A 60,948-nucleotide genomic window follows, 5' to 3' on the forward strand; every position below is an offset into this window, starting at 1 on the left:
GAAGGGTCCCCAGCTGCTATGTGTAAGTACCTGTGACGTGCCTATCGCTGTATTTGACACATCTCTTTTAAGCCTCAGAAAGTGTGTGTGTTACTATTCCCATTTTACGGATATCCGTATGAGACTCAAATAGGGAAACGGCTGATTCCAGTAAGGTGCGTGTGATCCTAGGCAGGTGAGATAACATCTCCTCCCCTCACCCAAGCCCCCAGCTCTGCCCCCAACACAGTGAGGCAGGCGGAGGAGGTACAGCCCTGCTTTCCTCAGACCCTCCCAGCAGGCAGCCCCCATCACTGCCCTCCAGCTTTGGAGGAACCTAACCCCTTACATCAGAAGAGAGACCACCTGCCGTTACAAAGATAGGGTCATTTATTCACGTTATATTACTGGATTTTAAAGGCAAAAATACAGTTCTGTTTTGAACACCAACGTCAGACATTCACCCACTTACAATGGTAAATACATACATTTGTGTACATGGGAAATCAAAATACACAGCACACAGGTCTCTAGGACAGGAAGGCTCCCCTCCCTCCAGCCCACCCCCCCACCACTGGTCAGCAGAGGCCCTGAGGGGGCAGCACCAGCATTTCCTTTACCCTCTTGCGCCACCTCTGCCCTCTGACCTTTCCCAAAGGCCACCTTAGAGGGTCACCAGCAACAGAATGGACAGAAACAGAGAAGGGCACGTGACAATATCATGGTGACAACTTCTAGGTGAAGGAAATGTTCCTGAACCCTCAGTACTCAACTCCCCAGGGAGGAAGTAAGCGCTGCAGCATCTGATGAACCAGACCAGGGCTAGGCTTAACCCTGGGCCCAGGTGGACCCCATGAGCGCACCAGGAGATGAGCAAACGGGGAATGGGTGATGAAGCAGTGTCTCCGGTGGTCCTGAGAATGAACCACAGATTTGACTATTACAATGGAACATGAAAGAAAATGTAATAGGAAAACAAAAAAGAAAAAAAAAGTCAGAATTTAATTTTTAAAAGTAAAGTAACAAAAAGGTTACCACCCAGGATACTTGTCTCCTTTCTTTTAAGGCACTTTGGAAAAGTCAGGATCTGGGAACAGAAAGTGAGGTCTTCATTCTTTGCATTTCCCAAAGCTTCCTGTCAGGGCTATTCCTGGCTTTAACAACATCGTTATTAAGGAGTGGGGAATTGACAGACAGAATACTCTTTGCATAGCCCAGCTACAGTGGAAAATAATTTGTAACCAACACAAAGGTTTCTGGAAAAAGAACCAGGTAATAGCATGAGATGCTCAAAGCAATAAAGGCACAGGTATGATTGGGGCCAGGCACCAGTTCACCCACACTGAGGGCTGGTTTCTAGGCTGCCCCCAGCTGAAAGGTTAACCCTGGGATTAGAAAGCTGAATTTTAAGCCCTCAGCCCAGCCTGGACCCAGCACTCGTGCCCAGTGGCAGGAACTGCCTTGTGCATCTCACCCAGGCAGGCTAAATAAAACCTCCAGTAGCAGAGGTGGGCTTGGGGAAGACATCCACTGTGAGTCAGCCTCTCTGGGGTAGGAGCACCTGCTAAAACCTGAGGGGGGATGGGACGCTTTCGGCACCAGAGTGGCCGTGGGAGGAATGTGGGTGTGTTCAGCTGAACTGCTCTCTAGATCTCTAATTAAAAGGCACATTCATGCTGGAGAATGGACAGTCTGTTTGACCCTGAGTGCCACAGGCCAGTTTTAGGAAACAGGCAAGAGGCAATGGAACAAAAAGGGGGAGGGAGGGAAGAGAAAGGCAGCACAAGGGAGGCAGGAAGAGGAGGAGGACAGAAAACCGGTCCTGCAAGGTGGGCCAGGCAGCTCAGCCAACGGTGCCTGGAAGGCAGCCCCCGGGGGCAGATGGAAGGCCAGTAAACAATCTGATGGCTGTCATTTCCAGCTCCACAGCCTGGGGCCTAAGAGGGTTGCTGGGATCAGTCTGAGGTGGGGGTTGTTCCCTGGCCCTGCCCACCTGGGGAGGGCAGGGAGGTGGTGAGGTGGGGAACTCTGCCAGGCAGGCCAAGATGTCTGCCTCCCCCGCAGAGTCCAGCTTGACAGCGCTCATGGGGCGCCTTAGCTCTCACCGAAGGACCCAAAGATGTCTATGTTCTTCAGAAAACCTGGCCTGCCAGCTCCATCCGAGGCCCATGTGGGGCCACTACAGCATACGTTATTTTTCCCCCTAAAAAATCCTCAATCCCCATCCCCACATGTAAAACACAATAAAAATACATAGGAAATTCAAGTTTATATAGCATGCTCAGAAAAATAAATTGCCATGACTAAAGACTATGCCATTCTGGATCAACACAAAAATCAAGCTAGACCATAAGGAGGATCTGATTTGTTCTTTCTTTAAAATACTACAAATGCTATTTAAAAAAAGGATTTACATTCAGAAATCAGACATTTGGAGAAAGGCCACTGACTGTGAGAACACCCAAGGCTTTTGCTCTGGTGGCTAAAGTGGCCTTGGAATTCAAGCCTCAAGTTTTAAAATTCTTTTGCTAAGAAAAGACACACATACACAGTGATTGTAATAGTTGCATATCATGGAGAGAGGGTCGAGGGTTGGGGGTGATAACATGAGAATGGTTGAAACTGGGTGTTTTTCTGTTAAAACACGACAACGGAAAAACACCACACCAATCCGATTTCAGCAGCACTCTCCAATTTTTCACAAAGTAAGAATACCATGATTTAAAGCAAAACTCTTACCTATATCACAACAAATTAGCAGTTTTTTGTTTTTTGTTTTGCTGGGGATGAGTCCCACAGTCACCAGATTTGGAGCTGTGCACAGCTTTGATTCTTTGGGGTGAATCATGAACATGCCGAGAGCCTCCAAAGGCTGATGGTTTCTATGCTTACATACACCTCGTGGGGCTGACAAGTCACATGCTGAGCCAAGTTGGGGGCAATATATCCCACTTGTCCTGGTCGTCCGGAAAGGCGTCTGAATGATGAGCAGAGAGGGCCTATCACTGATTGTGAGAATGAGAGGGACCAGCCCAGCACACAGGCAGAGACACAGCAGAGGTCCCTGGCCATTTTCAGGTCTCTGATCAGTGCACCAAAATGCTAGCTCGGCGTCCCGATGTCCACTGTGATTTTGGTATACAACGGGTACCTCTGGACCTCTAACACCATGTAGGTGAGTGAGTTCAAACCATCAGAGAGCATTGTCTCCTTTGTATGTGCAATTCGGTCAAACCTATAAGGAACAAACAGACAAAGGGTTTGAAGCCAAAACAAAAATCTTAAAAAAAAAAAAGCAAAAACAAAACTAAAAACTTTAAATGTGTGGACTTTAATGGCCCCTTTTCCCTCCTACTAGGCTTCTCCGGTGGCTCATCAGTAAGGAATCTACCTGCCAATATAGGAGATGCAGGTTTAATCCCAGGGTCGGGAAGATCCTCTGGAGAAGGAAGTGGCAACCCACTCCAGTATTCTTGCCTGGGAAATCCCATGGACAGAGGGGCCTGGTGGGCTACAGTCCGTGGGGTCGCAGAGTCACACACAACTGAGTGACTAAATCACCACCACCACCACCACCTCCCTCCTACTCCAACCCTGCCCTGTGGATAGAACCTGTTTTCCCTTGAGGCACAGAGCCCACTCCAGAGCCCCATTCCTGCAGCCAGCCCCACCTGAAGGCGGAAGAAGGAAACACACACAGGGGAGAGAATAAAAGAGAACACACCTCTGAGGATTAGGTTCATTTTTCTTGTCTCTCGAGTGGCGGATCATCCGACACTTCCCGATCACAGCATTTGGGCGAGACACAGACATGCCTCTAAAAGCTAATCTGTAAGGAGCAAAGGGACAAGTGGTCATCACAGAGCTGCCACAAGACCCAGGTCCCACAGCCCCAGCTGCAAGACTTTTGTCCCATCTACCATCCTATCCTGCCAGCTGGTCTCACCAACCCACACCCCAGCCCAGTGTACAGGCAGCAGTTAAAACTCACACCCCTTCCTCATAACCTTTTACCCTTGGTTCTAGATCTTGTGGGGGGACTATCTTGTGCCAGGCACTGGGGGTGTCTGCCCTCGTGGAATTTATGATGTGGATGCTTAGAACGTAGGGCCATAGGGGCCAGGACGAAGGGGAGGAGGTGGGCGTGGGGATGCTCAGCACAGAGGGAGAAGCAACCAACTCCACCTGATCTAGACTGGGCAGAGCCAAGCCCTGAAGATGAGTGGGTGTTTGCCAGAACATTTTGGGCAGTCAGGACAGCACAGGCAAAGGCAGGGAGGTGAGAGCAAGCGTAGTGCCCTCTGGGAGCATCAAAGTTTGGGGTAGGAAGTGGCCAGAGGTGAAGCAGGAAAGAAGGGCAGAGACTGTATCATGGAAGCCTTCCAGAGCATCTCCCAGAACAGGGCCAATGTCTGAAAGGGATATAACACAGTCATCCCTTGGTATCCCCAGGGGATTGGTTCCTGGACAACCTCCTTCCCCGTGGTTGCTCAAGTCCCTTATGTAAAATGTGTAGCATTTCCATATAACCTATGCACGTCCTCATCCTCCCATATACTTTACATCACCTCTAGATAACTTATAATACCTAATATAGTGTGAATGATATGTAGAGTTATAAATACAATGTAAATGTTATGGAAATAGTTTCAGGTGCACAGCGATTTCAAGTTTTGTTTTCTGGAATTTTCTGGAATTCTTCTCCCCCCCTGAATATTTTTGATTGAAGGTGCGTTGAATCTGTGGGGATGTGTAATCTGCAGATATGGAGAGCTCACTATATGCTGTGTTTCCCAACACCATACACAGAGTTGGCCAACGGGAAGTCTCTCTGTTAGGCAGTATAATAATGGAAAGCGGGAACAAGACTAGAGGCAGCCAGATCACAGTGGAAGATTCTGTGTGGGTTCTGAAGGAGAAAGGAATGAGGAATACCAACCAAAGTCTTGACAGGAAGAATACAACACTAAGCCGAGAGGCAGAAATGGCTGGTCTGAGGTGACTTAAAGGTTCCCAGCCCGGCCTCCCTAGGTGCTGAGCTAGGGCCTAGCAAAAGCAAGCTGGTACAGAGTAAGAGTTAGGTTCTTTACCTTTCAGGAAAACTGCTCCAGGAGGAGAAGCAAGATAGGCATAAGGGTTTAAGAGGTAAAAACCACTACGTATAAGATAAATATAGCTTCCCTGGTGGCTCAAATGGTAAAGAATCTGCCTGCAATGCAGGAGACCTAGGTTTGATCCCTGGGTTGGGAAGATCCCCTGCAGAAGTGAATGGCTACCCACTCCAGTATTCTTGTCTGGAGAATTCCATGGACAGAGGAGCCTGGCAGGCTACAGTCCATGGGGTTGCAAAGAGTCAGACATGACTGAGTGACTAACATGTCCACTTCCCGTACGACAAATAAGCCACAAGGATATATTACACAGCACTGGGACTATAGCCAAAGTTTTATAATGACCATACATGGAATATAACCTTTAAAAATTGTGAATTACTATGTTGTACATCTGAAACATACATTGTACATCAACTATACCTCAATTTAAAAATTTTAAAAACTTTTTTTTAAAGAAAGGACAGAAAGCTCCTCCATAACCACTGATGCTTCTGTTCCCCCACCCTCAGGAGTTCGTCCTCGGGGCTCCCTCCTGGAGACTTTTCTGATCACTCAGGTCTGTGCAGCACGTCAGTCTTGTACACCGTCACAGGGGCCCCGCATGGGTGCAGTGCTATGAAAGGAGGTCTGTTTCTGTCTGGAATCCCTCTTCAGGGCTTCAGTGTCTTCCTCCCCACCGGTCCTGCCTGGCCCAGTGTTCTGCATATTGATAATCAATCTCTAAAATTCAAATTTTCTTCAAGGACTGTGTTAAAGACTTGGGTCTATGCTGCAAAGCTAATCTTAAGTGACTTGGATGTGGCTCTGAAAGACATCTTCTGTTAATGATGAAATTAATGTACTCCAGTTCAGGAAGGCACCAGGGGGTATTCTGGTTTCAAACTCAGTGGCAAGTTCAGGTTGGCTCCCAGAGGGAGAAGGTGCTTTTTGCCTACATCCAGCAGGGGTGAAGACTCCACTGCCAGGAAAAACCAAGCAGAATGTGCTTTCAAATGCCACTGACAGATGGTTTTTTTTACCATCTGTGATGACAACTCACATAATAAAGTTTTACCAACTCATGAAGAGCCCCAGGGTGTGGATGGCCATGTCGTGTGATTCACCCCTTCACATGTTTCTCATTTTACATTTTCCAGAAGGCTAAGGCAAAAATCACAGAAGCTGGGTTTCCTAAAGATACTTTTTAATGTTTTAAAACTTTTTTTTGTATTGGTGTATAGCCAATTAAAAATGTTACCATAGTTTCAGGTGGACAAAGAAGGGACTCAGCTACACATCATATACATGTATCCATTCTTCCCCAAACTTCCCTCCCATCTAGGCTGCCACATAACATTGAGCAGAGTCCCATGTGCTATACAATAGGATCTTACTGGTTATCCATTTAAATACAGCAGTGAGTACAGGTTGCGTTTTTTGTTGTTTTTGTTCCTAATGCAGGTAGGTTAAAACCTTCAAGTGCACATCAGAGTTACACACATGCTTATTTTCAGATGCTTTCCAGTTTCGTTAAGGGTTCTCATGGTGTGTCTCTTAAGACACTCTTTATCACCTGGAGCATCTACAGCAGGGCTCACCTAAGAATTCAGGCTCAGTGGGGATTGCATCTCTCCTCAGGGTCAATCCTTGCAAAATAACCAAGCACGGATAGAAAAACTAGAAGTGAAGGGAGACAGGGAAGCACGAGATCTAAGTTGTGACTCTTACCTGTTATAAATGTCATCATCTTCACCTCCCCAGCCCCAGTAGTTATTAGGAAATCCATTGATGCTGAGAAACTGTTGTTTACTTAGAGCAGAGACACCTCCAAAATACTGCACGTAAGGTAGGCTGGGGAAAAAAACCATACACACGCACACACAGAGGACCAGTAGTTAGTATTTATTCTTTAATAAAGTTCACTCAAAATATAAATACTTCTGGGATTTCCCCAATGCAGGAGACATGGGTTCAATCTCTGGTCCAGGAAGACCTCACATGTCTCGGAACAACTAAGCTCTGCGCCACAACTATTGAGCCTGTGCTCTCAAGCCCAAGAACCGCAACTACTGGAGCTCGTGTGCCTCGAGCCCATGCTCTGCAACAAGAGAAGCCACCACAATGAGAGACCCACGCACTGCGGTGAAGAGTTAGCCCCATTCGCCGCCACTAGAGAAAAGCCCACGTGCAGCAACGAAGACCCAGCACTGCCAAAAATCAATCAGTTCAGTCACTCAGCCGTCTCCAACTCTTTGTGACCCCATGGGCTGCAGCATGCCAGGCTTCCCTGTCCATCATCAACTCCTGGAGCTTTCTCAAACTCATGTCCGTCAAGTCAGTGATGCCAGCCAACTATCTTATCCTCTGTCGACCCTTCTGCTCCTGCCTTCAATCTTTCCCAGCATCAGGGTCTTATTATTTTTTAAAGATATATAAACACTTCTAAAGTTATTTTTATTCCCTGGAACTTTTAAGTTAGGGATTTATGAGGGTTTCCTTTGTTTTGTTTTCATATCAGACTCAGATTATCTCAGAGAAGACACAGATATCAAAAAGCAGAATCTTGCACTTTCCAAGAACACTGGTAATCTAGACAATCAGTCAGTGACAAATACAGAGGCCCAGTTCTGCACTGCTTGAGAACCTGCTTTCCATGGGTCAGAAATTCTTCTCCAGAAGGTCCCAGAAACTGAGACTGCTTTAGAATCTCCTGTGCCCACCTTGTCATGCCCCCCTTCCCACCCCTGGCCCATCAACAGTCTTCTTTCATTCTTCCAAAGGTATACTGACTTGAACACTGACCCCAACAGTCAAGACAAAATTTGCTAAAATAAAAATTTTCTTGGAAAATTCTACCACATCCTGACTTGGCAAAATGTATGATGATGAATCTATTTTGACCCATTTTCAAGCAGCAGGGCATCTGGGCTTTCATCCTTCCAAACCATTCTGCATTTCAATATTTCAGTGGTTATGAATCGTGGACTCCTGAGGGACACAGAGGAAGAACTGACGAGAAATGTTAAGAATCTGGATGTGCCCAGAGGGCAAGCAAAGGCTTTCCTGTGGGCTTTATAAAGGCTGCGATTCTGTGACAGCCCTGTGTGTACCTCCAAACCACAACTGGGCTTTTACTGGAATCCAAAGAGACCAAAACCCATCACACAAATTAAGGAAAACTCTAACTCAGACTTTGAGGGGGAAGTCAGCCAAACCATACAAAATGTATGAAAAAAAAGATGCAGTTATTATTTTCAAATACGTTCCAGAATTCTGAATGCAAGCATACACAAGCAAAGATCCCTGGGGGCCTGCTTTAATGAATCAAAGATCAGATCAGTCGCTCAGTCGTGTCCGACTCTTTGGGACCCTATGAATCGCAGCACGTCAGGCCTCCCTGTCCATCACCAACTCCCGGAGTTCACTCAGACTCATGTCCATCGAGTCAGTGATGCCATCCAGCCATCTCATCCTCTGTCGTCCCTTTCTCCTCTGGCCCCCAATCCCTTCCAGCATCAGTCTTTTCCAATGAGTCAACTCTTCACATGAGGTGGCCAAAGTACTGGAGTTTCAGCTTTAGCATCATTCCTTCCAAAGAAATCCCAGGGCTGATCTCCTTCAGAATGGACTGGTTGGATCTCCTTGCAGTCCAAGGGACTCTCAGGAGTCTTCTCCAACATCACAGTTCAAAAGCATCAATTCTTCGGCGCTCAGCTTTCTTCACAGTCCAACTCTCACATCCATACATGACCACTGGAAATAGCCTTGACTAGACCGACCTTTGTTGGCAAAGTAATGTCTCTGCTTTTGAATATGCTGTCTAGGTTGGTCATAACTTTTCTTCCAAGGAGTAAGCGTCTTTTAATTTCATGGCTGCAGTCACCATCTGCAGTGATTTTGGAGCCCAGAAAAATAAAGTCTGACACTGTTTCCACTGTTTCCCCATCTATTTTCCATGAAGTGATGGGACCGGATGCCATGATCTTAGTTTTCTGAATGTTGAGCTTTAAGCCAACTTTTTCACTCTCCACTTCCACCTTCATCAAGAGGCTTTTTAGTTCCTCTTCACTTTCTACCATAAGGGTGGTGTCATCTGCATATCTAAGGTTATCGATGTTTCTCCCAGCAATCTTGATTCCAGCTTGTGTTTCTTCCAGCCCAGCGTTTCTCATGATGTACTCTGCATAGAAGTTAAATAAACAGGGTGACAATATACAGCCTTAACGTACTCCTTTTCCTATTTGGAACCAGTCTGTTGTTCCATGTCCAGTTCTAACTGTTGCTTCCTGACCTGCATACAAATTTCTCAAGAGGCAGATCAGGTGGTCTGGTATTCCCATCTCTTTCAGAATTTTTCATAGTTTATTGTGATCCACACAGTCAAAGGCTTTGGCATAGTCAATAAAGCAGAAATAGATGTTTTTCTGGAACTCTTGCTTTTTCCATGATCCAGCGGATGTTGGCAATTTGATCTCTGGTTCCTGTGCCTTTTCTAAAACCAGCTTGAACATCACGAAGTTCACGGTTCAAATATTGCTGAAGCCTGGCTTGGAGAATTTTGAGCATTACTTTACTAGCGTGTGAGATGAGTACAATTGTGCGGTAGTTTGAGCATTCTTTGGCATTGCCTTTCTTAGGGATTGGAATGAAAACTGACCTTTTCCAGTCCTGTGGCCACTGCTGAGTTCTCCAAATTTGCTGGCATATTGAGTGCAGCACTTTCACAGCATCATCTTTCAGGATTTGGAATAGCTCAACTGGAATTCCATCACCTCCACTAGCTTTGTTCGTAGCGATGCTTTCTAAGGCTCACTTGACTTCACATTCCAGGATGTCTGGCTTTAGGTCAGTGATCACACCATCATGATTATCTGGGTCATGAAGATCTTTTTTGTACAGTTCTTCTGTGTATTCTTGCCATTTCTTCTTAATATCTTCTGCTTCTGTTAGGTCCATACCATTTCTGTCCTTTATCGAGCCCATCTTTGCATGAAATGTTCCCTTGGCATCTCTGATTTTCTTGAAGAGATCTCTCGTCTTTCCCATTCTGTTGTTTTCCTCTATTTCTTTGCATTGATCGCTGAAGAAGGCTTTCTCATCTCTTCTTGCTATTCTTTGGAACTCTGCATTCAGATGTTTATATCTTTCCTTTTCTCCTTTGCTTTTCGCTTCTCTTCTTTTCACAGCTATAATCCACTTGTAATTAGGTATCATCATTTAAGCATCAAGTCATCCCCCTTTGATTCTGCACACTATAGTCTGCACTTATAATGTGAGGGTTTGAAAACCAGAGGTGACCAGGCCATTAAGGCTTTTTCATAATCAGTGGACTGATTTTTTTAGAAGTGGACTCTCAGCCACTGCACAGGGGAAGTATATGCTATTCTGACCAGATTTGGTTTTGCTGTCTCTGCTGGTTTCTCTTATCTTCCTGCCTCGTCTCCCAAGCCTAACTAGTTCTGGGTGAAATATACATGATGCTGTGGTAAAGAATTAGGTAAGCACCACCACACTTCAAGGGCAGAGTTCAGAGGAACCGGTGTGTCTCAAAGAGGAGAAGATGCACAAACAGGGAGGGAGATGGGGAAGATAGGAGGGTACAAAGTTCTGTTTACATCCTTTAAGACAGGATGTTTATGGTCTGAACGCTTTAATCTTGGGGAAGGACTTCAGAGCATCCTCTGTTCATCTCACAACCCTCATGCCCCCAGCAAGGGAGGACAGAAAGAAATGATGAGAGCAAGATGAGTTTGGGGCTTCCCTGGTGGTCCACTGATTAAGGATGTGCCTTGCAATCCAAGGGAAACTGGTTTGATTCCTGGTCCAGGAAGATTCCATGTGTTGCAGAGCAACTAAGTCCGTGAGCCACAACTACTGAAGCCCTCGTGCCTGGAGCCTGTGCTCACAACAAGAGAAGCCACTGCAATGAGAAGCCTGTGCACTACAAGTAGCCCCTGCTTCCTGCAACTAGAGAAAGCCCATGTGCAGTAACAAAGACCCAGCATGGCCAAAAAATTAAATAAACTTTAAAAAATAAATAAAATGAATCTGAAAGAAAGCTGCTGTATCTATACCGAGGGACTGCCAGTTGGCACACAGGCCTGCAGTACTGTGGTAGTCAAGCCTGAGCCAGGGATGCTCAGCACACGAGGTACCCACAGCACACCTTCTTGGAGCTTCCAGGTTGACTTAGAACATGGAGGAAGAGGTCAGGTTACCCAACTGACAGGTGCCTTAAGTTTATGTTGATACAAACGTGGACAAATTATGGAATTAAATGCAAATTTACTTTTTAAGATTAAAAAAATGGACCACAAGACTATTTTCCACCTATGACAATAGGCTTTAATTACACTGCTGCTCCTGGGGACAGGCATCAGCTAGCTTCCTCGCAAAGGGGCATTTTGGTGGGAAAGTCTGAGCCCCAGTGTTTAAGCAGAAGCCTGTGCTTTGCAGGGAAAGAGAACCGTGTTCCTTCTTAAAGTGCCAAGGAAGATCTGCTCAATTACCCAAGTCTAAGAAATTACTGAGGGAAGATGACTCCAATTTGCTTCCCAAATTGTGAGGGGAAGGGGAGAAGAAAATCAAGTAATACAACCACCTGGAGCCTGAAGATAAGTACCATCCCAAATATAAACACTTCTCACCTGGAGGTGCAGAGGTATAGGTGCTTCTGGACTCCACTTCCCTCCTTAAATAATAACCAACTATAACTATTCTCCATCTGAATGCAGAGTTCCAAAGAATAGCAAGGAGAGAGAAGAAAGCCTTCCTCAGTGAGCAGTGCAAAGAAACAGAGGAAAACAATAGAATGGGAAAGGCTAGAGATCTCTTCAAGAAAAATTAGAGATACCAAGGGAACATTTCATGCAAAGATGGGCTCAATAAAGGACAGAAATGGTATGGCCCTAACAGAAGCAGAAGATATTAAGAGGTAGCAAGAATACACCGAAGAACTGTACGAAAAAGAGCTTCACGACCCAGATAATCATGATGGTGTGATTACTGACCTAGAGCCAGACATCCTGGAATGGGAAGTCAAGTGGGCCTTAGAAAGCATCACTATGAACAAAGTTAGTGGAGGTGATGGAATTGCAGTGAAGCTATTTCGAATCCTGAAAGATGATGCTGTGAAAGTGCTGCACTCAATATGCCAGCAAATTTGGAAAACTCAGCAGTGGCCACAGGACTGGAAAAGGTCAGTTTTCATGACAATCCCAAAGAAAGGCGATGTCAAAGAATGCTCAAACTACCACACAACTGCACTCATCTCACACACTACTAAAGTAATGCTCAAAATTCTCCAAGCCAGGCTTCAGCAATACGTGGATCACAAACTTCCAGATGTTCAAGCTGGTTTTTGAAAAGGCAGAGGAACCAGAGATCAAATTGCCAACATCCGCTGGATCATTGTAAAAGCAAGAGAGTTCCAGAAAAACATCTATTTCTGCTTTATTGACTATGCCAAAGCCTTTGACTGTGTGGATCACAATAAACTGTGAAAAATTCTGAAAGAAGTGGGATGGGAATACCAGACCACCCAACCTGCCTCTTCAGAAATCTGTACTGGACATGGAACAACAGACTGGTTCCAAATAGGAAAAGGAGTACGTCAAGGCTGTATATTGTCACCCTGCTTATTTAACTTGTATGCAGAGTACATCATGAGAAACGCTGGGCTGGATGAAGCACAAGCATGGAATCGAGATTGCCGGGAGAAATATCAATAACCTCAGATATGTAGATGACACCACCCTTACGGCAGAAAGTGAAGAAGAACTAAAGAGCCTCGTGATGAAAGTGAAAGTGGAGAGTGAAAAAGTTGGCTTAAAGCTCAACATTCAGAAAACTAAGATCATGGCATCCGGTCCCATCACTTCATGGAAAATAGATGGGGAAACAGTGGAAACAGTGTCAGACTTTATTTTTCTGGGCTCCAAAATCACTGCAGATGGTGACTGCAGCCATGAAATTAAAAGATGCTTACTGCTTGGAAGGAAAGTCATGACCAACCTAGACAGCGTACTAAAGCAGAGACATTACTTTGCCAACAAAGGTCCGTCTAGTCAAGGCTATGGTTTTTCCAGTACTCATGTATGGATGTGAAAGCTGGACTCTAAAGAAAGCTGAGTGCTGAAGCATTGATGCTTTTGAACTGTGGTGTTGGAGAAGACTCTTGAGAGTCCCCTGGACTGCAATGAGATCCAACCAGTCCATCCTAAAGGAGATCAGTCCTGAGTGTTCATTGGAAGGACTGATGTTGAAGCTGAAACTTGAATACTTGGGTCACCTGATGCAAAGAGCTGATTCATTTGAAAACATCCTGATGCTGGGAAAGATTGAGGGCAGGAGGAAAAGGGGATGACAGAGGATGAGATGGTTGGATGGCATCACCAACTCAATGGAGATGAGTTTAAGTAAACTCTAGGAGTTGGTGGTGGACAGGGAGGCCTGGCGTGCTGTGGTCCATGGGGTCGCAAAGAGTCAGACACAACCGAGCGACTGAACTGAACTGATGAGCTTCAAAGGACTTCCCAGGTGGCTCCAGTGGTCTAGAACTCCTACCAATGCAGGAGATGGAAGAGACATGGGTTCGATCACTGGGCCAGGAAGATCCCCTGGAGGTGGGGCATAACAAGCCACTCCAGGATTCTTGCCTAGAGAATCCCACAGACAGAGGGGCCTGGTGGGCTATGGTCCATAGGGGTGCAAGGAGTCAGACACGACTGAAGTGACTTAGCACAGCATTCAGCACACATGCACTCTGAAGAGACTTAACACAGCATTCACACACATGTGCTTCAAAAGCACCCAGTTCTCCCAAAAGGCATTCTCCTCCAAAGCCTAAGAGGCACTACTCCTGGGCTAGAGGAACTGTGTTCCCTGGTTGTCATGGAAGACACAAAAATGTTTTCTGCAGATTCCAGTAAACATCTCTTACCTAAATCCAAACTTATCCATTGCTACAGAAATGTGCCGTGGCTGTGAAAAGCACCTGTAGGTGTTATGGTCGTTCATTGGGATGAGGTCCACATCGCTAAACACAAAGCAGTTGTAGTCATAGTCCTTCAAGGCCTCTTTAAAGCCAACATTGAGGAGCTTTGCGCGGTTGAACATGGACTCTCCAGCCTGGTGCAGAAACAAAAAAAAGTGCCATCAGATGCCATGAGGCCTTTCAGCCAAACACTCATGGGGACTGGTGACCTGTCTGCTTCACGTAGCCCTTAGACCATTCCTGGGCCTCATTTTCTACCCTCACTTTACAACTCAATCCTGAATAGCATTCCCTGAACCAGCAATCCCTCTTCTAGGAGTTATTCTATAGGACTTGCAAGTGTGCAAATGACAGGTGAACAACATTTTCACTCTTTTCACCACATGTTCACCAACGCAAAAGGCTGCAAACAATGACGTAAGCATGATCAGGAAACGGCTTCAACAAACCATGATGCATCCATATAATGGAATAGAGCTGTTTAAAAAAAAAAAAACAAGGAAGCTCTAAAAGGAAATGATCATTGAGATAGTATTGTTAGGTGAAAGGTGTTTAAACAGATGTGTTATTTATTCTTATAGTACATATAGGCTAATTCCAGGAAGGATATCAGGAAACTGCTGACAATGGGACTTTTTCACTTCTACCTGCTTTTGTGTGGTTGACTAGGGTTTGATCATCACATTGGGTCCAGGTATTTGTCACTAAACCAGGCACCAGGAAATATGGCAAATTCAAGTCAGTCTCTGCCCTCCCAGTGCTCACAGTGTAGGGTGGAACCAGTGAGCTACAGGGCACAGTAGAGATAGTGTGTATGAGAGAGGAGGACACCCCCTTCAGGATGCCAACCACGGGGTCTACAAGAATTAAGTGTGTTGGTGCAAAGGTACTTCATATTTTATTTACTTCTCGTTTATTTTCAGTCTCCCCAATTAGAACCTAAGCTCAATGAACGCTGGAATTTTTTTTTTTTGCTGTTTCTTCACCCATTGGAAACAGGCCTGGAACATAGCCTGGCATACAGTAAGAGCTCAGTATATAACCACTGGATGGATGGATGGATGGATGGCTGGATGAGTAGACAAATGGATGGACTTCAACATACAATGGCAGATGGCAACCCTTTGGGGAGACTCCAACCTAAGGGGCCTCTCATGGGTCTCTGCTCTTACCAGTTACCAAGGCCCCAGGTTAGTAAGGACAGTAACATCATTGACACAATCATGCTTACACTTAATTCACAAGCACTTCAATACCCATACTCTCATCCTGGCTGGAATTCTCCCATCATTGTCATGAAGAAACTAAGGCCACATAAATGACACAGCTGGTGCTGGAGCCCAACCCTCTAGAATCCTCACTTTTCAGTCTTTCTCAGGATCAAGAAGATCAAGGACCTCTACTTTGGGGGAAAATGTGCCTCACGAGGGCCTACAGTATCTGTACGGTCTCTAAGGTGGGGTGCTGCACATCTTCTCTCCAGGACTCTAAGATAGGGCCTGGACACTGGCTCTCCACCAGGCTGCCTGAGTGAGGACAGAGTGCCCGGATGGTGCCACAGCCCCCAGTGTCAGGAGGGTGACTCAGGGCAACAGACCACTTGAGAAAGACAAGTACCAGGAAGTCAGAAAGAGCAGCCCAAAAGAGTAAATGAAACATTTTACATGAGAGCTCCTTTCTTCAGCCTGTGACAAAGCATTCTAACCATGCATGGTAAAGGGAGAAGGCTGTGCCCTGTGGTACTCGGGGTGTACTTGGGCTGCTCTGTCAGTTAAAGAGAGGCACCATGGCGTCGCAAAGAGTTGGACACAACTGAGCACGCATGCAGGCACACACACCAGTTAAGAACCATTTAGAATTCTGCCTTCAGCTAATTCTGTGTAAGTCCTGAGACCAAGAAAAAAAAAAAGACCAAAGTTTAGGAACTGCATATGAAGTTGTTGTCATTATTATTATTATAATAACACACCGCTAATATTCTCGGGGGGATCTGATACACCAGGCACAGGGAAGTATTTTACAAGCATGGTGTGTCCTTTAATCATCTCAACAATCTTGTTAACAACTTTCACCCCCAAATCTGATTTGCTTCCTTCTCCCACACCCTTCGACCTCCTGGAAATAGAGGCCTGCATCTAGTGGTTTCCATCTTCCTCCTCCAGCCCCATTAAGATTCTCAGAGAGTTAGCTTTCTCTGAATATTGTGAGATAAAATTCAGCCCCATTGAACATGTTTCCAACAAGTGAACAGGCAATGTTCCAACAAAGCCTTTTCCCAGTTGTGGAGCAGACTCCCACCCAAGTCCCTGCCCAGTGCTCCCTTCTGTTGGTCTGCTCCCCAGTGACAGGAGCAGGGTGTTGGTGGCCTTGTCTGAAGCACAGGACCTGGCCTGTTGGCCATGACTGATTGACCTAAGCAGATACCTGAATGAGACTACCCTAAGCATTTTCCTCCCACAGGAACTAGAAATATGGAACCATGAATGGGCACCGCTGGTGCCAACCCCAGGACCAACGGCAGTCTGGAGGAGAAACCCAAAGAGCAGACCTGTTCTACCCCTTTCCCCATGTGTGGGGTGACTGACAAGTGGGTGTATCAGTCAAGAGAGGCCAACATCCATCAGTCTAGAGGGGACAGGAGTCTGGGCCTGGTCAGTGTGCTGGCCTGGGGAAGAGTGAGGACACGTGAGGTGGGAGGCCTGGCAGAGTCTACGCTCTCCAGACGCTTCATGCAGCAAACCCGATGCCCTTTGGGCAGATCTGGGTGGCAGGGACAAATGTCTCAAGCAGTGTCAGATGGCTCTCCAAGGCATTAAAACCTTTTTTTGAGAGCCCTAAACATGTACCCTAAACATAAGAGCAAGTAATATGTCCACTCAGAATCCTCATACACTGCTGGTGGGAATACAAAATCGTGCTGCCATCTTAGAAGACAGTCTGGAGTTCCTCACATGGATAAACAAAGAGTATATACGTGGGAGTTCTACTCCCACGTATATACTCAAGAGAAATGGAAACATGTCCACACAAAAACTTTCAAATAAAGTTCACAGCAGCACTGTCCAGCACTTTTTAGATAGCTAAAAAGTGGAAACAACCCAAATGGCCATTAACTGATAAGTGGACAAATAAAATATGGTATATGCATACAATTCAACATTATTCTGCAATAAAAAGAATGAAGTACTGCTACATGCTGTAAATTGGATGAACCTTGAAAACATCATGCTAAGTGAAAGAAATCAGTCACAAAGGATCACAGATAAGGTTGCACTTATATGAAATGTCCAGAACAGGCAAATCCACAGAGACAGAATATAGAATTGTAGCTACTAGGGCGGGAGAGAATGGAGGAGTTAACTGATAGCTAAGAAGTGTAGGGGAGTTTTTTTGGCTTAATAAAGATATTCTAAAATTGATCATGGTTGATGGATGCCCAATTCTGAATATACTAAAAGCTACTGAATTATATACTTTAAATAGGTATATTGTATGATATGTAATTATATCTCAATTAAATTATATAAAAAAAGAAAAGCCTGCTCCGGAGATGGGAGAGGACCAGAGGGCCCTGTTTCTCCCTCTTTTTCTGTATTGATTCTGCTCATTTATTGGGTATCTACTTTTTGCTTAGCAGTAGGGATACAGAAAAAGAAAAGACACAAGCTCTGCTTTTGAGAAGTTCCAAGTTAAACAGGCAATTGTATTTTTATGGAGTGATGAGCTCTTTAGGGTGGACAGCTAGCTAAAGGGGAAGGAGGAGAAAGGAGCTCCCTAGCCCAGCACATACAGAGAAGTAGAGGTGGAAACACGAACCCAATCATAGAAAATTAGAGAAGGCCTCGAAGAAGCTAGCCAAGTTTAGTTGGGAGGCATGAGAAGAATATTCCGAGATGAGCAAGCAGCATTTGTAAAGCCTGTGAGAAAAGATAGCATTCAAGGAGCTACAGAAATACAGACTGGGGAAGCCAGACTAAGACAAGAAGGTAGATGTGGACCAAAACATGAGGCAGGAAAGGGAGGCTAGGAACTTTGCTAAAATAATCAAGACTTTCTCTTTTTTATTCAGGCCATAGGAAGCTCTTGAGGTTTTAAATGAGAATTATGTTTTGCAAGCCCAGGAGGAATTTGTGCCCTACTTGCCAACTGAGGGCAGCAAGACCAGTCTGCAAGCTATGGCATGATTACTGGAGACTAGGCAATGACACGGGGCAAGCAGAGAATGCCTCTCCGGAAGGGCTAAGGTGGGGACTCCACTTCCCCATTTCACACCTCACTTGTTCCCAGGCCTGTGCGCTGCACCTGTGAGCAGCCTTCGTGGGGTTTCCAGGAGAGGTACCAGAATCTGGTCTAATCACCAGGCAAATCCTGTGGTTAAGGCAAGTGCAGCCTTTCCCTGATGGTAAGAGAAGACAGATGACCAACTACCGAAAGCCACAGCGCCAACTGCCCAAGTTCTCACAGTTTCTAGAAGACCCACCAAACCACCCTGGCTTCCCTGGATGTCAGGCCCTCGTGTGTACACAGCACACATATCCCCTGATCATGATGGCATGGGGGCTGACTACCTGGCCCCTCCGCCACCAAAAACACAGCAGCAAAGAGGTTGGAAACACCAACCCTAAGCCCAGAGTCTCAAATAATCAGAATTTCTATGGGACGGGAGAAACAATTTTGCTCCTATACACACCCCCTGCCCATCACACCACTCCTCCCCTTCACAATAGCTACAGTAACCCACAGGCTCTCGAGCCCACAGCTCCAGAGGCAGGTCTGCAGGCAGTGGAAATCTCTGCAGATATATCCTTGTGCATGCTTCTCTGTGCCCCCTCAGACTCCAAGAGGAAAGACCCAGGACAAATGGGTGGCAGACAAGCAGAGGAAACTCTGGCCAGGCAGCCATGTAGCAGGACTGACCGGCAAGCCTCCGGAGGGTAGACAGGCTGGCTGTGAGGGGATCTCCAGAGAATTGCTGGGATTACACAAACGCTGAGTCTGTGGCAGGCTAATATCCACTGACCCATTATTTCACAGCAGTTGGGTCTCTGGCTTTGAACCTTAATAACACAGGAGCCCTGAGTTCAGACAAGGCCCTCAATAAAACCTGGATCAGAGACTTAAGCTCTTCTCCCAGTGAGTGAAGGAAACGTGCCCTCCAGGGTTCGTTGGGGGTGGGCGGTAGTCCTCTTGTTTGCCACAGTAATTACTCACAAGAGAGGGCATATCCTTGGCCCCTGACAGACCAGAACACAGGTCAGAGCCATAAGGTCCCTTCAGAGAGAACAGAGCTAATAGAACAGCCAAGCAAGGACTCTGGGTAAGGTAAACAGAAAATAATTTTAAAACTTCAGTTCTACAGCAGGATGTCTGCCTCTCTCCCAGGGCCTAAGGCACTGAGATGAGATTTTCTGCAGAAAAACACTCAGAAAATAAAGGCTTCATTTTCAAGAAAGCAATTTGGCCACTTATATTACAAACCATAGAAATGTTTACACCATTTCTGAACCCATAGTCTTGTATCTGAAAATCTAGCCTAGAGAAATAAATCTAAATATGGAAGAAACAGCACAGAATAAGCCATAAACTGAAAGATGTTCATTACAGTCTTATTTACACTACTGAGAAAGTGAAAATTACCTAAAGGCCTTCTAACAGAGGAATGTCTACACTAATTATGGTAGAATTACATGCTCAACTATTATGAAGGCATGGAAAGTGATGATTATGAAGACTATGAAATAACATGGGAAGATGCTGATGATATACAATTTAAGGGAAAAAAGCAAGGTACAAAAGTATACATACATACAGTATGAGCTCAACTCCGGCTTGATTTTAATGCAGTCTCTTTGACCTTTGCACAACAGGGGGGCTCGCACCAACCTCAGCATTTCTCAGTGAGCCCACAGGGGCCAGGGCCCTGCCTGGGAAACCCCAGGGCCCTGGATGGCACATGCTCAGGATCATTTACACAGCTTCCCCCTGTCCAGCAGCGCCTGGGCTCTGGACTGGATTTGGGGGCATGTGGACATTACCAGGGTGGCGGCAGTGGTGGCAGCGGCGGCAGCAGTCGCAGCAGTTGTAAGGTCGGCATTCCTCTCTCTCTCTAGGAGGTGAAGGGCACAGAAGAGGAGCAGGTGGAGAGCAAGAAGCAGATCACAGAGAGGAGGTCCTCCTTCAGCTTGCTTTGCTACAAACAGGATTAACAAGGAAAAGCAAAGGGCCCCCACTAGAAGGAAAAAAAGAAAAGAGAGACAAGGATGGCTCCAAGGGAGAGACGTGAGGAAGAGAGGCAAGGGTCTGGGCTGTGGCCACCCTGGTTTCCAAGGCAAAGGCACATTCCTAATAAGTGGTCAGTCCCCATCACAAAGTCACGGGGGAATGACATTTCCCAGGACAATGCCCAGGGAGGCAATTCACCAGCTCAGGCAAGTACATGTAAGTGCTGCTTCAACATGATCCCTGCAGGCTGGAGCGAGCCACAGACAGAGCAAGGGGAAACACACGGCAAAGGAAACGACCAGTCACGGGGGCAGCACATGAGCAGCGGTGGGATGCGGATATCTACAGCCGTCCCACCAAAGGTCCCAGTGCCCAGAGAAAGGGGCTGCTGCAGAATGGGGCCGGTCCCACCCCTCCGCAGCCCTACTCCTGCATACCTCAATCTGGGTGCTGACAGCTCAGGCAGGAAATGCAAGACAGGGAGGCTGGTGGCAAACAGACAATCAAGATGGAAACCAACCCAGGGGGATGCCTCAGGCCCAGGCAGCTGTCCACCGGAGCGGGGCAGATGCAGGAGCCTGCTTCACTCTAACAGTCTTGGCCTCATTTAGGAATCAGCTGCCTGGCCCAGGGACACAGGTAAGCAGCCAAGGAGGGTAACAGAGGCTCTCACTCACTGAGGGTGCCAGGGGCTGTCTCCAAACCTGCCCACTCTTGGTCTCAGACAAGCAGCTTAGAACCACCTCACGACTGTGCACAGATGAGAAGGAAGAGGGAAAAAACTCCAAAGCTGGACGGAGACTCTTCTGATGGGAGCTGGGGCCTCCGTTCAGGCCAGGTTTTACCCATAACCATGACAACTGGGCCAGCCTCCTGGGGGTTCTGAGGCTGCTACTCCCAAGCCACTGTCCTCTTCTTGTGACCCAGTGGGACTCACGGGGGACACTGCCAAGTGGAAATGGAGCTGCTCCTCAGTGAGGAACAGACACATGGCAAGGTGAGGCATTCCAGGGGCCGCAGGTGATTTCTGTCCTGGCTCTGCTGCCCGGCCATTGCGAGACCACCAGCAAGCTGCTCCCTTCTGGGAGTCTTCCCTCAGCAGGAACAGTGTGCAGGAGGGGTACCGATTGCCTCAGTAGGGGCTGTCACGGTCAAAACTCAAACTTTGAGACCATGAAAGAGGCTCAGTCCAAAAGACCATCATGTATTATGACCATCAACCACCACAGGACTAAAGTAGGGTCTCTGCTGGGCAGGAAGCTTTGAGGGGGCAGAGGGGAGAAGGCCATGCAGGTTCCCAGGGGTCATGACCTGGCCTGGAGGGGAAAGGAGGCTTCACGTCTCAGGTTCTCACTTGCCAGAAAGCCAGGAGCAAAGGGTCCTGTCCCGAGAGCTGATGGATCCACAGGAAGCAGCTCTGGCTCCACACCCTAACCGTGCAGTGGATGAAGCATGGAGCCTGGTGGTCAGGCAGACAAGGGAGTCAAGCCTGAGGGATGTGGGTCTCAGGGCCGCAGGGGCGGGGAGAGCCCGCACACAGGCAAGCACTCCTCTCCCCTCACTAGAAAGCACTATGCGGCCTGGAAGCAGCCCAGATGGAGAAGGCAGCACAGCTCCACTCCAAGCCTTTGCAGAGCTAAGGGGAGGGCCTTCCATGGTGGCCAGAAAGAAAGCAACCAGGGGAGGGAAGGGAGGCACGCAGGATAGAGGTATTCGATGCAGCATGAGCAGAGGTCCAGGAGGGAGCGTGTCTCAGGGATGGTGGTGAGTCCAGTGCGGCGTGTGAAGGAGACCTGAGGAGAAGTGGCGGCAGGTCTCAGTCCGGGTGCCAAGCTCAGGCTTCCATGCCCTTCAGACCCTCGCCTGTGGGCGAGGACATAATGGAGTTTAGAGAGGGCATGCCATGGTCGGAGCTAGAAAAACTTAATGAGCGCAGAGGCACCAGAAGACCTACAAACTGAATCAGAGACGGATCCTGGGCCCTCTTTCTGGGGCAGGGTGCTGTCACAGCTACTATGAACCCACTTGCATTTGTCATCCATTTGGTAATTCCCCTGGTGACTTATCTCACAAACATCCTGTATTTCTTATTAGAGTTAGGGCTGCCAGGTGGTGATCTGCCTTCCCTCTGCCCTTGATGGTTTTATAGTTTCCTTTCTTAATGAAAGTATAAGGAAGTGAGGTGTGCACCCCACCTCCCATCTGCTAAAATATCTTACTGTCCTCCTCTGTACCTGCGCTGGACCTCAGGTAGGATATCTGAGCCTCAGAGTAGCACCCTTGGCTCTGAAAGGCCGGACCCGCCAGAACCCTAATAGGATATTCAGACACCAGTGGAAGAAGGCAGGAGGAGGGCTGGACGCTGAGGACAGACAGCAATGCTGCTGCTTCTCAGGACTCACTCAACCCTCTACCCCTCTTCTTGTGAGATGCAAGTTATGATGGGGATTGGAGGGGACTGAACCAAAAGAAAGTGGTCAACAGCTGAGGATCCATAGCAGGAGCCATAGAAGCCCATGCAAGCTCACCCCTGTGGGTGGAGCCAGAGACACAACCCTTCTCTGAAGAAGCTGGCAGGTGGGCCATGGTCCCTAAGTCCATGACCTTCTGCTCAAACAGAGAACCCAAGAATGGGAGGGAGGGTCTCGATACTGGTACTGACAGGGGGTGAAACAGGAGGCAGGGAGGATAGTACAGAGTTTATCACCATAGTCCTGGGCAGAGAAAACAGGCAGGAAGATGGGGGACGGTGGGGGGCGGGGGGAGAAGGAACTCAAAGCAGCTAATGTTTACAGAGGGTTCCCGTGTGCCAGGTGTGTGCGTCACAGCCCCGTCCCGTGCGTGCAAAGGACTGAAGGCTTCCCCTCCCATGAATGAGGAAACCGAGGTGTGAAGGACTTGAGTCCAAGGTCACTGAGCTGGGAAGGGGCAGAGCCAGCACCCAGGCAGTCTGAGCCTGGAGCTCACTGCCAGTCCTGGACGCGCAGCTCTGAGGAGGAGGGACTAAGTGCCCTTGAGAAGGGAACTGGTGCTAATGTGCTGAGAGGGCACTAGGGCACGGGGCTGGGCTCGGAGCTGCAGCCCTACTGTGGCTTACGTGCCTTCCTACCAGTCCCTTCCCCCGATCCCTGAGCCTCAGTTTCCTCATCGGCAAAACAGATGAGAACAGAACTCTGTTCTGTACCTCAGGGGTACAGGTGAATCCCGGCAAAGAATGAAGGGGAAGTCCGGGATAGAGGTGGGAACACAGCCCCCACTTCAGGCAGAACATGCTGTGACCCAATGTGACCCACTGTGGATGCAGGGCTAGGCAGCATTTCAACGTGGCAGGGGGAGGTTTTGTTCTTAAAAACCTGCCCGAGAACCTGAGGGCTAGATGTCTCAGGGGCCCCTCCTATTTTAGGCACTTTCTCTTCTTAAATCGGGTGTGTGTGTTGGGGCGGGGCAGTGAATGAATGTCAAGATGACAGCAGGGTGTCTGAGACAGGAAGAGGCTAAGAGGCCTAGCTGCTCAACAAACGGTACACAAAACCCAAGCCAGATGCTCTGAACCGGAGCATCTAATTGTAACACAGGGAACACGGGAGTTCTAAGTTGTAGAGAGGGCACGCTCCAAATGTTTCCCCTCCCACCTCTTTCAAGGCTTGGGTTTTCCTATCATTGCTTTATTATGGGTTTCTTATAGATACCCTACAAGATGTTCTTTGCTGGAAAGGTAGGGGCAATTTCAGGTTTCTTTTTGACTTGGTTACCTGGAAGTCAGATCATATTTTCCCAAAGAAATAATCAGGGTGGAGCTGGAGCAGAAGAAATAAGATTAGCTGGGGGAGAGGGAGATAAAGGAAATGATTTTCTCAAGGCGGAAAGTTAACCCTTGGGAGAGCAGAAAAAGATGAAGAAACCACAAGACCCGGACTAGAGCAGAGGGTAGGGGTGGTGGTGGGGTGTTGAGGGGGAGATGATTATACTGACCAGACTAGAGGAAAAAAAAAAAAGAGATGTAAAGGTTTGAAAAATGAAAAATAAAATCCTTCCGATGCTGAGATACATGTGGGAGAAGACAGGAGTTGGGGGTGTTTCTCAGCATCCTAGGGAAAGTGAGGAGGTGGGAGAAGAGGAGGCCTGCTTTCCCCCAGCCTTCAATTCACAGAATAGTTGTCACTTGAGATGGTTCTTGGAAGGCGGTTCCTCCAGTCAGATGAGCTCAGGAAACGTGCCAAGTTCCCTCTGGAGGCTGTCATGTACACCAGGACACTGAAGGCTCTGCAGGAACAAAACCTGCTTCACGTTGTCCCCAGCATCCCTCAAATGCACGTGACCTCAGGTCTCCATTTCGGAGAGCACACTTGGGGAGAAGTCCCGTCTTGGGCAGTGACCGGGGTGAGCTGGCACAGCAGTACCGCTGGTCCAAGCTGGCTTGCCTGTTTATTGTTCTGCCAGCCTGGACTGGGGCAGGCAGGAGGAAATAGCTGGTGTAAGACATGTGGAAATCTGTTGTTTGAAACTTGGGTAATATCTATATAAATCCTGCCATAGGAACTTAGGACAGCAGCTAAATTTTACCAGTCCAATATATGTTTGACTTCATAATTGAACGAGGCAATCTCACATTTACCTAAAATACAACCTTTCTATACATTAGCATTCTCCACTCCTGCCCCCAAGTCTTCCTCGATCAGTCACCTAAATTCAAACACTTGGCATCATCACTCACTCTCTTTAACACTCTTTACCCAAGTTATGCATTTTAATCTATACAGTTTATATGCCACCCAGACCACAGCTGTCTAACTTCTGTTTAGTCAGATTTGTAGGAGGCTATCAGACACCCTGATGAAACAATCTGCCACGGTGTCTACCGTGTTATCACTCATCTACTGGTATAACAATTATCAATGAGGGAAAGGAGAGGCAGCTGGCGTGGCTTGTGCTTAGTAATCCCTGATGGCCTGGTAACCGTGGCTTCCTCTTCCAGGCGCTCAGAGCCACTGCTTTAATAACGGGCTCCTGAATCCTACCATGATCGACATGTGCACACTGACATCAGACAAGTGTTCCTTGATGACAGGGCTTTTTTTAAACAAATACTCGTTGGACTGAAGTGGCTTGGATTTTGCAGGGCATATACCTATTCTCTCTTACATAATACAAATATTCTTCCATGATAAAGCCCAACTGCCTGGCTATCTTACAAGCAGATTTTCTTGGGGCCTTGGTCTGTGCCTCACTTGGCCAAGGCCCTCCAACAGCCCTGAGGGGTTTTGCCTACCACCTGTTCTCCCACTTTGAGATTCAGTTCTTGAGATTATTAGCAAATTGTTCCTTGGAAGGGTCCCACTTGCCATAAATGAGGATGGAAGCTTCAGGACAGGTAGAACCAGGAAACTTCGTCGTTTCTTTAGTATCTCTCTGCTTTGTCCTGGCAGTGCTCAGAAATGCTTGATGGACACATTGTTGTTTCTAGCTTTTCTTCTGGTCCAAGGAACACTCACAGAGTCCCTCAGTTTTGATGGAAGCTGTCAGCTGCTAACAATCTTTCTATTCAAACTAACTTACTACAAAAAGATCCATAGTTTATCTTGAAGTGAAATGGACACTGGGCTTTTTAGAAATGGAAATGTATATACTCTGTCTCTTCAAAGGAATTTCAATGGAATTTAGTAGACAGATAAGTTAGATGTGTTATTCCACCTGGGAGATTATAGTCTAAAGATGGGAATTTAAGTATTCAGGCTAAACTTGAAATACCAAAGTTAAATTCTTGGGTGGGGGTAGGGGTAACTATACAGCATTTAGCTCATTTGCACCTGAGGGTGGTAATGGTAGAATTTCAAAATGCCAGATGTCTAAAAGATTACTTCTATTCCTTCACCCCTCATCACTCACATATTTAAGTACATAAGTGTGCACATGCACACACATGACATGCATGCCTTCCCTCCCTCCCTCCACCCCCCCAGACCTCACCTGGTTGATAACATAGATGCCATAGTCTAACTGCTGACGCTGTAGGATTGGGTGCAAGTAATACAGCCAGTACTTGAGGTGTTCCTGCCGGTTGCGGAATGGAATGATGATGGCCACCTTGTGAGGAGAGATGCAGTCCGTGGGGGTGTAGCGACCACCCAACTTCACCTTCGGGTTCTGCTGCTCCACAAGCTTCAGGTCCACAGGTATGTTAAACTCAATCAGCATGGGGCCGACTAGAGAGGTGGGGGAAAGGAGAAGACATCAGGCTCCAGGACTGCCTCAGGAAGCCATCCCTGGGGAAGTAGTGTGGCCATGGAAAAGGCTCTCAGGCCGAGCACTAGGTACCATGTCCAGCACCAGTGTGACCAACCATCTCGGAAAACCTTTCAGTCCCCAGCAAACCCAGACAGCTGGTCACCCTTTGAAGCACTCTCCTATCCCCAGGACCCACTCAGACTCTTACGTTGCTCAACTGAAAAAATGGAAATAGAGTAATTCTTGCTCAGATTTCCGGACAAGCTGTTATAAGGATCAGAGAGCATGGTTGAGAAAGCACTTTCTCAGAAATCCGGACGTTGAAACTTAACTCTGCTACCTCCCAGCTGTGTGGCCTTGGACAAACAACTTACATCATCTCTCTGAACCTAACCTAGTTGGAAGGGAAGCGTGCATATGTGTTGAGGAGCTCAGTGTTGAGGAAATCGGCCTGAAGTCAGAAGGCAGCAGCGAGTGGCATGGGTTACCCATGTCTGGGGAAGGGATGTGATGCATGAATGAAACAAATTTGATGGGGAGGGGCTGGAGGAACTGGGGAAACAGAAGGAACAGCCAGAAAGAACACCAAAGAAGAATGCTTAGAATAAGTAGCGGATGAAGAAGGGAGAAGAAGTTGGGGGAGACTCCACAAAGATTCTGTCCTGGAAGAACATGGCTCCAAATGAGAGAATTAAGTTCCCTGGTGCCTCAGATGGCAAAGAATCCTACTGCAATGAGGGAGACCTGGGTTTGATCCCTGGATTGGGAAGATCCCCTGGAGGAGGGCATGGCAACTCACTCCAGTATTCTTGCCTAGAGAATCCCCAAGGACAGAAGAGCCTGGCAGGCTACAGTCCATGGGGTCGCCAAGAGTCAGACGCGACTGAGCAACTAAGTACAGCTTGGGGCTTAGAGGAAAAACTGATGAGATCCAGATGGTGGATTCTGAGGTAGTGGCAGGTTAGGAGCAGAGGAAAAGGTCAAAGTCAAGATCCAGATACAGGAATGAACGTCCCCGCCTCCTAAATAGAAACAGGTGGAGCCGAGAGAAGACTCCAAGTGTGAGGACTGCCTCTGCCACAGTACACAAGGGGAGGGCAGGAGAAAGAGGCCCAGGGACAGACAGGGGATGGTGGACAGAGTCAACATTTCAAACCAGGTCCCCAGTATTCCCGGTAGGCCAGACTTTCTCAAAGTGGATTCCAGGAAGCACTAGTCCCAGTAAGATGCTCAATGGAAAAACAGGTTCCCCTGGTCAAAGAAGTCTGGGAACCCCACAAACTAAATCTTGCTTCTGGAAGGTCATAAGGCACACCAAAAGCTCTGAGGAGCTGTGCAGTCAAGAAACCCCATTCAGGGACTTCCCTGGTGGTCCAGTGGCTAAGACTCCATGCTTCCAATGCAGGGGGACCCGGTTCGATCCCTGGTCTGGAAACTAGCTCCCACATGCCACAACTAAGGGTTCCCAGGATGCGACTAAAGATCCCATGTGCTGCAATGAAGATCAAAGACTCTGGGTGCTAGAACTAAGACCTAGAGCAGCCAAATAAACAAATAAATATTTTTAAAAAGAGAAAGAAACCCCATTCACTTTATCTAACCCACCACTTCCTAAACTTACTTAGGCACAGAACCATTTTATCAGTGAACATGCTTTGGGAACCATTACTCTAGCCTAACCAACTTTACCTGTGGAGCAAACCATCCACAGGAAGGAAACTACACACAACACAACAGAGGCCAGACCCTGATCTCAAGCTCAGAGCGAGTTCACCTGAAACATGCTGGTGAGGACCACCCGAGGGCCAGTGTGGGCCTCTGCTGGCTTGTCAGTAGCATGTGACTTTGTCTGAGCACCTCTCATCTTCATGGATCACTCACTCTCCCGAGATGCGGCAGCCCAAGGAAAGGAAGCCATGACTCTCGCTCCTCTGGCCTGTCAGCAGGTGTGAACCTGCCGTCTCTTCTTCCTCTCACCTTTCCTGGATCCCTGGGACTCCTCACCCCTTCCCTCCCTCTGACAATGATCCAGTTCCATCCTCACAGGACCTGCTCCCAATAGTCCATTTTCTTCCAAGACACAGCTCTGATCCTGTCATTTTCCTGCTAAAACCCTCCAATGGCTCTAAGGCCATGATCTTGGACCATGTAGGGTTAAGCCTCTTAGCTCCCCTTCCCTTCCCGCCCCTATAAACTGTGTCTGTGCCCACACTTTCCTCTCTGCCAGAAATGCCCTTCCCTCTTTCCTCTAATGGCATTGAGAGACCAGAATCTTCAAACTGAAGCCCCAATCTGGCCTTGTCCTTTATCTCTACTCCTTCCCACAGAGCTCAGATGGCAGACCTCCTGGGCAGAAGGGGATCTTTAGGGATCAAAAGCCCTGGTCATGGACTTCCCTTGTGGCACACTGGATATGGATCCACCTGCCAATGCAGGAGACATGGGTTTGATCCCTGGTCCAGGAAGATTCCACATGCAGTGGAGCAACTAAGCCCACGCACATAACTACTGAGCCTGTGCTCTGGAACAAGAGAAACCACTGCAGTGAGAAGCCCCTGCTCGCCACAACTAGAGAAAGCTCTCACGCAGCATCAAAGACCATGCGCAACAAAAACAAAACCAAAAAGCCCTGGTCTCTCCCTGGCCATGCACATGGTCTCTGGAGGAACAGAGGCCTCACAGACCAGTCCCTCCCACGACTGCCTGTTGCTCCAGCCCCAAACTCCCATGGTGCCCTCCAGTGAGTAGGTCCTATGCCCCAGAGCTAAGTAAGGGGTTGGTGTGACCATTTTATCCACACTGACCATCAAAATCAAGTGAGGCAATCAGTAAAAACATGGAATCTCAGGCCTCTGCCCTAGGGAGTCTGACTCGTCAGATCTCAGGAAGGACCCACGTAAATAACAAGCAGCCCAAGCAACTCTTTCTGGACAAACTGGGAGGTGGGGAGCGGACAGGGCCAGCCTGCGCATCTTCACAAGCTTGGGGCCTTCGGGGAGGTAGTAGCCCTTTCCCACGAGGTCCCATAGGCCCGGGTTACTCGACTCCCCAGCCGTGGGCACAGCCTTCTGGGAGGCCCTGCTGCACAGGGCACTTGTGAAAAACACGAAGAAAAGATCGGTGCTCAGGTTCTTCTCACTTCAGAAGGCCCCATGACATCTGCACTCCATCCACGGCCTGCCCCACTTTTGGTTCAGAAGATGCAGCTAAACATATCTTCATTTTCGGGAACCCAAAGGGCATCTGGACTGTCACTCTACCAACTTTCTCACAACTTCTGAAACCAACCCAGGAAAGAGGTATTTTACACTTGGGCTGCCTGGCCTCCCTGGAGCAGACACCTGCAGGCTTAAAGCATCTTAATCTCGTCCCTTCGGCAGCTCTAGGAAGACAGCGGTGAGGCAGAGTTTCCTGGTCAGGAAAAGGCTGCCTGGACCCTAGCTCAGCTCTGCCAGTGACTTGCTGGATGATCTTTGGGTGATGACCATCCACTCTCAGGATACTGGTTTCCAGTTGTAAATTCCAGGGGTTGGAACTCAAATGAACACTTAACCTCATTACTTCCACCAACCACCACCACCACCACCACTACCTAGGGCCAACCAGCTTCTGCTCCAGAGTTCCTTCAGCAACTGATAACACTGTCCACCCAGTTATGGGAGCTGATAACCTTCCTCCCCTTCCTTTAATCCCAGAGTGTGGTATTAATAGCATGTGACCACCCATCCATGGGAACCTACTCAAGCATCAAGCCAGAGTCTTTTCTGAAGTGTTTGTTTAATGTAAACATTTCCTGTGGTGTGTCAAGGCCACTTTCAATTCGTTTCAATCAATACTTTCTGGACATCCACTGTGAACCAGGTCGGGGAGGTGGGAGGTGATGATGGGATAGACACGACAGTTCCTGACCTCGAGGCACTCCCTGCTGAAAAGGGCAGGACCCATGTGAAAACTACCCTGGCTCAAGGCTGTCTAAGGGACTGGCTGTCCCAGCGGCTCCACGCAGAGCCTGATCACCAAACAGCCTCTTCCCGCTCGCTGCTCCTCCCTGTGCCCCTCTTACAGCCCTGCCGTGTCTCCCACATGGATGGGAAGAGTGAATCCTGGCCCTTCCTGCCCAATCTGACAATTCTTTCCCCCCCTTTCTCTCCTTGAAGCTGCCACTGCTCTGAGAACCCTCCAGCTCACAACCCTGAGATGGGTCAGGGCTCGGCAGCCGTGGAGGCTCCCGATCTGGAGCCGAATGCCTTCCTGGGTCTGGCGCCAGGTGGGAAGCCTCCTCATGTGCCCTGCACACCTCCTGCTACGCGGCAGGGGCTGTCCTGGGCAGCACACCTGGCTCTGTCCTAATGACAAAGTCTAAGCGCTCAGACTCCAGGAGGGCAGTGACCAGCTCTGCCCGGAACCTCAGGGACTTGCCAGCCAGTCTCAGAGACACCGTGGGGGCCTCAGGGAGAGGCGTGAGGAGGAGGCAGAAGGCCGAGCCAAGGCCCCCTTGCTGGGTGGCGCATGGCGGTGCTACCACAAACCCTTGGCCCCGCTGGGTCGGCTTGTGTGTTTTCTTGGCTCTGAGAGCCGGGAGGCAGGGTTACGTAAGCAGATGAGCAGATGTGAGCCTGTCCTCAGCTCCTCCTGCTAAAGCTCTGCCACGTGGGCCTCTCAGCTGGGAGTCCAGGTCACGGCCTAGCGTGTAAGTCGCTCAATAACTTCAATGTGTGAGCTCAACTCAGACAAATTCCACTGCTCCCTAGCCCAGCACAGCAAACCCAAACACACACGCGCCCCTCGTCAGAAGCCCTACAGATCAAGAGCCAGCCCAGCATGGACGCCCTGCCACCCTGCCAGCCAAGCCACTGGTTCATTCCTCTGGCCTCAGCCAAAGAGGCTGGAACATCCAGTCACGGCTTCCCAACTGACCAACCGATTGGTCAAGACAGTCCTCGGCCTGAAGTGGGGTGATGACAACGGTTCACCAGCCCAAGACAAAATGGTTAATGTAAGGACTATGTGGGGCTTCCCAGGTGGCTCAGTGGTAAGACTCTGCCTGCAATGCAGGAGCCACAGGAGACGCAGGTTCTTGGGTAGGGAAGATACCCTGGAGAAGGAAACAGCAGCCTACTCCAGCATTCTTGCCTGAAAAATCCCATGGACAGAGGAACCTGGGGGGGCTACAGTCCATGTCACAACACGACTGAGCGACTGAACAACAACAAAAGATAATGTAGGTGGTCCTTCATTAAGCTCAAAGCAATCAATATATCAGAATGCCCGTTCTTCCAAGAGGAAGTGCTTCTTACTCATTAAATGTTAAGATCTCCTTTCTTTTAGGAAATGATCACAGTGGATTTTAATGTTGGATTGATTGTTTTTTAATTTAAATGTATACCTGTGGCGGATTCATTTCAATATTTGGCAAAACCAATACAATATTGTAAAGTTTAAAAATAAAATAAAATTTAAACAAACAAACAAACCCTTACTTGGAAACCAGGGGTCAGGACTCCCCAGTTTTAAAAAAAATTTTCTTGAGTGACGAAATTCACATTTTCGGGAACTAGCCAATGCCCACAACTTTGTGACTCAATCAGCTGAGATGTTGGAATCTCTTCCTTGGCCAAGCCTCAGACCTAACAACATGGCACAGCCCCTCTTCAAACCATCCCTCCCGCAGCCCACCCCTCAGCTCCCCTGAGGTGTTGCTCCTCAGACTCTTGTTGGGGGTGAGCCATTTTCCTCTGTACCAACCTTCCAAAGACCTGATGTAGGCTGGAAGCCGAAATAGGCACTATCAAATCCCCAGGCACAGGAATGACAGCTGTCTGCAGTGGTCTTATCAACCCACGGTGCCCCTTGTGACTACAGACTAGAAGTGAGAACCAACGTTTCCTGCAAGGGGCTTACACTAAACCATCTCTCCAACAACTTCATTATCACCAATCCAACAGCTGCCTGGCCACAGCTCAAACATCACCTCTCCTCGGAAGCCTTCTCACCACTCAAGGTTGGTTCTTACCCTTCCTCTTCCTTCGTTAAGGACTCGTAGCACCATGTCCATTTAAGCATGCACCTAGTTAGCACACACCACTTGCCAGTTGGTGCCAGGCATGCAAGCAGTGGGGGATGGGTTAAGAAGAAGTCTTTGCCCTTGGCCAGGAGGGAGACTAGCAATGCAAACACAATGCTGAGGGTGATAGTGGTGCGAATAGCAGAAATGGCACAAAGGAAGGGGAGTCAACTCTGAGGCCAGGGAACAGAGTCAAGGAAAGCTCTGCAGAGAGCTCTACTGGCTCCCTCAGCTCCACCCCGGGAGAAGAGTCATGAGTGTCCACTTGGCTGCCGTGGGCATGGAGTATGCCAACAAACCTGAGCTGAATGGATGGTGCGCAGTTCTTCTCCCTGCCACCAATACAAGAAACGAAGAGGATTTCAATAAACCTTGAGAAAACGTGATGAAGGTTTAATGTACAAGAAAACACGAGAGAACGTGATGGAGGACGACAGGACAGAAAGCCACCAGATGGGACTGCTCATGGTTCATGGTAACTATGTCTCACTGGGTTTTAAAATCCAAACCACAAAGGCTCCCAAAGTACTGGAAATCATTTCTTAAATCAGATGTTCATGCTCCTTTTCCTTATACTTTTGGGTATATCTTTAAAATCAAACAATAACTATCTAAAAATATAACCCGAGGACAAGAAGTGTGACCACCCCCCCTTCTTCATCCTTTTCCCAATAAAGAAGTGTCTTCCAAAATAAAGACTTCACAACATACAACTCTGTGACCAGAAAACAGGAATCATTTACTCTAAAGGCTGGCCTGCTGAGTCTCAGACACACTAAACGCAGGACGCTATTTCAACACCCACTTGTTTTCTGCCAACTCATCATCCAAGTCGCTATTAGACCCTGAGGGGAAAAACACTTTTTCAACAGGAAGCTGAGCACATTTGTGGTCTCAGAACCCTGCATTTGGGGGCACAGAGAAAAACAAAGTATTTGCTCAAAAAAATAAAAGAGCCTGCCAGAGCAGGTCTACAGAAGAGAGCCCAAGAGGGCGAGGGGAAGCTGGACAAGCCGGACAACACAGTGGGGCCAGCTGCTTGCCATCCATCTCTGTGCTGAGGAGTGTCCCTGCCACGCGCCTGAATTACCACATTGAGTACCTCTTCTAAAATATGACCTGAAAGTGACCTGGCCAGGAATGAACCTCAGTGGAACTGCCTATTCTTATGCCCTGCTCTCTCTCCCACTAAATTCCCACCCAGCCTTCACACAAAGGCCAAGCCTTCATGTTTGCTTTACTGCATGTGCTTTCAAGATATTGTTCAGGTTTCCATCTACTGCAGAGGTTCTCAAGTTGTGGAGTACATAGAAAGTCATCTGGGGAAGCAAGTAAAATTGCAGATTCCTGGATCTTCCTGCCCAGAGGTTCTGATCTGGTACGTCTGGGGTTGGGGCCCAGGACTCTGCCTTTTACAAGCACTCTAGGTAGCATTAACATAGGTCCCTAAAGTATGTTTTGAGGAATGCTGGTTTGCAGGCTCACCTGCTAACCACCACCTCCCTCCCACCCCCATGAAGATCTTGAAGAGTGAAGCACCAAGAAAAACAACTTAGGCTCAGGAACTACTACATATCGTTGTTCTCTGACGTTTCACTTGTGGCTTTTGCAAAGCGACAGATGAAATGGCTGTGCTGGGTTGCCGCATCTGAATATCTACATTTTAACTCTGCCTGAATCTTAACTTTTAAGCCACATTTTCTCTTTCTCTTGTTTTATTTATGTTGATCCTTTTTTACAGTGTGTACTCTTGCCTGGAGAATCCCATGGACGGAGGAGCCTGGTAGGCTGCAGTCCATGGGGTTGTTAAGAGTCGGACATGACTGAGCGACTTCACTTTCACTTTTCATTTTCATGCATTGGAGAAGGAAATGGCAACCCACTCCAGTGTTCTTGCCTGGAGAATCCCGGGGACGGGGGAGCCTGGTGGGCTGCCATCTATGGGGTCGCACAGAGTCAGACACGACTGAATCGACTTAGCAGCAGCAGCAGCAGCATTCTTATGCTATCTCAAAAACCTTTGTGAAGTAGGCAAGGGAACAATCCTTCAAAGATCAAACTTTGAATTTCAAAGCTTTTCCAGGATCCTTCAGGCCAACTGGTCCGTGCTCCAGATGCCTTACGAACACTCTTCACCTACCAATGTTTCAACCTTTACAAGCCCACATCCAAGCCTCCTGGGAGGAGGGTGCTAGTCTATCTACCTGCTTCCTCTAGTAGACCCTTGTCTCCTTGAGGGTAGGGGCTGTATACCATTCCTTTTGAACTTGGAACAGTTTCTGAAAGAACAGGCTGTACAAATGTTGGTGACCCCCACAACACATTCAGCTATGAACTAAGAAGCTGAGTTAGCAGAATTGGGAGCCATCTTGCCTATATGATGCTTAAGAATCTAGACTGTTGTCCTAATTACACACCTACACCCAAGGTGACCAAGGGCAAGAAAACTCTCCCTTCTGAGCTCTAAAGATGCCTTTGGTTTCCAGGTATAGCACCTAATTCATGACCTACGGGCATATCCCCCACCCTACATTTTAAAATGAGTTTCCTCCAGATTCTAGCCCTATAATTTTAGACACAGTGGTAGTGTATAGCCTCATCTTCTAAACAATATATTGCTATTTCCTCATCTAAACCTCACACTGCCACATCAAACAGGTGCTTCCCCAAATACTACTTGTTCCTTGAGAAAATAACTCCAAAGCTCAAAGTGTAACATGGGTCGTAAAATCATCAGAAAAGCCTTGGATGTTCATCTGGTCCAGGATCCTATTACCAAGGACACCAAGGCTTAAACCTAAGGGAGTGAAGTCAAGGTCAGATTCCATCACCTTGAAGGGTCAGGATCCACCTTGAAACAGGCCCCTTGGATAATCCTAGCAGACCAGAGCTGGAGGGACCTTGAGAATTATATTTTAACCCCAGTGTTAAACAAAGGACAGAGAGCCTGACGGATTTCTGCAAGGACACTTAAGATTTGCAAAAAAGTCATCTTTATCATCTCCTTATTAATCCTTTAAGGTTCTGATGATCATGGCTACATCTACACAGTGGGCAGCAGATCATAGCTCACGTGGCCCTTTGCTTTCCTTCCACTGCGCCCAGGGGGATAGTCTATCTCAGAACTCCAGGGTTCAGAATCCATGGGGATTCTGACTCAAGGAGCCTAAAAGTGAACCCAATGTAACATCGCTGATCTAAACCCTTCTCAAGTGTATTTCCACACATACATGGTCATGGTTCAGAATTCAGAGTGGGCAGTAGAAACAAGGATAGAGAACTAGGAAGCCCTGGGAGACCCCAGGACTGGGCGCCTAACAGTATACATCTGTCCTGGGGTAACCCAAAGAGGTTTCTACAGGCACAGAGATGCAAGGCCTGAGATCAGGAAGCAGTACCCAGGAATCAAGGCTTTTACAGCCCAGTAAACAGGCTTCCCCCATTTGTCCTCTGGGAAAAAACTGTCCCAGGAGGAATTTCTGCTTTGTTTGGTTCCAGCCCAAACGCACACTTCCTCCTCACCCAGCCCTTCTCCTGCCGGGCTGGAATTTGTGGAAACTGCGCCTGCTCACCGTTATTACTACCAGGAAAGGCTTGGGGGGCCTGGAAATTCTATGTTAGCCCCCAGGATGATCCAGCTGTATCTCTCTCCTCTTAGAATCAGGGCACTTCTGGAAGGGATGATTTGAGCTTCTCAGAAAGGATTAGATGATACAGGTCTGGGTGTTATTTTAAGACCTTCCCCTGCAGGCAGAGGCAGCCTCCCAGTCTCCTCTGGGTCTGACACTATCAGCCTGGAGCCAGTCACCAGCGGGTAGCCCAGGGTCTGCCAGGCCCAGGAAGGCGGGAGCCACACTTCCCTCCACTCCTCTCCTGATGACTTTCCCCTCCCTGGATGCCGGGGGAGAGTACTTTGCTTTCTGCCTTCTTAGGCCATTTGTTACAAAAGGTGTGGAAATTTGACACACGGTTCTATAGGAATCAAATGCAATTTCTGAGGGAAGCAGCACAGGGGGAAAGACCAGGTTTAAATCCCTACTCCAGAAGTAGAGAACGGACATGTGGGCATGAGGGCAACGGGAAGGATGGCACAGATCGGAAGAATGGCATTCACAAACATACACTACCAAGTGTAAAACAGATAGCTATGGGAAGCTACTGGATAACACAGGGAGCTCAGCCCGGTGCTCTGTGATGACCAGAGGGGAGGGATGGGGGTGACTGGGAGGGAGATCTGAGAGGGAGGGGGTATACTTATAGTCAATTCACTTCGCTGTACAGCAGAAACCAACACAACATTGTAAAGCAATTATACTCTAATAATAAAATTTAATAAAAAAGCAAAAAATCCCTACTCTACCTCTGAAAAGCCACAGGCATGTTTCACCCTCTTTGAACCTTATCTGTGATACAGCACAGTGCCTAATAGATAGTGGGTTTACAACACAGATTTACTGAATAAATACATGAATAATACCTGCATGCGGACCTTACATTCTAAGAGGCAAAGTCATTCTTAACAGAATTCAATAGAGGCTAAGAAGTCATAAGACAGACTGCTGTGGAGAATCACCAGAGCTTAGTCATACCAGCACATTTAAAATGTGGAGGGACTAAGGGTATTCACATAGTTATAGAAAAAGGCTACTGGTGAGAGAAAGCATAAAACCAAGGGGGGAAAAGTCTTCCCTTCAAACAAAAGATAGCATGGCCAGAGTGAATAGATAAAGGACAGACTGAGAGAAGAGACCTGCAATGTCTGAGACCAGCAAGAGATTAGTATCCAGGATGTATAAGGAAATCTTACATATCATCACGAAACCACAAGAGCCCCAGCCAAAGAAGAATTATGAATAAGCAATTTACCAAAGAAGACTCCCAAAGGCCATCAAGCATACGAAAAGATGCGCCAGCTCATTTGTCATCAGAGAAAATCAAGTTAAAACAAGAGCTCACCCAGCATATCTAATCGTTTGGCAAAAATGAGGAAGTTCGTTAAGGCTAAGTATTTGTGGAGAGGTACAGAGACACTCTGCGCTCCGCTGGTGGAGATGTAAACGGGGGCAGCCGGTCTGCAGCCCTATCTGGCACTCAGGGAGCAGCATAAATCCACACACAGGTCTATGGAGAAGGCTGTTCCTTACGTCAGGATGTGTGAAGGTAGTGTGGGAGTCTGTCATTAATGGAGAGAGAAAACTGGGATGAACACCACAGACACTAGATTACACATGGCAACGTGGATGGACCTTAAAATCAAAGGTGAGTGCCTGGAGCCCAGCTCCTGGTTTCTAAACACCATCCTCTACTAACAAGAACTAGAGCTCATCGGAGAAGTGGCTGATTCCGGGGCTGAGTCAAAACGAACAAGACGGGGCTGGAACATCTTGATTTGTCTAAAAGTGAAGGAAATGCTCAAAGAACAGAGGGATGTGCCCAAATGACACAGGAGCTAGCCTGACGGGGATCTCGTCGGCCAAATCTGGGACGTACGTGCTTAGTTGCTCAGCCGTGTCTGATTCTTTGTGACCCGAGAGAGTCTGAACATTAAAATAAATAATGTTAGTGAAGAATTATGAACTACTGAACAAAGAAGGATCTGTAACTCTGTACTAATATATGAATGGGAAGAAGGGAAAGCTCTTCCTCACAAGAAAATGCCCACTAATAAATGTAGAAGCAATGATAGAATTAGATCGCCAAACACCGTAAAAGTAATCGATTCCAGTAAGAATCACTGATAGGTGCTAAAAGCCAATGGATGAAAGTTTGAGGAATAACAAGATATTCACATAATCTCAAAGTAAATGCCCGTAAGACACATTTTAATTAAAATGGGTAAAATAACAAACTTGAAAATGGAGAAACGGCAGATGCCACCATAATGAAAAGATCGAAGTTCACTTGGCCAATAAGGAACAAATTAACAGCATGTGTTTCTACATAATACGTATTAAGAAGAACTCGGCAACATTCACCCAATATTCTTGCTGTAAATGCATAACTTGAACCTCACCACAAGGAAACATCAGACTCAAATTGAGGGGCCTTTATAAAACAACTGGTCTGTGCTCTTCAACAACGTCAGTGTTATGTAACACAAAGAAATGTCAGGCATTTTTCCAGATTAAGAGACTAAAGAGACATGATCATGGAATAAAATGCCTACTCTTCAATTTCCTTTTAGTACAAGGACAATCTTGGGACAAGCAATAAGATCTTCATAAGGTCAATAGATGGGATAATAGAAAATTTTCAATGTTGATTTCTTGATTTGGTCATTGTACTAACTGGTTATATTTTTAAAATTCTTATTTTTAGGAAATACACACTGAATATTTAGGGATAACAGGGCATGATTTGGAATATCACACATGCACATACATGGAGAGAAAGAAGAAAAAAGCAAATACAGCAAATGTAAACGTTTGGGGAATTCAGGGGGATCCAAAGGCTATCCCTGACAGTTGGTAAAGAATCTGCCTGCGATGCAGGAGACCCCAGTTCGATTCCTGGGTCAGGAAGATCCCCTGGAGAAGGGAAAAGCTACCCACTCCAGTATTCTGGCCTAGAGAATTCCATGGACAGTCCATGGGGTCACAAAGAGTCAGACACGACTGAGCCACTCTCATGTTCAAAGGCTATCCAGAAATTCTTTGCATAATTTTAACAACTTTTCTATGAGTTTGAAGTTATGTCAAACGTTTTAAAAATTGAAGAAAAAAAAAAGAAGAAAGAAAAAGCAGAAGTGGGTAAAAAAAAAAATTAGAATCAAAATGAGCTATAAAAAATATCATTGGGACTTCCCTGGTAGTCCAGTGGTTAAGACTACAAGCTTCCAATGCAGGAGGGCACACAGATTTGATCCCTGGTTGGGGAACTAAGATCCCATATGCCACATGGCATGGCAAAAAATAAAATGGTTTATAAGTTAAAATATATATATACATACATACACTATATGATCCACTTACACGGCATTCTCAAAAAAATAAAACAACAGTAATGATCAGTGATTAACAGGGGTGAAGGGTGAGATGAAAATATGACCACAGGGGGATTTTGGGGGGAGGGGTGAAAAAATATTTTACATCTGGATTGTGGTAGTTTTATATATATGTGTATATATACATATAAAAATTCATAGACCTATAAACCAAAAAGGCCAATTTTATGTATATTAATTTAAAAAATTAAATTTAAATTAAAAATTGCACATATATTAAGCAGTGGCTCCCATCTGGTAAGAGCAAAAAACAGATACACATTAAACACTTTAATGCCCATGGTGGAGTTGGAAAATGGAAGTGGGAATGAGGATCAAAGAGAACAAATAAGGCAAGAGAGTCCTTGATAATAACAGGCTATGAAATAAAAAGTTGGATGGCTGGATGGAAGGGAAGAAAAGGAAAAAAAAGTACACAAGGGAATACATAGGCGAGTGGTGGAGGATGGCGCAGGATGAGGCCTTCCAGGGCTGCACAGAGTGGAGTTCTGACCTCTGGACCAGACCAAGGTCCCTGAAGGGCTTCCGCAGTTCTGCGGGGACGGGTTCATCAGCCTGACCACCTGACTCCAACCAACACTTGAGAACAACTCACTGCTCTGCTCCGACTTCTGACTTCACAGCTCCCTGATTACACTATGGCTTCCCTTATAGTGCTGCCAGCAGCCAGAGAATGCTAAGCCAGTTGACAACAGTTTCAGTCTTCCAGTAGCACAGCACAGCTTAGCATTCCAGCATGTAAATAAGTCTCATGGGGGTTTTATTTCTGAGTCAGCTGACCCTCTGATCAGTTTTGGAGCCTTGACTGCATTTCTGGACCTGCAGTGCTAGTTACCAGTATATCCTTCCCTCTCCAACTAGAACCAGACCTTGGACTATGGAAAGCTTGCTGCCCTACAGGCCACCTGGGCAGTCAGCCAGCCATGCACTCCTGACAATACCTCTTTGGCATCAGGACCTCTTTGAGTGCAGCCTGTTCCAATTTCTTCCTCTAAGAAGTGGAGATAATAATGTGTTCTCTCCACATGGTAAATGAGATAACACATATACAGTCTTACCACAGTGCTTAGCACTAATACATGTTCAATAAATATTACTTCGTACTAACAGATGTTCAATAAATATTACTTCGTCTTCTCCCCTGACTCCCTAGAACTTCAAAGCATACAGATTATTACAACTCTGTAATCACAAGTGGCTGAAATTTCACATTTCTACTCTAATCCACCAGCATCGATGATAGATTAAGAGCTCAAAGGGTTCTGTGGGTATGATATAAGGGTTCTTACAACATATGATTCTATTTGGTTTTTGCTGTCAGGGACAAGTACTAAAATGCTTAAGAATCAGCTTAGAAAAGAATACCAAAAAAAATTTTTACAATCTTGGAAACATGAAGAACTTCCTAAGTGCCAAAACAACCTGAAGTCATAAAGGAAAAGACAGACTTAAATATATGAAACTTTTATATGATCAAAGATACCAGAGATAAAGTTAAAAGACACATGACAAATGGAGAGATCATATTTGCAAATGATATATTATAAAGGAGTAATATCCATAGTCTTAAAAACTCCTGTAAACATATTTTAAAACTGTTAGAAAAATGGATAAAAATATTAACAAGTAATTTACAAAAGAAATACAAACGGCCAACTAATACATTAACATTTGCTCAACACCATCAGTAATCAGAGAAACTAACTAAAACAAGATACCACATTTGACCATCATATTGATAAATGTAGAAAGAGTGATGATAAATATCCAGTGTGGGAAACAGGCAATTTCCATACACTGCTGATGAATGTAAACTAGAGGACAATTTAACAGTATTTATTACAATGTTGAAAGTACATGATCTTTAGATCCAAATCAATAACCTAACCTTCTACCTTAAAAAGATTTTTAAGAAATAGAAAAACAAACTAAACATAAAGCTAAAGCAAAACAGAAGGAAGAAAATAATAAAGATTAGAGCAGAAATTAATGAAATAGAGAACAGAAAAATAACAGAGAAAATTGATGAAGCCAAAGTTGGTTCTTCGAAAAGATCAACAAAATGCCATACTTTTGGCTAGACTGATCAAGGTGGGAAAAAAGAGAGATAGAGAGAGACAAAATTACCAAACTTGGGAATGAAAACAGAAATACTCCTAACAACTTTGGAATGAAAAAAAAAGGATTATAAGAGAATACTATGAACAACCATGCCAACAAATTAGATGAATTAGATGAAGTAGACAAATTCCTAGGAGGACATAACTATCAAAACTGACTGAAGAATAAAAAGAAAATCCAAATAGACCTGCAACAAGTAAAGGAATTGACCCAGTAATCAAAAAGCTTCTTACAAGTAAAAGTCCAGGCCCAGACAGTCTCACTAGTCAATTTCACCAGATATTTAAAGAAGAATTAATACAAACCCTTCACAAACTTCTGAAAATTGAAGAGGAAGGAACTCATCCCTATTTACTCTGTGAGGCTGTGTTACTTTGATTCCAAGTTCAGACAAAGACATCAGGAGAAGGATGAAAAGGGAAACTACAGATTATTTGCCAATTATACTTCAATAAAGCTGAGGGAAAAACTCTATAGATCAATGACTCTTATGAACAAGAATTCTCAACAAAAATATTAGCAAGAGGTATATGAAAAGGATGACATACCACAACCAAGTGGGATTTATCCCAGGGATTCAAGTTTGATTTATACCTGGAAAAGCAATCGGTGTATCATATACCACATCAATAGAATGACCAATGACAAAAACCACATGATCATCTCAACAGACACAGAAAAGCACTTGACAAAACACACCACCTATTCACGATAAAAACATTCAATAAACTAGGAACAGAAGGGAACTTCCTCATCTGATAAAAAGCATCTGCAAAAATCCCACTGCTAAGGTCATACTTAAAGACTGAATGTTTTTCCCCTAAGATCAGAAACAAGACAAGGATGTCCTCTCTTACTCATCTATTCGACGATGTGCTGGAAGTTCAAACCAGGACAAATAGGCAAAAAAAAAAAAAAAAAGAGTTGCTGTGAGAATCACTGAAAATAATGCAGATGTAGTACTTTTCCCATGCTTGGCATGTAAGTAAGATGCTAAGTAAGATTATCTGTTGTGGGTGTGGTTGATGTGGTTTTTGCTGGAACCTAGAACCCTAGATTCATAGCGACTCCCACTGATTGGGTTTTCAAGCTAACCAATTTACTTGTGATTTGGGGCCTAGCTATGGGAATTGCTGGGAGGGTCAGCTGGGTGTGGATTTGGCCAGTAACTGACTCAATCCTGGCTCGGGGTGCACTGACAGTCACCCAGGTCTACATGGCTAGCTGTCCTGCAGCCCAGACATTCAACTGTATTACGCAGGAGTTCAAGGCTACATCAGAATCCCCAGGCAGGAGGAGACACCAGAGAATATCCAGGCCAACCCCTTATCTCATTTAACAGATGGGTAAAGTGAGGCCTGGGGAAGAGAACGTGACTTCTCTCGGATCACTGAGTAGGCTGGTGCCAAAACGGAACTTCAGGGTGTGGTATCCTGGCTTCCAGCCCCTGGGTAGACACAGGCTGTCTAGGCCTGTGTCTTAGTTTTCTAACAGGACAGTGGTACAGGCCACTAGGTGGCCCAGCCTGAGCCCACCTATGTCCAGCCCAGCGCCTGTTTTTTTGTTTTTTTTTTTTTTTAACACAGCCATTCTTAACTCCTGTTCAGTTCAGTTCAGTCGCTCAGTCGTGTCCTACTCTTTGCGACCCCAAGAACCGCAGCACGCCAGGCCTCCCTGTCCATCACCAACTCCCAGAGTCCACCCAAATCCATGTCCATCAAGTCGGTGATGCCATCTAACCATCTCATCCTCTGTCATCCCCTTCTCCTCCTGCCCTCAATCTTTCCCACCATCAGGGTCTTTTCAAATGAGTCAGCTCTTCGCATCAGGTAGCCAAAGTATTGGAGTTTCAGCTTCAACATCAGTCCTTCCAATGAACACCCAGGACTGATCTCCTTTAGGATGGACTGGTTGGATCTCCTTGCAGTCCAAGGGACTCTCAAGAGTCTTCTCCAACACCACAGCTCAAAAGCCTTAACTCCTGAGACTCCACCAAATATCCAAAGCTCCCTCCAGCTTCTACCCTGACCACCCAGCTACGGTGTAGTCTGTGATGGCCTCGACCCAGGACACTGACAAACAATGATCACCTGGAGAAGGGAACACTGTGAATGACCATAGAAGCCTGGCACACCTGACACATGGCAGCCCACACTCCAGGTTCCCAGTGTTGCGGATCCAACAAGGTGGAAGTTTCTCCTTGGGGCCTGGGGTAGGTCTGTTCAGATAAGCAGGCCACCGTCTCTACCAAAATGGCTAAACTCTGTTCCTAAACTGTGGATACAGCCTCAGTCTCCTTCTCCTGACTGCTCCAGAGCAGAGAGAAAAAACTGCATTTGAAAAACATTTTACTTGGCAGCCTACTGTGTGGAACGTACACCTTTGCTGCCTAGGGGATGTGTTGTGCGTTGATCAGAATTTCATTACCAAGTACCTCAGATCATCCTATCCTCTTATCAACCCTCTGAGGTAAGGATGATCTTTCCTCTTTACACAGGAAGGAGGTCTTGCCCTGGGTCCCACAGGAACAAGATGTTCACAGCAGCTCCAGCCCAGTTCCAAACGGATCCTGGGAGCACCCCATTGAGACACAGCTGATTGCTGAGGAATGTAGTAGAAGAGAGGACATGCGGAGGGGCTGCAAGGCTAAGGAAGCAGCTGTCACAGGCTGAAGCCACCTCGTCTACTTGGTGTAAATCTCTGGTCAGTGACATCACTAAAGTCATTCGAACATTTGTGCAAGTGGTAGGCTGGCAGGCTCCTGTTTGTCTACAGAAAAGACATGTGTATGGGGTAGGGGTGTGGCTACAGGGTCAGAAACAGCAATTCCTGTTTGCAGACCTCGGGCTTCTGATCAACTTATTTATATCCAATCTAATTTGAAGTCTTTCTTCATTTGGGCCCCGTGTCTGGATCCCATAAACCAGGGCTGTCAGAGCAGAGTTCGTGCAGATGGGCTAATGGTCAGGTGCCCAGGCCATTAGAGCCTAACATGGGTTCTGCGTGTGGTATTTCCAGCAACCGACCTGCAATGTGTGAGATCAACAGCATTGTAAAGCCAGGCTTTTAAAGCTGGGATCTGCCCCCAATCTACAGGTATGGCTCCACAAATAAAGAAAAGGTCCTTATGTTGTGTAAGTCAACTCTTTGGCAAAGGTGTGTGAAGTGTAGAAAGAGCCACGTGTAAGGTTCCTCTGTGGATACCCAGTAACCTCAGTAGGAACTGCCCACAGGAAACGGCTTCTAGGAAAAGCCTCACATCCAGAGCACCTGCAGGGTCCTACACAGGAAACTGCACACACACACACACACACACACACACACACACACAGCTGAGAGCATTATGTGTGAGACTCCAGATAAACCTGACTTTCCCTGGGAACGCACACTCTTTAGAAGTTAAAATCCCTAGTGTTAGTGGCCCAGTCATGTCCAACTCTTTGTGGCTCCCTGGACTGCAGCCCATCAGGCTCCTCTGTCCATGGGATTCTCCAGGCAAGAATACCAGAGTGGGTTGCCATTCCCTTCTCCAGGGGGTCTTCCTGACCCAGGGATCAAACCTGGGTCTCCCACATTGCAGGCAGATTCTTTACCATCTGAGCCACCAGGGAAGCCCCAGCCCAGGAATTTATTGAGCCAGCCAAAAAGTTCATTTGGGTTTTTCCATACTATCTTACCCCAACTTTTTGGCCAACCCAATAGAATTTAGGGCCTGTGGATTATTCCAACCCTATTGGAAAGCACAGTGACAGTGTGAACCAGTGTCGTAAAGATGGCCATATCCTCTGGCCTAGAAATTCCCCTCTAGGAATTTATCCCCAGGAAATAATTCAACTGAAACAAGAAGCAACATGCAGCAAAGATGATCTATGATGGGGAAACACAGGATATTTAACCTTAAGGGAATACGCCCTAAGGATTTCAGAAAGGAGCCACAAAAGATAGTTCAGGTAACATAAGCAATAGTTTATAAGATAATGCTGAACAAATATAGTAGAAGGCAAAACAGTTCCCACTATGGTTGCAACAGAGTAAAAAGTATGTATGCACCTGCAAAGTATGCCAGTAGATGTACGGTTTTACGACAATGGGAAGGAGTAGAATTATGCATATTTAAACACTGAATGTGGTGACACTGCACTTTCAACTGAAGAAGAAGGAAAAGAAGCAGGAGAAGGAAGAGGAGGGGAAAGAGAGGAAGAGGAAGTAGATGACTCGGAGAAGGAAGAAGAGAAGGAGAAATATGACAAAGTAAAAGCCAAAATCTTCACAAATAAAAACTATTAGTACTACCAATAAGAGATAACATATCTATATCTATCTGGTGGCTCAGATAGTAAAGAATCCACCTACAATGCGGGAGACCCAGGTTCGATCCCTGGGTTGGGAAGATCTCCTGGAGAAGGAGATGGCTACCCACTCCAGTACTTCTGCCTGGAAAATTCCATGGGAGGAGGAGCCTGGAGGGGCTATAGTCCATGGGGTCACAGAGAGTCAGACACAATTGAGCCACTAACAGTACTACCAGTAAGAGAGAACATATATTTGGAGCTTACTCTGTGTTAGGCACTGCTTCAAGCCCTTTTGTGCCTACTAACTTCACAGCATCCATGAGGTAGATTCTTTTATTATCCCCATTTTACAGGTGAGAGCAGTGAGGTACAGAGAGAATGACAACTTTCCCAAAGCACACAGCTAACCAGCATGATGGAAAGAAACACTTCCCGTGCCATTTCAAAGGTCAGCCACCTAAAAGCTTTATGCCTGCTTAGACAGAGATGACAGAGTCCTCAACAGAGGCCTCATCACAAGACCCCTCAGCCCCTCAGGAGCTCCCACAGAGGGGTCGCGTGGCACATAGAACCAGGGTTCCCCCCTAAAAATCCAGACTCCAGGAGGAAGAGGAAGAAGCTCACTAAGGACCAACAGGTGGGCTTCCCAGGTGGTGCTAGTGGTAAAGAACCCACCTGCCAATGCAGGAGATGTGAGAGACTCGGGTTCGATCCCTGGGTCGGGAAGATCCCCTGGAAGAGGGCATGGCAACCCACTCCAGTATTCTTTCCTGCAGAATCCCCATGGATAGAAGAGCCTGGCAGGTTACAATCCATAGGGTCACAGAGTTAGACATGAGTGAAGCAACTTAGCACACACACTTCAGAGAGAGGAGAAGGGACCAAGGCAGTCAGGATTTGTTCGCAATGATATGAGCTAGAAGAACCAGAATTCAGAATCCTTGCTCCAGAGGCCCTTGAATTCCCCACACTCCAAGCACCTTTTTCTGCACCTCTCCCCTTCTCCTTCCTCCCTTGGGGCCCTCAGTCTAGCTTCCTGGGCCTGCCCTTGTCCACACACTCCAGCTGCACGGCCTTCTCTCTCTTTTATCATTTTCCCTGCACCATGCCTCAACTTCCTGTCCTCTCCTGCCCTGCTGGGGACAGCCTGCCACAGCTGGGACTTTGTTATGGCACTCTCCCCATGTGAAAGCAACTAGCGATGACAACAGGCAGCAGACTCCTGCCCTTCCCAACCAGGGAGACCGTTCAACATGCTGAGAGATCTTCATTTTGACTCTAGCCCTGGCCCAGACCACCCATCCGGGTCCCTGCACCTTCTCAGTGCCCTGGGAGCACCCCTGCCTCCTCTTATCTTTGTCGGGGTCTGTCCACCGCTGAGGAATGCCCCCGGGGTGGGGCCCAGCCTTTGTTCATGTCCGTGTACTGTGCTTCACAGAGCGTAGTTACCAGTACGAGTTTGCTGAATGAGCAAAGGAGTCCCCACTCATCCTCTTCCTGGGCAGGGGGCCTCCTGCCTTTGGGGTAAGTACTCAAGGCTGCCCATTCTGAACCAGGCAGGGACCTTGCCACACCACCTAAGGTGCTCATTTGAATGCCAAGAGCTACCCAACACCTCCTCGCCAGTGTCCGAGCCTTCTATAATGCAAATACCAGTTACCCTGGGTCCGCCCTAACTGGGAGTCCTTTCCTGTTTTTTCAAGCTGACAGTATCCTGAAACACAGCGGCAGAGGTGCCATTTCAGGATGTCAAAGGCAAAAGGACGGTATGCAAAACAGGAGGACATTTTTAAAGAAATGTTTAAAGGCATTTTCAGAACGCAACCTGTCATGAGGTCAGGCAGTCACTGAAACTTCTGCCAGGGTGCCACCTCGTGACCTGGAGACCCATGTGGTGGGGCAGGAAGGAGCCTGACCTCACACCCTGGTGGTCACACTGGTCTGACATAACCCTGCCCTTCCCTCAGTGCAGCCTCTCCTTCGATAGCCGGGCTCTGTGCCAAATGACCCTGGGCAAAGTCCCAAATCCAAAGTGTGCCTCAGAAGAGAATTTAGCTCCAGAGAGGACATTCAAAGTCGACTGACTTCAAAGCAGACACCTTGCAAAGAGCCTGAGTGTCACGCTCTGCTGGTCTCCGAGGCTTCTCCTGACAGGACTTTGTGGGAACCTATAGATTCTCGCTTCCTGGTCCCTCTCAGATCTCAGGACCCTCTGGAGAGGGGAGGTGGGAGAGCTGTGCTGGTTCACTAGTTTGTTCCCACACCTCTTGCGGACACAGTTCTATCTCAGTCATGTCACCAGAACTGGGTTAGCTAACTGGTGCTCACCCAGCACCATCGCCCCAGGGCCACGAGGCCCAGTCCAGGGACTTGGCTGCTAAGGAGACAGATGGAGATATTACTAAGGAAGCGGATTCCTAGGACATCACGCCCACCACAGAGTCATCCTGCAGCCTGGCCCCTTGCCCCCATCCCAGGCACTCACTTCCTGCACCTAGTTTTTAATCAGAGTTCTAGACACAGCCTTTATTCAGCAGTAAGTGGTACTCATCTGCCACCACTAAGAAAACCTGAAATTCTCAATGAGTCTATCCTTTAGTAAAAACAGTTTAAAAACCAAGCCCTTTTCTTTCTTTCTTTTTTTAAACCAAGCCCTTTTCAAAAAGTGTTCATCCCCTTTTCTTCCTTTTCAAAAAACTCCACTTTGGAAACAATCCAAAAAGTATGTAAAGTTTTATGCATGAGCCTCAGCAAACCACTAAGAAAAACCAAAAACTGTATGTGTGTTCAGCAACAGTTGAAAAATACAAGTTATACCCTTAGTTGTTTTTAAAGGTATAGGACCAAGCCCGTGATAGAATTTTAAGTGAAAAAATCCTGGCCATCAGGCTATCTAGATCTATCTGTACCAATCTATCTGTCCATTTGTAAAAATTTATCAGCAAATTCTTAAACATGTATAAGACAAACTTTGCCAATATGCCTGGTGTAGGTATAGGAATATACATGTGCTTTTCAACCTCTTTTAACTTCTCAAATATTTTTCAATGAGCCCACATTACCTTTTACAAAAAGGAGGAAAAAAGATTACTCTCTCCTCAAAGAAAAAAAACAGGCAAAGCCAAGACCCACGGCCCTGGCCTCTGGTATCCTAGTGAGACAAATTCTCCACCTCTCTCTCTCTCTGAGCTTTGTGAGGGGCTTGGAGAGGCGGCAGGGGGAAAGAGAAGCCGCTATGTTACACACCCAGACCAGACATTAAAATCCCTGCCAAAGAATTCAGCAACAGCCAATAATACAGCCCCTGGCCTGCATTTGTACAGGGAAGGGGCGGGCAGGGCCAGGCTGAAAAGTGGAACCTGAAACACTGAGCGTGTGACTCAGCCCTTCTGCCTCCTAAGGACGAATCCCTTCAGGCCACGTTCACCCAGAACCAGCTTCTTGCCAGGCCCTGTCCCCTATCCTTCAGGCCACCACGACCTTCCAACTTGAAGGTCTGGCCTTTAGAACACGATCGAAGATCTCTCTCCTAGGCCAGCGACTGCGCAGGCCCAGGTAAACAGAGAGGCCCCACAACGGAGGCTTTTGCAATCACAGCCACGGTCCCTCACCAAGTTAAGAGTCAGGTGGAACCCTGTGGATGTCACCGAATCCAACTGCACGCCCTGTTAGCTCCTCAGATGTCAGGGTCTGGCTTACAGTGATCTCATCACCTGGCCCACATGGGCAGTGCTAGAGGCAAAGGTAAAAAGATCCTCGAGGGAGTTAGCTTAGGGAGGACCACCATCCTAAAACAACTGGAATGCTGCTTAACCAGATAAGAACTGGAATTTCCAGGTGGACGTGGCTTCAAGCAGAATTTCCATCTCCACTTCATGAACACTGATCAGGAAGTCAGGCATGGGAGGCAAGGTGGAAGGGGGTCAGTGAAGAAATCACCCGGTCTGACTTGACCACAGGATGCCTGGGCCCCTTTCACACACTGGCCAGAGCCTAGCTGAGCCTGAAGGGGATGAGACTCCTGGCCCTGCCCCCAGGATCTAGAGGGTCCCCAGGCTGGAATCCATGGAAGATCCAGGATTAACTGTTTTGTCTTCCCCAAACCATAAATTTGTCTAGCCCCAGCCTGGAAACCCCTACTCTGCTGCTAACCAAAGACCATAATATCCCACCATACGGCCACTGATGTATCATTATAGTCATTATAAAGCAACAAGTTAAAAATTACCCAGCAGAGCTAATGCAAGGCTTCAGAAATCAGAGGAACATTTTCACACAATCAGATAAAACCAGGACTGGAAAACTTGGTCCCAGTTCTGGGTTTCTGAATAAGAGAAAGAAAGAAGGAAGGAAGGAAGGAAAGGGGATGGACAGGGAGGCAGAAAGACTAAACGTGTTTGGACACACTGTGGCTTCCCTAAGTGACATCAGTATGATTTAATTATGTCTCCTCTGCCTAAAGCGGCTTTTCAGGTGGCTCCATGATAAAGACTCTGCCTGCAATGCACCAGATGTAAGAGACGCAGGTTCAATCCCTAGGTTGGTAAGATCCCCTGGAGGAGGGCAAGGCAACCCACTCCAGTTTTGCTGCCTGGAGAATCCCAAGGACAGAAGAGCCTGGAGGGCTACGACCCAAAGGGTCGCAAAGTGTTGGACACAACTAAAGTGATTTAGCACATGTACCTCTGCCTAAATTGTGAGTTCCAAAGGAGGAGGCATTTGTTGTCTCCCTCTCCATAGCTCTAGCACTCGGCCTAGGAACAGGCACACCGTCAAATCCAGACAAACTGTTACCATATCAGACCTCTCAGATGGACCCACCTGTAAACCTAGCAGGGATCTTCCCAAACTCAAGGCCACATTAGGCTGCCCTGAGCCTCTGCACTAAGGGTCTACTGGGCAATAACTTTTAAGCAAAAGCATTAGACTGGGAAGCAGGATATCAGTTTTTCTAGCCCCAGCTGGCTACTGCCTGACTGAGTGGCCTGAGGCAAGATCCTTCCCCTTTAGCACAGTGCATGACAGGGGTCAGGAAACTGGAGACCCATCCTGGGATGTTGTGGTTCCAGGATGCCACAGTTTGAGTCCCATCTTATGCGTGGCTCAGGCACCCTGTAATCCATGGAACTTTCACCTGGTTCATCAGGTGGAGGCACCCATGTGCTTTCACAGAATCTGGGTCAAATTATAACAGACAGGATACACTTCTGCGACCATCAGGCTGCATGGAAAATAGTCAGCCAAAAAGTCATGGAGGGCATTTCTCCTTCTCAGACTGTCAGACAAGAAAGCAAGTCTATGTGTATGTTAGGAAATTATTTTCCCCAGGAAAAGCAACAGGATAAAACTGGTTTAAAAGACTGTTACCGAACCTCCCAAAGCTTAAAGGTCTGGACACAGGGGAAGTTCCTGGTGCCTCCCCAAGCCCCAGGATGAGGCTCCACCCCAAGCCAGAAGGTTACGAGGCTCCAGGACTCATCCCCAAAGGAGAGAGACAGCCCTTTCCCGAGCTGAGGCCACATGTCCTCTAGATACACTATGTCCCATGTGTGATGATGGGAGAGTGGGGGGAGTGGGAATTGTGTGCTGCTGAAGAAACACCTGGGACCTAAAAGCCAGGGAGAAGCCCAGCAAGTGCTCTGTTCTGCCAAGGGCACAGACCATGTCAAAGGTTTGGCTGACAGCCCCCATGAAACCTGGGGAAAAGGGCTCATGGACAAGTGTTCTCTCAGGGCCCTGGCAACCTGCAGCTATTGGCTGGCCCAGACGCCCACGCCTCTTTGGTGCCCACCTCTAGATCAGAGTCTTCATCTAAACATATGAAGAGGATCTTGCCAAAGGGGAGCTGGGCAAGCGGGGCCTCAGGTTTGGGCAGTCCTATACTCATACCCTCCCGCCACTACCCCAAGGGCTGAAACCAACTGTCCAGGTCAGGCTGGCCTCCCCTAACCAGTCCTACCTGAGCCACTGCCCACCCCTCAGCCAGCCCCTCTCTGAGCGGGCAGTGCCAGTCAAGTATGTTGTGCTGCCGCCAAATCCAAGCAGAGATAAACATTCCCGGAAAAGTAACTCAGCACACGGCCGCTACTCTTCCCAGGCTGACTATATCTCAGGCAAACACCCAGGCAGCCAGAAAAGACAGCCTTAATGCCATGCTCAGTGAGATGCTGCACAGCCAGGCCAAGGGCTGAGATGACAGCACCTACAAGCCTGGACTCCCTGGGAGGACTCCCTGGGAACTTGCAGGAATCCTTAGCAAAGACCCATCTCTCCCCTATAGCTCTCATTCCTGAAAGCCTCACCTCAACCCAGCAGGGATCTGGGGACAGGGCCTACTCTGGCTCCAAACACTGCAACCTGCCCTGATATACAGGGTAGACAGACGCAGGACTCCAACTCTGAAGTGTACTGAAGTCTGGCTGCTGCTGCTGCTAAGTCGAATCAGTCGTGTCCGACTCTGTGCGACCCCAGAGATGGCAGCCCACCAGGCTCCTCTGTCCCTGAGATTCTCCAGGCAAGAACACTGGAGTGGGTTGCCATTTCCTTCTCCAATGCATGAAAGTGAAAAGTGAAAGTGAAGTCGCTCAGTCGTGTCCGACTCTTCATGACCCCATGGACTGTAGCCTACCAGGCTCCTCCATCCATGGGATTTCCCAGGCAAGAGTACTGGAGTGGGGTGCAAAGTCTGGCTGAGGCTCTGACAACCCAGGACAGACTGAACAGGGACCTGTGAGCAGCCCAGCCTGGTGCCTGGCTCCAGCAGGAAGGACATGCCCGTCACCCATCACCCACCAGCCAGGAGAGAGCCAAGCATCGGGCATAGACCCTTGGATGCCAGAGAGCAGAGCCCAGTTGTGCACAGGAACTGCAAGTAGTGAAAAGGCCACAGATTCAAACCCCGAGGGTGCTTTCTCCCAACGACCTCAAAACCACCATGTTAGGCGTTTAGCTGACACCTGCCCAGCTGAACAGATGGGCTTGACTCCCCCAACCCACACAAACACGTCCCTGGAGACTTTCAGCTTTCTCAAGGCCCTCTCCTAACCAGGAACCTCCACATTGCGAGCATCCAGTCCTCGAACCTAAGGGCTCAATAACAGTGAAGAGAAACCCTCTGCCCTCACCTTCCAGAGCTGCCTTGGCAGAAGCCAAAACGTCAGGGTCCCATGCATGTTACATTAAGGTGGACGAGCTAGAGAAGGCCCAGGGCCTCTCCCCACCCCAAACCTGTGCTCTCCAAAACTTTATCTCTCAGGAAGTCTGTTTGTGCCGTCAGAGTCAACTCAGAAACAAGTGACTGGCCACCCATCACCAGCAACATCATTACGAAACAAAACAAAGAGAACACAGGCCACCGCAGCCCCTCACGCTTCACTGAGAAGGTCCCATACTTTAAACACCATTCTAATGAACTCTGGGTTACGTTCCTTTAATTTGCTAGAGGATTTCTCTTCCTTTCTACATAATATCTGGGCAACAATTAAAAACAAAAGGTCAAAATCTGGCCTCTGTTGGCATGTTAATCGCTCAGTTGTATCCGACTCTTTGCAACCCCATGGACTGTAACCTGCCAGGCTCCTCTGTCCATGGAATTCTCCAGGTAAGAATACTGGAATGGGTAGCCATTCCCTTTTCTGGGGATCTTCCCAACCCAGGGATCAAACCCGGGTCTCCTGCATTGCAGGCAGATTTTTTTTACCGCATTGCAGGGAGACTCTTTACCGTCTGAGCCACTAGGGAAGTCCCTCTGGGGTGTGAAGACTCACCAGCTCTCTTCCCCTTTCTATGCTGTTCAGGGCCATCTCCAGAGGCTGACAAAATGGAACTTCAAATCCTGGGTCCTATTTGCATGTACTTAACAAACACAATCTCATATAGTCCTAAAAATAACCCTGTGAGTTAGGCATGGACAAGCCCATTTTACACATGAGAAAGGGATTCTGAGGACCCCATAACATGTCTGAGGTCAGACACACAGCAGCATGGCCAAGATTTCATTTCATTTCCAGGACCAGTTTTAGTCACCCAGACTAACCATCAAGTCCAAAGGAATTCAAGCTTCTGGTTTAAAAAAAAACAAAAAACAAAACAAAACCTCAATTCATGTCCGACCAATTCCAAGAACATCCTCCCAAACTTGATATGAAAATACTGAAGTAATTATTGGAAAAATTGAGCAAGAGCATGTAGGAGGCTTGCTCTGCCAGGGCTCTTCGAAAAAGTGACAGTTCCTACTGGCAAGATGCCTGCCCTTCTGCTGGGTCCCTCATTCAGAATGACATTCTCGACATCCTGGCATTGAAACTGAGCAGCCACCTGTCTGGTAATCTTGGGAGCAACCTGTGGCTGCCTTAAGCTTCACTGCCAGTGGATTACAGGTCTAGGGGAGGTTCCGATGGGCATGGGCTCAGCCTCTTCCTGACATAAGGAACGCAAACACACCAACCCAAGCTCTCTGCTCCCACTGAAACACAGGCTGTAGGCGCCAGTTCAGATCATCTGGGCAAGATACCTGAGACTCCAGGCTGCTACCAAGGAAGGGACAACATGGTACTAACTGGTTACATTGTAGCCCTCCAGCTCCCAGGATACACACACTACACTGGTACAAATACACTCCGCCCCTGGGAGGGCCCCGCTCACAGACATTTTGGGAACCTACATGGGCAGGAAGCTGGGGAGGAGGGCCCCAGGGCAGGCATCTATAGAGAGGAGGAACTGAACACAATAGTGACAATCTACCGAGGGCTTACCCACAGTCAACTAAACTCTTGTTTACACTGCTTCGTCTAATCTTCCAGGAGTCCCCTGAAACAGGTAACCCTTCTTATTCCCATTTAACAGATGAAAAACCAGAGGTTTAGGGACAAGTCACGTTCCCAAACGCTTAGGAATAAAGTTAATCCACACTCAGGAGACGATGGGTCTACCGAAGACAGAGATGTGACCTGGGAGGTCTGCTCCCTTCCCTGCTGGAGGCCTCATCATCAATTTTCTAAGCTAAAGAGGGTTACTCTGAGCTGCCTGGTAGTCCCTAAGCAGAGTTAGCAGGGCGAAGGCTGCTCCGAATTAGTAGGACTCAAACTCCCGAAACTTTTTGAGGTTTGGGCCACAGCTGGGAAGTCTCCACGGCCTTCTCCGGTTCTGGGGTCGGAGGGGCCTAAAGGTTTTCCAAAACCGTGCCCGATTCAGCCTCCATGAATCCGAAGGGACTCACCTCCCAACCTCTCACCCCAGTCCAGCCCGGAACCTCTGTCTGCGGATTAGGGGCTCTGATCCGGAACAGGGGGGGCTGTCTGTCGTGGAAGAGGGCATGGGCGAACCTCCATGGGGATCTTACCGAGCAGCGGGGACTCCTCAGGGCATGCGGTCAGCGAGTGTGTTGTGGTGGAGGGCACTGGGGCCGAAGTCAAGTTGCTCCCCGGGCCCGGGCCAGGGCCGGGGTGAGAGTACGCGTCTAGGTTGGAGGGGGCCCGCGAGCGCGGCTTGGAAGAGTTCTGCAAAGGCGGCGGCGGTGCGACCCCTCGCAGCCGGAGCTCCCCGGAGGGCTGCCCGATAGCGGCGGCGCCGTGAGAGCTTCCCTGAAGCGGTGGGTGGACTCCGACCAGCTGAGGCAGGCGTCTTAGGTCTCGGCCGGCCAGGTAATAGACGAGGGTGACGCCAAGATGCAGGGCGCAGACAGCCACGAGGAGGCGGCAGGCCCGCTGCAGGGACGCGCCCGGCATCGCGGCACTGCCGCCCAGGAGCGGCTCCCGAAACTTCATCTTCCCGCCGCCGCTTTAAGAGGGGGGTGGGCTACCGCGAGGAAGGCGGCCCGCCCGCGGGCCGCCAGCCAGGCACTGCCAGACCGCAGCAACTGGGGGAGGGACGGGAGGCGGGGGGAGGCGAAGGAGCGGCACCGGCGGGCAGGCGGCGGATCTCGGCGACTCTGGCCGGCTCAGCAGCCCAGCCAGCAGAAGTGCGCCCAAGGCGCGGGCGCGGGCTGGGGCGGGGCCGCCAGCGGGGCGGGGGCAGGGCCCCGGAAGAAGCAGAGTTTTCGGGACTGTAGCTGGAGGGCGGGGCCTCCTGGGACGGGGCCGAGTGGGTGGGCGTGGTCGAGCTGAGGGGCGGGGCCTGTGGAGGGTGGGCTACCCGGGCTACCGGGGCGGAGCCGTTCGGGCAGGAGGTTGGCAGCACGCAGGCTCCGCGTTGAGCTCTCGGGTTCCCACGCTGCCCTCCTCTCAAGCCCGCACCGTGAGGATTCGGTCCCTACTAAGCCTCGCTTCCTCCTCCTCTTCCTCCGAGCTGCCCCCGAGAGGCGCCGCCACTTCCTGCGGGGCTAAAGAGCAGGGATACGCGCCTGGGCCTGCGGCGCGGCGTCAGAGAAGAGGGAGGAGAAGAGGGCAGGCTGGTGGTTGTCTGGAGGGGTTGGGGCCGAGGCAGCTTTCCCGAACGGTGGACCTCGGTAGATCTGGGGCGGGGGGGGGGGGGGGGGCGGTCCACGAAGAGGGCGGAGAAAGGTTGCTCTAGAAACGGATTCGATGCCCAGCGGGAGGTAGGACAGCGGAAGGATTCTTAGGGAGGTTCGAACCCCCTCCCTAGGCGGAGCTAGGTCCCTCTACCAAGCTGGGAAGGTGGGGGGCCCAGCAAGGAGGCGTGGCTCACCTGCCATCCTGCGGAAAAGAAAGTGGACGAAGCTTCTCTGGACAAAGCTTCTCTGGACTCACTGTCCGACAGCCCAGGCTAGGGGATATCGGAGACCCACCCAGCTCGGATTGGGAGTGTGTGGGTGCCTGTTCTAGCGCATCCCACACCATGCATTGCATGGGAGGATGTCCTGGAGCCCAAGTAACTCCTACGCTGCCATGCACAGGAAGAGCAGCTGGCTTTATTTACAGTATGAACGGACCTGGACTCAATGCCATGAAGTAGGGGATTGTTCCCATTTTACAGATAGAGTTCAAGGCTCAAGAAATTTAAGACTTGCTCAGCTGGTGTGTGGCAGAGGCAGAAATCTGGCTCTGAAACCATAATTTCCCACTTGTTGATTTGCAGATAAGGGCTGGAAGCTGTCTATGCTATGCTATGCTAAGTCACTTAAGTCGTGTCCGACTCTGTGTGGCCCCATAGACGGCAGCCACCAGGCTCCCCGTCCCTGGGATTCTCCAGGCAAGAACACTGGAGTGGGTTGCCATTTCCTTCTCCAATGCATGAAAGTGAAAAGTGAAAGCGAAGTTGCTCAGTCGTGTCCGACTCAGTGACCCCATGGATTGCAGCCTACCAGGCTCCTCCATCCATGGGATTTTCCAGGCAAAAGTACTGGAGTGGGGTGCCATTGCCTTCTCTGGGAAGCTGTCTAGGTGAGAGGTTTAGGCGCTGAAGTCGCTTGCTTCAGATTTGACCCGGGCCCACCTGATTGCCTCAGTGGGCAGGCACCTCATTCCTGAGGACTCATGGAGGTGCTATCACTTTGGTGGATGGGGCAGCTGAGGGGCTGTGGCAGCCTACTCTAAAGTGCTACCATACACTGAAAGAGTTTCCTACAGCCAGTCAGACACAAGTGTAACTGCTTTACGTATGTTGCCTCAGTCTTAATGCCAGAAGTAGGCAGTTGTTACTCTCACCACTTCACAGATGAGAAAATTGAGGCTCAGGAGTTGACACGTGGTTGTGATCACACAGAATCTCCTTTCTTCACTTGGCTTCCTGGACACCACGCTTTCCTCACTTCACTGGCCGCCACTCTGTTTCATGGGCTTCTCCTCTTTCCTGGTTGTTGAAGGCCCCAGCCCATAATAGTCCACGAATGTTCTTTTCTGTGTACACTCCCTAGGGGTGATTTATAATATCTGCAGGCTGATGACTGCAAAATTTTCTATCCCAAGCCCTGACCAACCAACTCATATTCAATTGCCTCTCCTACTGGCATCTCAAACTCAACACATTCTGCCCCCAACAACCTACTCCCTACACTCCATTCCATTCTTACTCGCCTCAGAGAATGGCGTTCTCCACTGTTCATCTCTCTGTTGTTCATCCATTTCCCCAAGCCCCAAACCTAAAAGGTGTCCTTGGTGTGCTTTTCTTATTCTTAAAGGCCATTTCCAGCCCCTCAGCAAGTCTTGTCAGTGCTACCTTCAAATTATCAGAATCAACCACTTCGTAACTCTGCTATAACCATCCTAGACCGAGCCACCATCGTGGTGGCCTGGATTATAAAGTAGACTCCAAACTGGTCACCCTGCTTCTACCTTCACCATGCCCCCTCCCCAATCTATTTTCTAAGCATGTAGGGAGATCATTGTAATCATAAATCAATTCATGTCACTTTATTTAGAAAAAGGGCTTCCCAGGTGGCTCAGTGGTAAAAAATCTGCCTGTTAATCCAGAAGAGGCAGGAGACGTGGGTGCAGTCCTTGGGTCAGGAAGATTCCCTGTAAGAGGAAATGGCAACCCACTCCAGTATGCTTGCCTGGAGAATCCCATGGACAGAGGAGCCTGGTGGGCTGCAGTCCATAGGGTCGCAAAGAGTCAGACACGTATTTAGAAAAAAAATATGTATTTAGACAAAACTCCACATCTGTAGAAGCCCTGTCTTATCTGATTTCTATCTCTATTCCCCTATCACTTTCTTCTGCTATCATCCTGTACCATGCTCTACCTGCTTAACCACACTAACACACTAACCTAATTGCTGCTATTCCTTGAACTTACCTTGTTTCTTCCTGCCTCGGGATGTTTGTATTTGCTGTTCAGTTAACCTGAAACACCTAGGAAATGCCTCCTGTGCCCAATCAGTCATGTCTGCCTCTTTTCAACTCCTTGGACTGCTGCCTGCCAGGCTCCTCTATCCATGGGATTTTCCAGGCAAGGATACTGGAGTGGGTTGCCATTTCCTTCTCCAGGGGATCTTCCCAACTGAGGGATCGAACCTGCATCTCCTACATCTCCTGCATTGGCAGGTGGATTCTTTACCACTGAGCCACCTGGGAAGCCCACTACTTAGCCCTATTTTACATTCAGATCTCTCAAATGTCACCTTATGAGAGAGGGCTTCTCAGACTAACCTATGTAGAATAGTTCCGCCCACCCAAATCTGCTTAACCTGCTTGATTTTTTTTCGGAGTAGTTATCACTACCCCAAATTAAACATTTAATTTATTGTTGTCTCTCTCTCTCTCATTAGGAGATCAGATGCATGAGTGTAGGAACTTTCTCTCTTGTTTACTACTATATCCTCAGCTTCTAGAACTGGACCACAGACATAGTTGGCACTGAATAGACATTTGTTAAAATACCTAGAATATTTGTTAAATATATTATTTTACGTATATGTAAGTATACTTCCCTGTAGCTCAAACGATAAAGAATCTGTCTGCAGCGCAGGAGACCCAGGTTCAACCCCTGGGTTGGGAAGATCCCCTGGAGAATGTAACAACAACCAACTGAAGTATTCTTGCCGGAAGAATCCCATGGACAGAGGACCCTAGCAGCCTATAGTGCATTCGGTCGCAAAGAGTCAGACACAACTGGGTGACTAAAACTACTACTAAGTATATTAAATATTTTGCATATTTTACAAATATTGCTAATGAATGCTTATGATCATCTTGATAATGTGGGAACGGGAGAGGGGAGGAACTATTGCATTTCAAACACAGAAGTCAAGAGTTGTTCACCAGGGAACTGGTAAGGGTAAAGCTGGCACCAGCTGTCTATGCCTAGAGAAAAATGCCTGGCTACTGAGTGAGGATGGGTCAGAATAGTCCCCTTTCTGAAAAAGGTGAGGAGGGGAAAATGGAGGTGTCTCTTTTATATGTCCAGAAAATGACCAAGAGACAGAATCGAGCGGAGGTTAAGGGTCACAGACCTACCCAAAGACCCTCTCTGTGGCCAGAAAGCAGAAAAAGGAACAACACTTGCTTACTGTCCATCTCTTGGGAACACACAGAGTCCACTGAGGCTTGACACAGCCTCAACAGCTCCCCCAACCCAAGGTACCTAGAATTGGTCAGTTTCTTGCTTCAGAAAGGTCCAGAAAGTCAAAAGCCACCCAGGACAACATTGCCCAGCTGTCTAAACCTGAAATAGAGTTAGAGACAGAAACAGACCCAAGATAACCTTCTTCAGTTCTTTTCACTCTTGACTTTGTCAGATGAAAAATTAATACCATGAAGAGATACCAGAAGGAGGAAGCTGCAGTGCTGATTGGACAAAAGCTGGAATCTGGGTTTGATGTTTACCCATCCAATGCTGATCTTCCCAGAACCACCCAGCTGACTGCTTCTCCCTGCAGGTTGCCTTCAACTGGTTAGTGATTTCCTCTGCCCTCTTATAGTACCCTCATTGCACCTGTCATTTTACATTTTTTTTCACCCTAGTAGGTGAGAAGAGCATAGAGTAGTGCCTGGCACATGGTGGATAGTTATTTCAGTTATTTATTTCTGTATAACACACCATCTCAAAGGTTAGTATCTTAAAATTAACCATTTCTTTATCACAGTTTTGTGGGTAAACTAGCAGTTCTGCTTCACGTGGTGTCAGCTGAGGCAGTGGCACAGTTGGAAGTTCCAAAATGGTGTCATTCACAATGGCTGGCAGCTGGCACTGGTTTGGGGTTGGGTCAGAATGGGTCATGGATCAGGAGTCTCGGTTCTTCACGTGAGCCTCTCCACAAGGGCCTCTCATGTGGCTACTTGGGTTTTCTCACAAACTTGACTGTGTGTTCCTGGAATGAGCATTTCAAGAACAAGGGGAGAAGATACACATCCCAGAGGGCCTAGCCTTAAGCGTCAGGTCTGTGGGCATTTTCTTTCTTTATTCTCATGTTATGTATTTATTTTTGGCTAGCTGGGTCTTTGTTGCTTCACGCATGCTTTCTCTTGTTGCAGTGAGCAGGGGCTACTGTTTGAGCTGTGCAGGCTTCTCACTATGGTGGCTTCTCTTGTGAAGCACAGGCTCCAGGCATGCAGGCT

At 47.9% G+C, this 60,948-nt stretch overlaps 1 protein-coding gene and 1 long non-coding RNA gene across 2 annotated transcripts; one reads left to right on the top strand and one right to left on the bottom strand.

Annotated features, from left to right (window-relative positions):
- Positions 1 to 351: 351 nt before the first annotated feature.
- B4GALT1 (beta-1,4-galactosyltransferase 1) lies at positions 352 to 56,409 on the bottom strand. Its single transcript, XM_061425919.1, has 6 exons — positions 55,335 to 56,409; positions 26,257 to 26,492; positions 14,014 to 14,201; positions 6,801 to 6,923; positions 3,704 to 3,808; positions 352 to 3,214 (listed from the first exon to the last, which is right to left on the bottom strand). Exons 1-6 carry the CDS (start codon positions 55,756 to 55,758, stop codon positions 3,082 to 3,084), a joined length of 1,209 nt encoding a protein of 402 aa, XP_061281903.1. The 5' UTR covers positions 55,759 to 56,409; the 3' UTR covers positions 352 to 3,081.
- LOC133252922 (uncharacterized) lies at positions 31,909 to 45,869 on the top strand. Its single transcript, XR_009738125.1, has 2 exons — positions 31,909 to 33,956; positions 44,200 to 45,869. It is a non-coding gene; the product is annotated as an uncharacterized LOC133252922 (long non-coding RNA).
- Positions 56,410 to 60,948: the final 4,539 nt, after the last annotated feature.

This window comes from Bos javanicus, chromosome 8 (assembly GCF_032452875.1).
Source record: "Bos javanicus breed banteng chromosome 8, ARS-OSU_banteng_1.0, whole genome shotgun sequence".
Lineage (NCBI taxonomy): Eukaryota > Metazoa > Chordata > Mammalia > Artiodactyla > Bovidae > Bos > Bos javanicus.

Bases quoted from the DNA above. Each gene is read 5' to 3' on its own strand.
- B4GALT1 (XM_061425919.1), bottom strand. From the start codon at position 55,758: ATGAAGTTTCGGGAGCCGCTCCTGGGCGGCAGTGCCGCGATGCCGGGC. The intron at 26,493-55,334 runs GTAAGATCCCCA...CCACCTCTCTAG, and splicing joins TGAGGAGTCCCCGCTGCTCG to TCGGCCCCATGCTGATTGAG. The intron at 14,202-26,256 runs GTGAGGTCTGGG...TTTCTGCACCAG, and splicing joins GCATCTATGTTATCAACCAG to GCTGGAGAGTCCATGTTCAA.